General features: G+C 37.5%; 3 protein-coding genes and 4 pseudogenes across 3 annotated transcripts; all 7 read right to left on the minus strand.

Annotated features, from left to right (window-relative positions):
* Positions 1-9,473: 9,473 nt before the first annotated feature.
* On the minus strand, positions 9,474-11,527 carry LOC148297780 (uncharacterized). Its single transcript, XM_088248237.1, has 2 exons — positions 11,350-11,527; positions 9,474-10,561 (listed from the first exon to the last, which is right to left on the minus strand). Exons 1-2 carry the CDS (start codon positions 11,525-11,527, stop codon positions 9,474-9,476), a joined length of 1,266 nt encoding a protein of 421 aa, XP_088104363.1.
* Positions 11,528-15,045: 3,518 nt separating this feature from the next.
* Positions 15,046-16,697, minus strand: LOC110772656 (stemmadenine O-acetyltransferase-like). Its single transcript, XM_021977114.2, has one exon. The coding sequence runs from the start codon at positions 16,541-16,543 to the stop codon at positions 15,215-15,217; it is 1,329 nt and encodes a 442-aa protein (XP_021832806.2). The 5' UTR covers positions 16,544-16,697; the 3' UTR covers positions 15,046-15,214.
* A 309-nt stretch (positions 16,698-17,006) lies between these two features.
* LOC110772658 (stemmadenine O-acetyltransferase-like) lies at positions 17,007-18,628 on the minus strand. The gene has a single exon (XM_021977115.2). The coding sequence runs from the start codon at positions 18,491-18,493 to the stop codon at positions 17,183-17,185; it is 1,311 nt and encodes a 436-aa protein (XP_021832807.1). The 5' UTR covers positions 18,494-18,628; the 3' UTR covers positions 17,007-17,182.
* Positions 18,629-18,985: 357 nt separating this feature from the next.
* LOC110772657 (stemmadenine O-acetyltransferase pseudogene) lies at positions 18,986-20,943 on the minus strand (annotated as a pseudogene).
* Positions 20,944-23,255: 2,312 nt separating this feature from the next.
* On the minus strand, positions 23,256-24,792 carry LOC110772664 (BAHD acyltransferase At5g47980 pseudogene; annotated as a pseudogene).
* Positions 24,793-25,572: 780 nt separating this feature from the next.
* Positions 25,573-27,063, minus strand: LOC110772659 (akuammiline synthase 2-like; annotated as a pseudogene).
* A 17,640-nt stretch (positions 27,064-44,703) lies between these two features.
* LOC110772685 (stemmadenine O-acetyltransferase-like) lies at positions 44,704-46,252 on the minus strand (annotated as a pseudogene).
* Positions 46,253-72,089: the final 25,837 nt, after the last annotated feature.

A 72,089-nucleotide genomic window follows, 5' to 3' on the forward strand; every position in this document is an offset into this window, starting at 1 on the left:
ACTTTGTTTATGATGATAGAAATCATCATAGCCAATAATCTTCATGAATTGATCAAGAGCTGGATGCATAATGTATCCTCGAAAATACTTGAGCAGAGCCATGCCTTAGAGAGATCCTTGACTTTTTATTTTTTATTTTTTATGATGATAGAAGTGTTGCGTCGATTCAACTGCACCAAAATGGATTCAACTGCATCCTCAACTTGTGATACTCGCAAGTGCACGAGCCGTTCGGTAGTATAGCATATGTAAGTGCGAGGTCGATTCTACAGGGATTAGTGATTGAATAATCCAATTCAGTTTTCCTACACAAAACAGAAAAACAAGAAAGAAAATAAATAAAACAAGAAAGAAAGAAAAGAAAATAACTCAAGCAGATAAGTTCCCAAGTTCAATTAGATTAACGGATTGATTCTAGCTAAAGTATGATTAAGCCATGGTGTTTGGTCCTAACCTTGTATTCCTAATTCCCTAATTTGATCATCTGTTGTCTAACCTAAACTAAGCATTAGGAATCCATTAAGCATAGAATAACATTTTAAACAACCAAGTATGTATCTAATCCCTGTTGTCGAATGTCCATACATACTCTTCCTATTCATAGTTCAATTGGTGTCTACTCTGAATTCAAACCAAGATAGCTAACATGCAAGCCTAAATGGTGATCAATCATTCAAACAAGCATCTTAACTTATAAGCATAATGAATAAGAACAAAAACCATAATTGAAACTTGGAAACTAATCAAACTTGAAACTAAAGAAAAGAATTTACATAACAATGAAAAGTAAAGTGGAACTAAGAAAAACTTAAGGAGAATTTCAGCACAAAGATTTCATTACAACAATTGAAAACTAGAAAGAGAAACTAAGAGAATTTGAGGGAGAGAAGGGAGGGGAGCTCTAGAGAAGTGTTTGAGAGCTCCCCCCTTTGGGGATGTGTTTTGAAGCTTGAAGACTTCTCTATTTATAGGGCTAAGAGGGAGGAACATCATGATGAATTCCAACACCCCCATTCCTCTTTTAATACAACTCATAACTCTCACTTCATCTTGTCTATGTTAGTGTGGTTGGAATCAATTTCATCCCATACTTCTTTTGCTGCTCTTGAAGCTTTCTTCACATAGGTTTTCATAGGTGTTCAATTGTGGCTGCCTTTTGCTACCAACCCATGTGGTTTTCTTTTGGTTGCTGAAAAGAAATGATTCTTCTGAACCAGACTTGGTGTAGGAAGGCCTGAGGTTTCAATATGCATCCAATGAGGCTCAAATTTGGATATGTCATAATAGACACCCATTGGAACAACTTTTATCAAGAATGTATTCCCATCTGAGTAGCACAAGAATACGTTTTGGGCCTTGCAAGTTGACTGCTGAAAATAGACTGGAATTGACAATGCATTGCAGTCAGCTTGTGGGCTTGTTTTGGGCTTGATCTTCCCTCCTAAAAAATCTGGAAAAATCTGGATCTTCAAACCCTTTAAATTATCTTTCCAAGCATATGCAGCCCAACTCAAGAAAAAAATCGGAAAGACCTTCAAATGTCATTTTTGGCCCAGTAATGCAGATTCTGCCGAATTTGACCTTAAGCTGCCAAAACTTGCATAACTTCCTCTAGGAGATTCGGAATCATGAACCGTAAAATGCTCCAGAAACTAGACTTCTGCATCTTTCCAATGATATAGGGCTCAGCATCTGGTTCAATGAGCAAGTACAGTCCAATTCGTGAAGCTGACTGATCTGCAGACATCGTTTTGAGATAACTTGTCTCCAAAATACATTTAATGAGTCTCAAGCTTATTACAAACACAAAATTTATTAAAAACACAAGTTTAACTAAAAAACATAATTAAATCATAAGTTAGAAGGGTACAAAATGATATATAAATATGCACCGATCAAGAAGTCATCATAGTTAGGAACCCTTGGGTTGATCGAAACCTGTAGCCTTGAGCAAACAAGAAAACTGTGCCCCATAGAACTATGATTTTACCTTGAGATGGCTCTTGCTTTCTCTAGCGTGCTTGCTGTCTTTTTTTCTTCCTGTGACTACTCTCTTCTCTCCTTCCCTTTTTTAATCACATGCATGGCTCTTTTATAGGCCCTGAGTCTTGAGGAGTTTGAGATTGAGTGAACTATCACTCCTTTTGATACAAACACTCTAAATACAACCATTGCATCAAAAGAACTTTTATTCCTTTTAAACACATGTTGGATAAATTACTATTATTGTCATTCACTTTTAATAAATTTCCACGCAGGCAACCGTCTCCCTTTTTTTTTTTTTTGGCTTGTACCTTATTTATTTATTTAATAAAAATTATCATTTCAACATGGCCTATCCAAAATCATTCCAAAATAACTAATTTGTTCAGAAGTGATTTTGAGAGGATTAAAAAAATCATGTATAGGGAGAACCAAGTGATTATTGGTCTATCCAAAATCACTCCCCTAAGAAACTGAATATATATTTTTTGGGCTAACGACAAAAGACACCCTACTGGTTTAGGGTCATTCTCAAATTGGGCCCTAGGGTATCAATTTACGCCCTTACGTTTTCAACTTTGTCCAATTGCATCCTTCCGTTAAGTTGACCAGACGGTCAATCGTTAAATGCTGACGTGGCACCCGTGGGACCCACCCCACCAGCGGATTGACCATTCTGTGCATGCCAGTTGAAGGGTAGTTTTGGGTTTCAACAATTCAAAAAAAAAAAACTGCAAATCGCGCCCAAATTGAGCACGCGTTGCAAAGCTGGAGATCGAAGAAAATGCCCCAAAGACGTCGTTCGTCCTAAACCTCAGTTTAACCTAAATCCTAAATCTCCATAGCTGACTTTACATATCTACGATTTTGAAGAAGTGAGCCGCCCAAAAGGTTTATTCAAGTGTATTGGCTCCTTAACCCAGAAAATGAAGGAGAAATGGAGCATAAGGCGACGGTGTGTTAGTGTGGTAAGAATGCGAGAATCCTAACCTCGTGGACAATTTCGAATCTTGGGAGGCGACACTACAACAAAAAGGCTTTTTGATGACATGGTTTTAATGACGTGTCAGGAATACACGTCATTAATTGTAATTATCTATGACGTGCTTTTAAAATGCGTCATTGAAGCTGGTTTGTGATATCCTTTCAATGACATCCAGATATGCACGCCATTGAATATGCATTCAATGACGCGTTTTACGCGTCATAGATTTTTTTGACTTTACATGACGTTGGATCTGCGTCATGAAACGTTTCTTAAATCAATGACGCATATTGCGCGTCATAAATGTCTATGACGTTTGGGTTGCGTCATGGAATCAAGTATCCATGGCTGGCTAGCTGCATCATGGAAGTGTTTTTCAATGACGTTTCCTATGCGTCATAGATCTATGAAAATTTCCCACCTTTTTTTTTTCGTTCCACGCAATTATTTTTTACCTCTTTAATTTTGCCCGCTATTTTTTCACATATTATAAAAATATTTTTAATAACCTTAAGATGACGCGTCTTGAGCGCCATAAAAGCTTTAACGATTTGACGACGCAGTATATGCGTCATGGAATTGGTTTTGAGGACGCAGTATACGCATCATAGAATGTAATTTTATGACGTAGATTCTGCGTCATGAAATTTGGTTTTGAGGCCCCAATTTTTTTTCACGTTGCGCTCTTTTTTTGGGTGAAATTTTAGTTTGCCCGCTATTCCCTTCCAGAAGGCGCGCTCTCTCTCTCTGTCTTTCTAAAATATTCTCCTCATTCTCATACCTAAGGATCTCTCTCTCTCTGTCCCCAACTCCAAATCTTCTCTTCATTCTCTCTCATCTCTCCCTTCCCTTTCTTTTCTTTTTCTGTTCACTCTTCACTCATTCTCCAGCACCCCCTGATCTTCTCCTCATCTTTTCTTCTCGTGTATCTCCAACGGTGGCTTATTTTGCTGGGGATGTGTGATATTGAGTTTTGAAGGTGGAGATTCTAATTGAAGTTGTGGTAATTCAATGCTCAAGGTACGAATTTTTTCTTCTTCTTCTCTTCTTTGCATTTTTCTCATTTATATTTTAGTTTGCCCCTAATTCTTTTTTATATTATCATTTTTGTAATGAATTTTCGGGACATTTGAGCTGGTGAAGAGGTGTCTTTTCGAGCCTTTAATTTCTTCTGGGGACATTTGAGAGAGCTTCATAAAGCCATTGTCAGCTTGGGCAATTCGTTGAGAGAGCTAAGGAATTTTGAATTTCTTCTTGAACCCTTTGTAAGTTTGTTTTCTCATATTTTAATTTCTTGTTTTTGGATGTTGTTGTCTTGTTGGGTTGATTATTTAAATTGTGTAGTTGATTGATTGCTCCACAGAACCCACGAAACTAAATGGAAGAAGAGTATGAATTGGATTTATTAAGTTTGGGTGTATTGATCAACTTTCAGTTTCGGGTTTTGGTTTTTCAAACTTCGATTCTTGTTGGTAATTGAGTAGCAGTCATAACTGAAATATATACTTGTTTTTAAGATTGTTCAAAAGTGTTTTGGGGTTTTGTTTTGTTAAAAAAACAAATAGGTGCAGAAGTTGTTCAGTTTCAGATTTTTAGAAAGTGTGATTGTTTTACCCACATTGACTGTTAGTTTTGCACAGGTTGTGGGTTAGTTTTGAGATATAAGTACTTGGTTTTAAACTATACATATCCAGGATTAAAAGCCCTCTGATATCATGTAATTTGGCTGAAGTTTGATACCTAAAGTTTGGTAATTAAAGTATGACTACAAAATCTGTCAAAAACAGGGGCTGCAGTTTCAGTTTTGAAACACTTACCTTTGTTATATGAAAATAGACATCTCAATGAACATTTGAAAACTTGTTTCATGTAAATCAGAGTTAAATTGAATTTATGGTAACTTTTCCAAGTTAGTGTTATGCTGCAGAAAAACAGAAAAGTCTGTAACTTAGTCTGTTTTGAATTCAGTTTTTGACATGATTCCTGAACTTCGAATTGAATGAATTTTTGATATGATGAGGTTCTATATGTCTTGTTATGATCTGGAAAGTTTTACATTCTTTTGAATTAAACTGAATGTTTAGTTAGCAACACCACTGCAAATGTTAGGGGCATGGCCACAGAGCTTAGGATTTCCTCTGTCAAGATTGTAACCCCAATTAACCTTCTATGCAATTGATCGTCTTTGAGAGGTGATAGGTTCCAGCCCAAAAGAATTGAACAAAACTAACTGGTTTTTGGGTTTTGGATATAATGCCATATATGATATTAGTTTCTCTTACCATCCCTCCCCGTACTTGCACCTATTTCTTATCTTTCTTTTTTTCTGGTTTTTTGGTAAGTTAACTTCATTCAGGAATTTTTGGTCCTTAAAATTTGTTTTGTTGGATTCTATTGTTCCTCTTGTTTTATTTGGCATTTGGTTTAGCAAGACATTTCTATCAAATGAAATTTCCACAAATGAAATTTCCAATTTTGACCAAGAATTTACAGACCTGTATCATTTTCATTCATGCTTGCTTGTAATTTCTAGACCTTCATTCTCATTTTCTAATCTTCTGTTTTAATGCAGGTGTAGTTGTAATTATTTTAGTACCTTTTACACTCTCTTTTGGACCTGAAGCATCACATCCTCTCATACGATCATGGAGCATACTTTGTTTTGGACAGTCCAAGTATCAAATCTTCTCAAACTTCATAGGATTGACTTTGTGGGATTAGTTCAAGACAATATTAATGTACTAGCATCATTTTGAGTAATAGAAATATAATTTAGAGTACTTTGCCTTTGTGTCTTCATTTTTGCTTCTATATATTAATTTATTTTTTAATAATTATAATGATGGGATATATATAAATATTAGAATTTTAATTTTTTTTTTTATAAATAAAGAATTTCAATGACGTCTGAACTGTGTCATGAAAAATATTTCAATGACGTCTCATCAGCGTCGTTAAGTTCCATGACGCCTAGTCCGCGTCATGTAAAGTCCTAAAAGAAGGCGTCAAATAGAACGTCATATTCTTAATGACGCTTAATTGACGTCATCAAAACTTCATCCATGACATCGAGGACGCGTCATGGAAAGAGTAGGACGACACACGATCCGCGTCATTGAAACCCCATTCCATGACGCGGAACAGACGTCGTGTTTTGAAAAAAGTTTCCATGACCCCCCCTTTCGACGACGCAGGTTACGACGCCTGATCCGCGTCATTAAATGCCTTCCATGACGCAAATCAGACGTCATAGAAGGGTTTTTGTGTTGTAGTGCGATTTGCTGTGTGTGCAAAGGTAAAAAGCTGGATTTGATGCAAAATATTAGATTTTGAATTGTAGCAGGTGCAAATATGAATTTACATAGTGGGTTTTGTGCAGGGTAGAGGAGGTTGTAATTTCTGGGTTTGGTATGATATGGAAATGTGTGAAAGGTCTAAAGTTGTGATTTTGGGGTTGCTAAAATCGCGAGATAAGTTGGAGAATTCACTAGCAAAGGCTAGACATAGAGAGAAGGTTCTTTGGGCAGCATTGGTGGTGTCGTGGATGCTTATTGCAATGTTCTTCCTTGGAGGGAATGGTGGATCAAATGGATTGAAGTTGAAGAATTTGGAATTGACATGAAAGAGGGTGTTTTAGGGATGCACTGTGCTTTTGATATGGGAAGTACTGTGCTTGTGGTGTAATGTAGTGTGCTTTTGGTTAGGGTCTGCACTAGGCCTTTGGTATGGAAAGCACTGTGCTTTTGGTTATGTAATAGGAATGAACATTTTGGCTATGTAATGGGAATGAGCATGATGGCTATTTAATCTGCATACAATGTGACATTTTGGTAATGCAATAATATGTACAAAATGGACCTATTCATTCCAACAACTTGTTTCTACAAAATATGAACAAATTCATTTCCACTTGCAGCATAACAACAAAATAGGCAACAAAATAACATTTACATCCTTCCAAAAAAAACAGAACCAGTTTTCTGAAAAAACAGAACTTTTTTTCCAAAAAAACAGAACCTATCTTACAAAATATCACAAGCTATCTTCCCAAAATAAGGTAACTTGTCTTCCAAAATAACATTATAACCTAACCCAACCAGCTAATAAAGGTAAAACTGTCGTCTGATAACAAAATAACCTAACCTAACCAAACAAGCTAATAGAAGTATGTGATTTCCCACCATTAAAACAAAGACAAGTGTGCAAGACCATCATCATTCCTTGCTCAAGTCTGATGCTCCCACAACCATAGGTCGTTTCCTCAATAAATAAGAATTGCCAGTTGAAGCTTCAGTTTATGCAGAAGGGGCAGATGTTGGGGATGGAGCAGCTGAATCACTTGGTGGTACATTTGAACTTCCAGCTGCAATGGTGGCCTTTCTCTTCCATTTTCCTTTCTGCACAGATCTTGCAGGCTTAGCTCACCTTGTTTTTGTATTGGGACCAGCTTCACTTGTTTGAGTAGTTTGCTGGGATGAGGTAAAAACTAATAAACTGTTAGTTGCATCATATTCCAAAAACATAAAAATTAATAAAATTAACAAATGTTCATCCTTAGATGTTTACCTCAGCCTTCCTCTTTTTGATTTTTGTTTTGGGGGGGAGATTCCTATAACGAGTCCTTTTATTGTGGCCCTTTCTTCCACATTGGCCACACCTCAGTGAGTCTTGAACTTTTGTAACAATAGTGGCCTTCTTGCTTGACTCACCTGCTTCCTTCCTTCTAGCCTGTCTTGGCCTTCCAGGTTGTTTGGAGTATGAAGGAGGCACACATGGTGGCATATTAGTTCTGTTTGTGCCTAATAAATCACGGCCATAAATTGGCCGAAAGGACCTTCCTCGGCCTTCGCACCTATTTCATGAACTAAAACGTGGCGTTTCGTCAGATGTTTGGCCTTCCTAAAAAAACAAAGGAAAAGCTGCGAAGACATAATCATCTCGGCCTCGACCACGGCATTATGGGCCGAGATCGAAGGACGAAAGAGTCACGACTGAAGGGATTAGAGTCAAATCGCCATGTGGCAGCCGGGTCCCACGCTTCATTTAATGAAGTAACGCCTCTGAATAGCAAACCCACCAGCCGCAAAAGGGCATTTAATGCACGAGGGAAGAAGGGAAGTGACTAAAGTCAGGATTTGGTGACAGAGATCAGAGTGGTTAGGCGCAAACATACTTACAAATATTCTTACAACATAAGGTCAGATCACCAACCACCAGACCAGGGCATTTAATGCGTCCCCACGGCCAGAAGCGCAGAACCCACGATCAGGGCGGCGGCCGAGATTTGCCAGGATTCATGGGGTCACACCACCATGCTTCACGATCCCAAATGTCGATTAGACTACCCACTTGCTCTGATCAGGCTCCACCATGCAGATTTTCAGCCTCGATTACTCCTCCAAGAGCTCTTCCTATAAATATCAAACTCAAGCTACATTCAAAGGGTTCAAACACCAAACCAAAAGCCTCCCACGGAGCAAATTATATTTTCCTGTAATGCACTTTCAATATCTTTACTTGCTTTCCTAGGAGTAGTGTTAGGTTGTAAGGAAAATCCATTCATCAATATATCATACGACCCTTGATTTTCAAGGCGCCGGAGCACCATCTCTGTTACTCTTTCATTCATCTCATATATCATACGACCGTCGCTCCCTGAGCAACGCGCCGGAGCACCGCCCAAAATCCACCATCAATACCACCACTAAACGGCCTTGTAGCTCAGGCCGTGAACCTGACGGCCGAGATCAGTTCCTCTCTCGGCCACAATCGTTTGATTAGGAGTCGAACCCAAACAGGTGCACCACTTAACCATTTCATCTACATCACCATCTCGACGCACGGTAGACCGTGCTGGCACGCCCGCGCACAACCGCACCGCATCCAAAAGAAGGACGTCACGTGTTAAACGCATATCCCCTCGGCCCGGAGCTCTAGGCCGTGAGATTTGCACAACCAACAAGTTCTATCCCACAACTCCATCCTATTCATAGGTAGTATGAGGTTTTCATATGCCTTGAAATATGTCTCAGTGTGACAACATGCATCCACAAAATCCATTACGTTCAAGCCCCCATTGTAATTTATAGCTACCACTCCATGAACATAAGGCCAACTAGTCAAATCCCATTCTCTACAAGAACAGGTCCTCAAATCCAAGTCCACAATATACTGTGAAATCCCACCACTGCCAACTTGAACTTTTCCTCTAGCTGACCACATAGTGACACAAACCACCTACTTTTTCCTTATTTATCTCTACCTTCTTAAAAATCTTGGGGCAAATTGCCTTTGTCCAATTCTTCATTTTGTCCCTTCTGCCTTGTATCCTCCTTATCAACTTACACCTAACTATCTCAAGCATGGTCAATATTGGCTTATCTCTGCATGCCAATATGAATGAGTTGAAGGACTCACACATATTGTTTAAAAGCATATTACACTTCACATGAGTGCTGAAGTGTGATTGAGACCAATGCCTGGGAGGTTTTTTTGGTTCAGTCAGTCAATCATAAGCATCCTTATCAAGGTTTTTCAGCACTTCCATCTGTCTTACAAAGTGTGGAAGAGTTGTTGCTTTTGCAGCGCCCCAGAATTTGTCAGACAAAGCTTTCCCTTTTAATTGTAATCTGAAGTTGGTGAACAGATGTCTTGCACAAAACCTGTGGTCACTGTTAGGAACTACTTGCTCAAATTGGTTAACAATCTCTACATCCTTTACCAGTAATTCTAGAAACCAAACCCATGAGTCCTTGCACTCAGACTCAACCACTACATACGCAATCACCCATGTTTCATTATTAGCATCTATACCAACTGCTGCTAAAAATTGCCCTTTATATACACCCTTCAAGAAGCAGCCATCAAATCCAATAATGGGTCTGCATCCAGCAATAAACCCTACTTTACATGCACCTAGACACACATATAACCTTTGAAACACTGGATGACCCAATTGTTCATTGAAATCACATTGAACTTTGGTTGTTGTTCCTGGATTGGTCTTCCTTAACTCTTCACAATAATCCCAAATTCTGGAGTATTGTTCTGTGTATATTCCCTCAATTTGCCTCAATGCCCTCTCTTTTGCCCTATAAACTTGTTGCCTAGAAACTCCAGTGTTATAATCCTTTTCCACAGTCTCCTTTAATGAGCTAACTGGCCAACTTGGATTGCTCTTCGATGTTTCCATATATTTGGCACTGAGCCAACTAGACTTGACAGTGGGGTTCTCCCAAACAATACCACAAGTGTGTTCACCCTCATAATTCTTAACCTGCAAGGCCTTCTCATGCTGCATTTTGGAAGCATATATCTCCCATGGACAATCTGGATCTGCACAAACTGCCTTTAGCTTGAAAGCCTCACTTCTCACAAATACAACATCCCTATTCATCTTTATAAAATGTTCTCTGACAGCTAATCTAAAAACTTTACAATCACTAAATTTCATCCAAACCTCAAACTGTGGATCTCCCATGTCAGTTGCTGGATTGAACTCGGGCCATCTATCCATCATTGGAGTGTCATCATCATAGTCATATTTAGGCTGCACATTATTAGAATCATACTCCTCTGAATCCAGTTCAACACCTGCACCACAATCCCAAGATTCAACCCCATCATTTGTTGACCCTAGCTCTTTTCCTTTTGCCTCATCTCAAACCCACTCAATTTGTTTGTCCACCCATTCATCAAAATCGACATCATCATCATTATCATCACAACTGAAGTTAGGGTCTGCAAAATCAGAGTCAAGACTGTCTGCTGACTCCTCATCATCACAGATTGTGGTCCTTTTCCTTACTTTTCTTGTCTTCTTTGGATGACATCTTGATAACTTGCTCTTTTCTACAGTTGCGTCAACAACCTCATTCTCAACTAGTCCCTCAGTTACTATATTGGACCTTTAGTCTTCTTTATCACGTGTCTTGTTTACATTTTTGCACCTCATTTTACCAAAAGCTCTTGCCCTCCTTTTCCCAAAAACAAAACTGATTTTACTTTTCCCTTTGTGTACAGGGGCAGAAGATTCCCTCTCAACAACTTTTTCTTTGTTTGTTTGCACTGCAGAAGATTCCCTCTCTACTACTTTTTCTTTGCCTTTTTCAGAAACACCCTGTCTTGTAGAAGATTCCTTTGCCTTTTGCGTCCCCCACCACTTTGTTCCCCATTTGGGTCTTCATTGAGCTCTTCTATCACAACACTTGTTTTTTTTTGTTTTTTTTGTCCTGTTGTCTCCATTGTTTGCATTTCCCACCAACCGGAACAATAGCCCCATAATTGTTATCAAGCTCCCCAATCACAACTCCTCTGTTAGGCATAATATCAGCTTTCTAAATCAACAAACAGATTTGATCCTGATTGACTATAAAACCAACCCTCATTACTATCAACCCCATGATGTAGGAAGATGTCTATTAGTGTTGTCTCCGATACAAATACAAGCATGTCTATGACATCTTGATCATCATTAAGCTTTGTTAGGTCACCATTGCTATGGGTAGGGATACTATACCAGTAACTAATCACCCCATCATAGCCTAACTCCCTTACCATATTGTCTATCTTAGTCATTGACATCTATCCTTGTCACAATAATCAAACCAAGCTACATTGCCAGAAGCATAACAGTTACCACAAATTTGACCACCATGGTACATTCAAATAGAAAACAATTCAAGATCACCTACATATTACATGTCCCAAACATGGGTTATTTTCAGTTAAAACATAACACACAACACAAAACACAGTATTCACACATTACACAAAAACCAAAACATAGTTTTCAATTATTTTTAGTTTAGGACCATTATAGAAAAGGCTAAGTTTTTATTAAACAACCCTTTTCACACCCTTGCACCTAACACTTTTGCCTTATTAAAGGCAGACACTTTGACCTTATTAAAGGCAGACATTGCCAGCACATGCTTAGCTTGAAGGACCACCTATATTTGAAATCTGCAAAAGGACCACCTATATTCAACAAAATCTTTCATACTTCTCCCACTATTCCATGCAAATTATAAAACACAACATTCAAACCACAAGGACCCTATACGACCTCTAACCCATTCACCACAGATATCCCAAATCGCAAAAATTTAAACCAACTTACCGTACGAGGGATGCGGAGCGCCTGGAGCCCTGAAATCCCAACTCATTTCTTCTCACTTCTTCGAACCAACGCTTATTTGAGCTCTGAGCTATGAAGATTTAGGATTTATGTTAAATTGAGGTTGAGGACGAATGACGTCTTTGGGGCTCTTTCTTTGATCTCCAGCTTTGTAACGCGTGCCCAATTTGGGCGCGATTTTCAATTTTTTTTGTTTTTTTTGTTTTTTGAATTGTTGAAACCCAAAACTACCCTTCCACTGGCATGCGCAGAATGGTCAATCCGCTGGTGGGGTGGGTCCCACAGGTGCCACATCAGCATTTAATAATTGACCGTCTGGTCATCTTAACGGAAGGATGCAATTGGACAAAGTTGAAAACGTAAGGGCGTAAATTGACAAAATTGATACCTGGGGTCCAATTTGAGAATGACCTTAAACCAACAGGGTGTCTTTTGTCGTTAGCCCTATTTCTTTTTAATCAAAGAAGCTAAATAGTTAAACACAATAAACTTATTTGAAGTGAAATGTTTAATAAGATGTCAAAGTATCCCGAAGGCCATCAAAAAGAAAATTAACATCTTACACATCTTCACTGGAGATGCCATTTTTATTTTTTGTTGTATTCATTGGAGATACTCTAAATTTTGACAAATTCAGATATATTCAAATTTAATTGAGATGAAAATTAAAAACAAACCTTATAGTCACAACTAATTTGACTTGAAATATTCTCTAATAATGAGAAAGCAAAAGAAAACCAACTGGAGTAGGGCACTGGTAGGCAGGCACATCCTTTCACTTGAGCTCATGTGGAGAAACAAATGCAAGCAACTCATTGTCACCTTCAAGTTTAGCCAAGTCCTCTTCCTTCATGTTAATGTATGCTTCTATTCCACCACCAGACTTGGCGTCCATGAAAACAACCAAGTTATTTCAAGGGGAGATACCACAAAATACCATCAAGGCACTTCTCCAAACACCATCCTTGTCTGGACATTTGGGAATACTATCTATAAATACATACTTATTGGCCTTACGATTTTTTCTCACTTTTTCTTCTCTCTCAGTATCACACTCTCTCTCTCTCTCTCTCTCTCTCTCTATACCAAAATCTGGGCAGATTTGTCCCTTCAGTCATGAATGGAAGCTATCAGAAAGCAAGCGACCAGGCTTCGCGAACGGGTCGCTAGGCAACAACAGGTGCTTTCATACCAATCCTAATTCCACCAGATCCAATTTCATTTAATCGCTTTCAGTATCCGCACTCTATTCTGATTCCGTATTTGATATTTCTTATTTTGACCAATTTCCCCTTGATTTAGCTCAACTTTCTTTTCCCTTGTCCTGTTTATTTTCTTGGTGAAATTTGCAATCTTGTTCTGCCTATAATGCTTTATTTTCGTTGGGTTTGTGATTTTCAATTTGTTTCACACTGTATGATCCAACTCAATGCATTTGCTTTCCAAAGTCATAAACTTTTTTATGAATTTTGTTGATATTTGATGTGCAACGCAAGAGAGGCGATATTAATTGCATTCTTGCGCGTTAATTGGTAAATTGCTCGGAGAACATTCTTGGAATCTGTTTATGGAAGATTGCAAAAAGAATACATGTGTAGAATAAAGAAATATATTTGTTGGTCCATAATGCCTTAAAAAATTAGAGCCTACAGTGTGTGTTATGGATACAGGTCAGGCTTGTTCATCCCATGAAAAGTAAATGTTGCTATTAAGTTTTACATAGATATGCTCCCTTAAAAGAAATGGACAATCAGTTAGATTAAGGTATGGTTTCACTCAAAAAATTCAATAGAAATTAGCCATTTGAGAAGTTTTGCCAACAAATGTGTTAAGAGATTTCAGTTTCTGCTGTAACTTTGTTCTCCATGTCACATTTTCTGTTCCTGTAGTCATATTCATATACATGCCTTGAAAAGTATATGGTACATCTTCAACTACATCCCATCAAGTTGAAGCTCCTATTTAAAGAATTTGATGTTGTGGATATTTGGTTTACTCACCTGTTTTGGTTCATATTCTTTTGAAATTGAATTTTTAAAGATCCTTAAAGGTTTGTTCCATAAGCAATGCTCATTTGACATGTCTACAAGAAGTTAGCAGTTGGTACCTTTATGTTACAGAGTAAAACGAAAATGCAGTTAGTTTGATCATCTCTGCCCAATTTCTTAATAGTGCTACGAGTTTCTTATTTTTCTTATAGAAAATAAAATGGCACTGGTTTCTTTTGCCATGTCATTCTGACAATACTAATTATGTTGAAGCAGGGAGGTATTGGTAGAGGTTATATGGTTTCATATTCTGTTGTAGTTTGGTGAACTTCTATCCTTTTGGGCATTCACTTGTTTGACAATTTCTGCAGGTGCTGGTTGTTTTGTGTGACCTCCTTTGATAACTCTTTCTATTCCAAGAACATTGCTTTGTCAAAAACATTTTGCAATGCGATACAAGCAAAGTAATTTAACAGTACGTTATTTTATTTTGGTTGAGCGTCAATTTTGCTTTCATTTGTATTTGGTATGTGTGATGTACATTGAACTTGATATTCTTATTTTTGCCTCATTTTCAAGAGACAAGCTTGCAATTTACGGTATTATGATATTCTTTATCTTTTTTTTTGTCTTCTAGGCTTATAGCATTACGATAATCTTTTTCTCTCTGTCTCTGCATGTCCAGCATTGCACATACTTTATAACAAATCTAAAAAACTTATGGTTATATTCTTCGACAAAAAATATTTTCTTGTAGCAATTCTATGAGCTGTAGGTGAAGTCATTGCTTGCAGTTGGCATGTACTTAGTAGCATGCAATAGTCATCTTCTTAAGTTGTCTGAGAAGTGGAACTTATATGGGCCTTTGAAATTCAAATTTGTTTTTTTTATTGTATGTTTATTTCCATTGTATTGCTTTTTTATTGCCATTCTATTGCCATTTTATTGCTTGTTCATTGCCATTTTATTGCTTTGTGGTGGACGGTTAACTTCACTTTTAATAATGACTTCACTATTAACTTCACTTTGATACAGAGATTATATTTGTAAACTAAATCTACTACATCAAATGGAAACTCTCATTCAGCAAACACATGATGATGCTAACTCGCATTCAATTTAAAGACGTGCAAGTGGATTTTCCTTGACATTACCAATTGGGGAGCTAAGCAACGCCGTGAACTCTTTGTTATGTTCGAACTTGACCATGTCTTCCTCGTTCAAGCTAAAATAAGACTCAATTCCATCACCATTTCGGGTGTCCATGAAGACTATTTGATTACTGATACGCATAGCAGTCATGCTCACCCATGTAGGCCTTCCCCAACCAAAATCTGCATCGTACACAGGAAACTTGCATACACTAGAAAAAGTGAATGTGACCAGCTCTCCTTTTGCTGCCTTCTCCGTTCTTTTCTTCATAAAATCCAGATGTTCTTGATACCCCTCTTGGAATTTCCTCATATAATTACTGTCAATCTTCTCAATTTCCTCTATAACCTGCCTCACTGATCCATGATGCTTCTCACTTGTAGGCAGAGCTGGAGCTGCCATGGCAGCCCTGTAATAATTTCCGAAAGTATGATGAGGCAGAGGTGGCTTGAACCTTGAACGAAGATCCATGATATAAACAACTGCGTACAACGTTTGAGGTCTTTCCCTAGGCCTTGACAAAACAAAGATGTCCCATAAAAAAGCGGACAAGGCCTCAACTTTTGATGGCCGTTTTTGGGTTTTTGAGATCTTGATGCTCTGTTCATATTTTGATCTCAAAGCCTCAACCTTTGACACATCAAACACAAACTTCTTGGTTTTGATCTCATGCCTGTTGGTGATAGGAACCCCTAAATACCCATCCATATTTCTTGGTGGGAAAATTGAAGCTGCAGAAAAATCTGGACCCACTATAGAATTTTTGTTCCCCTGTCCACAATTAGAAGCAGCTGCCCAATTGTTCACAAATGTAAAACATGAGCGGGCGTCTGCAATTCTGTGTGAGATGCATAACCCAACAGCAATTCCTCCACATTCAAACACATTGAGCTGGACACCAAGGGCTGTTTCTGTGACTTCATCCAGCTTGAATGGCAGCAGTTTGTGGAGCTCAGAGAGGCAGGGGTTGGTGATGACATCAGAGAGCAGATGGGTTTTGACTTGAACTTCAGAAAATGGGATGCCTTGGTCTTTGCAGTGAACAAAAAGGTTGTTTCTGACTCTCCCAGCAAAAGGGTAGTATTGGATCAAGACTTTGGATAGAGAAGTCTTGAGGAGGTTGGAGATTTGAGTGATGTTTGTGGAGCTATTGAATTCATAGAAGTAGAGAAAAGGAACGTAGGCATGGGGTGCTAATTGATCCAGAAAGGAGAGCTGGTGGTGGTGGAGATGGTGAGGGGTTGGAGAAGATGGTTTGATTGTCTCTTTGGTGATTACTTCAACTTCAATCTTCATCCTGATCTTCTTTGCTAGAGAACTTTTGATCGATCTGTTTTGCTATTGCTAATGAAATTATGCAAAGTTGGAATCTTTCACAGATAATCACTTTTTTGTTCTTTCCCATTTTAATATTTTTTGAATAAGGTCTTGCGTTTCTCGGTGGAATAAGATAATCCAACTCGGTGGAAATGTTTGTTTTTTTTGAGAAAACTTGGATGAAATTTTTGTTTGTATTGTTGATAGTGGCATATGCGATTGGGACTCTAAATTTATATAGAGAAACCAATGATCATACGAATTCCAACCAAAAATATCATAAACTAATGACCATAACAAAATACTTACATTAAACCAGATTAAAACTAAGTAGTATTGTAGGAAGGTGGATTCGAATGACCATGTCTGGGGTGTCGGAATAATTGTTCTTAACTATTAAAATAAAATATTTAACAAAGTATCAAAGTACACCGGAGGCCCCAAGAAAGAAATTCGACATCTTACACATCTTTATTTGGAGAACACACAATTTTATCCAAATTTTGACAAATTCATATATATTAGATTTTAATTGAGATGAAAATTAAAACAAACCTTGTAGTCACAATTCCTTTGACTTCAAATATTCCCTACTAAGAAGATAATAACACACATCCTTCACTTGAGCCCATGTGAAGAAACATATGCAAGGAACTCATTGTCACCTTCAAGTTTAGCCAAGTCCTCTTCCTTCATGTTAATATATGCTTCTATTCCACCACCAGACTTGGCGTCCATGAAAACAACCAAGTTATTGAAAGACAGGGGAGGTGAGCCAACCCAAGTGGGTTTTCCCCAACCAAAATCAGCTTCATACAGAGGAAATCTACACAGACTAGTGAAGCTCAGCGTCACCATCTCTCCCTTGAAGACGTTCTCAGAGCTCTGTTTGATGAAATCCAAGTGCTCACTGCCCTGCTGCAGTTTGCTCACGTAGTGTTTGTCGATTTGTCTCACTTGGTCCCTCACCTGCCTCACGAGGCCATAGCACTCCTCCCCTGTTTGCAGAGATGGGATTGTCATTGCAATTCTGTAGAGATTTCCAAATGAGTGTTCAGGCAGAGGAGGGTCAATTCTTGTACGTAGGTTCACTGCATGAACAATGGTATACAGCCTCTCGGGTGCCAGTTCTGACTTCACTTGAGTGCTTGCCACGAAGCGGCTCCATATGAAGGCTGACAAAGCTTCCACACGAGAAGGGGGTTTTTGGTAGCTTTCTAAGCTTTGGCTGTAATTATCAATACTATATTTTGCTTTAAGAGCCTCTATCTTTGAAGCATCAAAGATAAATCTCTTTGTTACAACATTCTGCTTTGTGATACCAGTCCTTGGATTAAACCCAGATATGTTTCTTGGTGGGAAGAGTGTGGCTGATACAAATTGGGGGCACACTATATGTTCATCTTGTTTTCTGGCAATGGCTGCCCAAGTTTTGATGAACTTGAAAAATGACAAAGCATCTGCAATCTTGTGGGAAACGCAGGCACCAAGAGCTATGCCACCACAGTCAAAGATGTTGAGTTGGACACCAAGGGATAGATCAGCAACTTCATGTAGTTGAAATGGAATGAATTTGTTGAGTTCACTTGGAATTGGGTTTTGAATGACATGAGAGAGTTGACAATTAACTCGAGTTTCCAAGTATGGTATGCCCTCATCATTGCAATCAATGAACAAGTTGCCATGGGCTCGTCCGGCTAGTGGGTAGAATAGAGTTAAGACATCGGAGAGGGATTTCTTGAGCTGATTGGATATATCAACAATATTGAATTTTGTATCGGGCTCTGAGGAATAGAATATGACCAAAGGATTATGGACCGGGGGAGATATCTGGTCAAGAAAGGAGAGGTGGTATGTGCGAAGGTGATCAGGAGTTGGTGAAGATGGTTTGATAATCTCTTTGGAGATTACTTCAACTTCAACCTTCATGATCGTCTGCTTAAGTTCAAGTATACCTTGGTAACAAAACAACGGGGGTATGTTTGGCTGTGATTGTGATTGTCTGTGGTTTTGTGTTGCTCTTCAAGGAGACTTATATAGAGCTAGAGCAACTGCATGCTAAGGGGACAGGTAAATTTAGAAAATTAACTTTTATATTGTCTCATGGTTGCAGCAAAAACGTAATTGGCTCATGGGAATGACATTATCTCCACGACAACATTCTATGTTTTGTTTAACTTAAAGCATGTTGAATCACACAAATCCTGATCCGACACTTGTGGAACATAACACCACACCATGTTTGTTCATTTTCTTAAGCATCATTAAAGTCTTTAGCTTTTTGTTTTCTTAAACTGAGGATTAGCTTGCATGGATTTTCCAGTGATATTATGATAGTGATTTTGGATGGTGTAGTCTCTGTGTTGAAGTGTCTCGTACATGATTAGTATCTTTAGTCCAACATGGTTTTTCTTGCAGAAATGCATATACGTTGCGTGTGAAGTATAGGTGAGCTAAAGACCATGCTAACAAGAAAGGGTATGGTACCTGAGAAGATTAAAGAAATTCAAAACATATACGCATTTGCATATCCATGCATTTAGACCACTTTTTACACTATAATAACACAAGAAAATGTGGGGTAGTTAGCCACCTTGGGCCCCAAGAGCTCTTGATTGTCGATGCTGGCCTTTTTTAATTGTTGATGAGTGTTTGTGCTTTGGACTTTCTATTTTTCATAGTAGCAGGAAAATTTGACCTGCTTTTATTTGTGGGTTTTCCCCTACAACAGTTAATAAACATGATTTATTTTATTTGTTGTAATTGTGGTATTAGAAATGTTTATCGAAAAGATATCACCTTCAAATTTTGTACCAAATCACACATTCATAGAAGAATCATAGTTCACCCATAACAGACGCCTTTTCCTTACAGTTCAGCAACCACTTGGAGAAACACAAGCCAAGAACTCGGTATCACACTCAAATTTAGCCATCACTTCCTCCTCCAAACTAATGTATGCCTCAATTCCATCAGCCTCTTTGGTGTCCGTGAAAACCACCAGGTTCTTGAATGTCAATGGCGGCGAACTCACCCACACAGGCCTCCCCCAACCAAAATCATTATCATACACAGGAAATCTGCAAAAACTACTGAAGCTAAATGTATCCACCTCTCCTCTGATAACATTATCACTACTTTCTTGGAGAACACTCAAGTGCTCATTGCCCTGTTGTAGTCTTTTGATATAGTCATTGTCGATCTTGTTTATTTCTTCTCGCACCTTCGTGATCACTGCGCCATAATTGCATTCTTCCCCACTACTTAATAAGAATGGAGCTGTCATGGCACCACGGTAAAGATTTCCGAAACAATGTTGTGGCAGTGGTGGATTAAACCTCGGTCGCAGGTTCACAGAATGAAGCACTATGTAGTGCTTCTCATCATGTCCTGCATCATCCTTTGTAGTGGCCACAAATCGACTCCATATGAAAGCAGATAAGGCCTCAACGCGTGAGGGTCCTTTTTCGTTTTCCAAACTCAAAACTCGGGAGTTAAAACCTGAACTGTCCTCCCCTTTATATTTGGTTTTGAGACTCTCTATCTTAGAGGCATCAAACACAAACCTCTTTGTTACTCTGTTCTTTGTGATGCCAATGCCTGCATCATATCCAATATTGAACTCCTTTGGAGGGAAGAGTGCTGCTGAAACAAACTCTGGATGTTCTATTCGGGGTTGATCTCCCAGGGCTGTGGCAGCCCAAGTTTTACTGAACATGAAATGAGACAATCCATCTGCAATCTTGTGAGAAATGCATTGACCAATAGCAAATCCTCCGCATTCAAATATGTTGAGCTGAACCCCTAGAGCAAGTTCATTGGCAACATCATCTAGCTCCAATGGGATGAACTTCTTGAGTTCATCAAGAATTGGATTGTTGAGAAAATCAGAAAGTGAGCACTTGACTTGTGCTTCAACATAGGGAACGCCCTCATCATTGCAATCAACAAAATGGTTTTGTTTGAAGACTCGACCGGCTAGCGGGTAGAAAAGGGTTAAGACGTCGGCCAAGGACTTTTTGAGATGGCTGGATATTTCAGTGATTTTGGGCTGTGTCTCGCCATTGAATTCATAAAAGAGGACAAAAGGGTTATAGACTGGGGGAGCTAGTTGATCAAGAAAAGAGAGCTGCAAATAGCGAAGATGGTCAGGGGTTGGAGATGATGGCTTGATAATCTCCTTGGAGATCACTTCAACTTCAACCTTCATCTTAATTCTCTCTCTCCTATTTGATCAGAATTTGTTTTGATTGTGCAGTGCAGGGACGGAAGTAGTTTTTGAAAAGAAAGACGGAGGTAGTTTGTTCAATTATTATTAGGAGGTCAAAGTTCGACTGCTGTAAATTGTGTGGTGTTGAAGGGCTGGAAAGTGGAAACTTATCATTTGTATATATTAACGTGCAAAGTCTAGGCATTTTCATATATAATATAATAGCAGGGGAAGGTTTATATATAGACATATTAGCATTCAAAGTCAAAGTTGTCCTACTTTCAACCCAAAAGAAAAGTCTTACATTGACATTAAGAAACAGTAATGCAGCAACATTATCTTAAAATTAAATTTTATTATATCAACTCTTTAAATAAATAACTAAAAATTTATTGGATCAGCCAAATTTATTATTACACCCCTAATTGTTTTGTACCCACTTGAGATTTCATAACATGTATGGTCGGTTGAAATAGTACAAATAAAAATATAATATTTCTTGAGCCTCTTTGGTGTCGACCTAAAATAGAAGGGTCTTGAAGGTCCCTCCCATGTGGGTCTCTCCCCAACCAAAATCATTATAATACAGAGGAAATCTGCAATAACTATAATGTAACCACCTCTCCTTCCGTAAAACTACAAGCAAAATTTGTTGATGAAACTAGAAGTGACTATTTGATCAAGTAATAGCAGTACTTTGTCGAATTAATACCAACATAGGGAAATTAATTCTCTTAATTTTGCGCTCGAATTAATTGGAGATGCATAGGCAACGAACACTTTCAAATTTAGCCATGACTTCCTCCTCCAAGTTAAGAGCATCCGCAATGGTTACTCAACAGTTTTGTTCAATTTATTGAACTTTTTTGGCAGCTATTGAACTGAATTGCAGTTTCACTTGTAGTGGTACAATTCAAAGGCTTACAAATTAAAAACTATATAATTTTTTAAATAATTGAATAAAATAAAATGAGTAAATTTAATTACAATAAGAATTAAAAAATTAAAGTGGTTTCAAAGAGATCTTTAAAAATAGACCAATTTTAAATATATATAAAAAAATTAATAACAAAATTTTCTTTGGTTGGTGACAATATTATATTCACACTTTTTTTCTTCTTCTGAAGAATTAGAAGTTGAGATTAAATGAGAACACATGAGAGCACCTATTTTTCAAGTTATTGTAAAAAATAAAGTTGTCCATGTGTCAATAAGAGAGAGGCTGTAGAGTTACTATGGTGTGCTAGCTTATTGAAATGAATTTCATTTCATAATTCATTTTATTGACCTCCGAAATGAATTATTGATCACTGAAATGAAATATTGATCTTTGAAACGAACAGAACTTTACCACCGCAAGTCAAAAATTCAATTTATTGAAATAAATTGAAATGAACCTCACTATTGTAGATGCTTTAATATACGTACGCTTGTATTGTTCCATCACCCTCTTTGGTGTTCATGAAAACTACCAAGTCCTTGTTGGTCAGTCCCCCAACCAAAATCATTATCAATTTAGGACTCGTTTGGTACGTCTGACTATACTAATAACTAATTTCTGTAGGATAGTATTTGTTGGGAAAGAACAAACCGGGTTTTGGGTACATTGTAAGTAGATGTTCTTCAACATGTTCTTTTTAAGGTTCATACGCAATTGGTCTTCATATGTATATGTTTTTGGTTTTTCGAATTCAATTTCTAATGCATTTTAACCTTTAATTCTTAATGGTTACATGTCTCTGGAGTATGCCATAGGCGGCCTAATTTTTTCTTTAATTTTTGTTTTTTCGTTGACCTCACTTTTCCTTTTCATCTTTTTGTTACTTGTAGAGTATGTGGTGCAATTAACCATTAATAGGCTATTATTTTTTCTTCTCCACACTATTTTGGATTCGTTTATTTCTAAATAGACACTTATCTTTCAATTTTCCCCCATTTCCCTATGTCTACTTGCATGGGTACCATAGTTTCATTTGAGTGCTTGCATAATTGATTTGTATAGTATGTACTGTTATTGATTAAATTCTATTTTATCCATATGTTAAATAAATATTATCAAATAAAGAATTTAAAAATTCAATTATAAAGTTCAACTACAAGGACCTAAAACTAAAACCCCAATAATAAAAAACTTTGGAGCACTTTGTAGTCTGGCAAGAATTCCAAGATGTTCCATTAAAACTCAATGGAAGCTTTAGATTGCACATAACCTGGCCAGAAAATCTACGAAGTTTTTCCTGGAAAGCAACCACCACGTCAATACTGTAAAGGTTGGTAGCATTGGGAAGCACAGGTTCCTCAAACACCAGAGGCCTCCACCCTTGAACAACTGCATTCTGAAAAATGCTTTAACTGTTGGGGTTTTGGTCAAACGATGTTAACCTATAATTGAAAAGTGAAGCATATTTGGCAAACCTCTTAGAATGGTGTTTTGTGTGAGGCATGATCTTAAACAGCTAACTTATACCATAAAGTGTAGAGTTCCTTGGCATTGCAGAGTTGCTTTTTATTCAAACTTTAGAAATACATAAAATTCTTATCTCAAAAGAAGAGAAAAACCAGTAAAAACATCAAATAAATCCTAAGAAACTAAAGAGAAGATCTCCTTGTTACAGGTCCAAATACACATGGGTTTAAAGAAGCAAAAGCAAGAAGTTCCGGGTCACGTTCGAATAAGGCCATGTCTTCCTCACTTAAACTTACCAATGCATCTACTCCATCACCCTCCTTTGTGTCAATCAAAAGAACAAGATTCTGGACTACACCAATTGGGATGTTCACCCAAATTGGCTTTCCCCACCCAAAATCAATCTCATATATTCCAAAGTTGCATAGACTTGTAAAGGTAAACAAGTTTATGTCATCTCTTCCCATAATGTTTCCTATCTCCTTAAAATACTCACATATAGCTTCAAACACATTGTCCCCTTGCAATCTCTTGGGATGGTTTTCATTAAATTCAACCATCCCCTTCCTCAGTCGAGAAACCAATTCCATCGAGTTCAACTCTATTCCACTCACCTCTGCCATTGCAGTGTAGTACCCCACAAGGTTTCCAATTGAGGTTTGTGGAAATTGTGGCACAACCCTTTTGCGTATGTTGACAGATTGTGACACCATTGATAACTTGGAAATCCCTGAACTTAGTTTTGACGCCTTCCTTGCACAATTCCAAATGAGGCCTGTTACCGCTTCAACTCTTGTAGGTCTCTGCACACTTCCACTAGTGACTTTAGCTTTAAGAGCTCTCATCTTTGGACCATCAAACACAAATCTCTTTGTGACACACTTGACTATCTTCATCTCCACGGCAGCTGCAGGACTCTGCGCTGAGAAATCTCCAGGCGGGTATCGGGTTGCTGCGCTGAAATCTGGTACCACAGTGTGACCAAGGCCAAGAGCTGTGGCAGCCCAAACTTTGATGAATGTGCTCAAAGTTGATGCATCAGCAAGCTTGTGTGACATGCACACACCTATGGCCAATCCTCCACACTCAAAGAAACTGGCTTGAACAAGCAGTAGGCACCCTGTGCCTGCTTCAGGGGATTCAACCTTAATAGGAAGCAGCAATTTTAGTATTTCCAAGTTGGGTTGATCGAGGAAGTTCGACAGAAGGGCGTTGACTCGAGCTTCAACATAGACAGCCCCCTCATCATTACATTCAATAAACAGGTTATCTTTGATTCTTCCAGCAAGTGGATAGAAGCGAGTTAAGGCCTCTGAGAGTGATTTCTTTAGCTGATGCGACCTTTCCTCTGTTAATGTAACCTCACTGACATTGCTGGGGTAGAAAAGAACCATAGGACCATATACTACAGGAACAAGCTGATCTAAAAGAGAGAGCTTGAAACTTTTGAGGTTGTGGGGAGTTGGGGCAGATGGTTTTATGGTTTCCTTCTTGACAATCTCAATTTTCATCTCCTGGGCCATTTATTGTTCCTGCTATAGCCTATAGGATTGCTCTAGCTCTTAACTACACTTTCTGCATTACTGGATTTGCAGCAGGAAGACTTAATATATAAGATTGCACATCTGCATTAAGTCCATGGAAACATCAGCAATTATTAATTTTCATTTCTTTGACTTTAATAATTATGATAATGACTATTACAATTGTCAATGCTTACAGTTTTATGTGTTGCCTTATATTACTGTATATGCAGTTTTATATGATACATTGGCTGGCCTGAACATCTGAGTGGAGGCTAATTATATATTGGAAGGCTCAGGCGGGGAGATATGGATGGACATTGTTTTGCAGACTTTCCAAGAAAAAACAGGCAGCATGAGCAGTGCCAAATGTGTTAAATGCTGCCTTATTTTTGGAGTTTATATTCTTTCACATTTTCTCTGTCATGGGAAGTTGCTGTGGGAATCCCTCAAACACCAGAATATGTAAATGGTATAATTTTGAGGCTGTTTATTCATGTGAGTCAAGAATATAGGTTCAGAGGGAGCAAAATCTAGTTGGATAGGGTCTTAGAAAATTTCAGTGATATGCTGCAAGAAAAATCTAACTGAATCTTTGGCTTTTGTCATGATCCTCAGCTGGTTTAATCCTTTTTTTTTTCTCTATGTTATAATAATATGTAAATGCAGCTCTTACCATCTGTTCTACAAACACATACGCAACCAAGGCAGGCATATTTTCCACCCCCACCCCACATAACACTTTTAAAAATATATATATAATTTTGAATTATATTCTGTCAATGTTTTGCGTCTCTTTCTTTCATTAGAAAATATATAGAATTATAGAAAACTGAAGAAATTTTTTACCTATTGTACTCAAAAAAATAAATAAATAAGTATTCGCTTTCTTTCTATATTTTGTGAGATTTGTTGGATCTTCTGACCAAAGGAACCCCAAAAATTTATCAAGTCCAACAAAATGACTTCAATCAATTTGATAACATATGTGCCATTCGATCGTTGACCAAAAACATCTTGACTGATCTATCAAAGATTTCCCATGACCAAACATAATGAATTTGGACAAGTCAAAACAAAGTAAAATATACATTTAGCAGCTTTGATGGATACCAGGAATGGGGATGGGATTGAAGCTTTTGTGAAACCAAGCCTTTGCTTGAAATTAGGCGTCAAATTACATAAGAGTCATTTTGTAATTCCTTCTTCGGTATTGTTATGAGCTTCTTTGGCATACTTGATATGTCACGATCAACTAAATCCAAAAGTTCTTAATCTCAGAGCTTCTAACACTGGATCATTACACTGTGCTTCTATTTCATTTCCTCTTCAATTTCTTCTTCTTCTTCTTCTCGATCAACTGAGTCAAACACTTTTACTTACTGTGAGGAAGCAATTCATAACATTGAGTCATGAAAGCAGATAAGGCCTCAACGCGTGAGGGTCCTTTTTCGTTTTCCAAACTCAAAACTCGGGAGTTAAAACCTGAACTGTCCTCCCTTTTATATTTGGTTTTGAGACTCTCTATCTTAGAGGCATCAAACACAAACCTCTTTGTTACTCTGTTCTTTGTGATGCCAATGCCTGCATCATATCCAATATTGAACTCCTTTGGAGGGAAGAGTGCTGCTGAAACAAACTCTGGATGTTCTATTCGGGGTTGATCTCCCAGGGCTGTGGCAGCCCAAGTTTTACTGAACATGAAATGAGACAATCCATCTGCAATCTTGTGAGAAATGCATTGACCAATAGCAAATCCTCCGAGTTCAAATATGTTGAGCTGAACCCCTAGAGCAAGTTCATTGGCAACATCATCTAGCTCCAATGGGATGAACTTCTTGAGTTCATCAGGAATTGGATTGTAGAGAAAATCAGAAAGTGAGCACTTGACTTGTGCTTCAACATAGGGAACGCCCTCATCATTGCAATCAACAAAATGGTTTTGTTTGAAGACTCGACCGGCTAGCGGGTAGAAAAGGGTTAAGACGTCGGCCAAGGACTTTTTGAGATGGCTGGATATTCAGTGATTTTGGGCTGTGTCTCGCCATTGAATACATAAAAGAGGACAAAAGGGTTATAGACTGGGGGAGCTAGTTGATCAAGAAAAGAGAGCTGCAAATAGCGAGATGGTCAGTGGTTGGAGATGATGGCTTGATAATCTCCTTGGAGATCACTTCAACTTCAACCTTCATCTTAATTCTCTCTCTCCTATTTGATCAGAATTTGTTTTGATTGTGCAGTGCAGTGCAGGGAAGGAAGTAGTTTTTGAAAAGAAAGACGGAGGTAGTTTGTTCAATTATTATTAGGAGGTCAAAGTTCGACTGCTGTAAATTGTGTGGTGTTGAAGGGCTGGAAAGTGGAAACTTATAATTTGTATATATTAACGTGCAAAGTCTAGGCATTTTCATATATAATATAATAGCAGGGGAAGGTTTATATATAGACTTATTAGCATTCAAAGTCAAAGTTGTCCTACTTTCAACCCAAAAGAAAAGTCTTACATTGACATTAAGAAACAGTAATGCCGCAACATTATCTTAAAATTAAATTTTATTATATCAACTCCTTAAATAAATAACTAAAAATTTATTGGATCAGTGATCGGTGCATATTTACATATCATTTTGTACCCTTCTAGCTTATGATTTGGTTATGTTTTTGAGTTAAACTTGTGCTTTTAATCCTTTTTGTGTTTATCTTTCAGTTCATTGAGCTTTAGGTAATAATGAGGGCTTTGGATAGTAAATGATGCAATCCATGCATGTTAGGGCCTAATTTGGATGAATGGATGAAGAGCTTAAAGACAAACTCAATTTTGGCTACAGTCCCCTGCCAGCCCAGTTTCGTAGGTCATATTGCAAGCTTTGTTTCAGCAACCTACATAGCTCGGATGAGGCCACATTCTTCATGAAAGTTGTTCCAATGGGTGTGTAATATAACATATCCAAAATTCAGCCCCATTGGATAAATATGGAGTCTGTTACCTAGCAAACACAGAGCCATGCTCAAGATGGATTTTATCAGCGCGCAAAATGAGTTAGCAATTTGTTTTGGCCTTAACTTCCTCCTCCGACCTTGGATTGGCCCAAATGATATATGGCTGGAAAGAAGACATTCTGAACTTCAAGTTTGAGTGCTTAAAGTCTTAATTTGCTTAAGGGAAGCCCAATTCGTAAGCCCTTGAAGTTGCTGCTCATGCTGACCTCAGGATGAGCTATTATTTCTGGTTGGAAGCTTGGTCATGGTGACATGAAGATGAGCTAGGGCTGCTGGTGGGATTTATTAGTGAAGTGCATCAACCATTTCAGATTTTATAATGGAAGTGTTGTATGCATTAGTGAAGTGCATCAACCATTTCAGATTTTATAAAACAAGTGTTGTATGCATTAGCCATACTTAATTCAGATTTTCAGCTTCCTTAGGCCTATATATAGTGAGGTTTCCCAAGCTTGTAAACACACCCCAAGGGGCGGAGCTCTCAAACACTTCTCTAGAGCTCCCTTCCCTTCTTTCCCTCAAATTCTCTTAGTTTCTCTTTCTAGTTTTCAATTGTTGTAATGAAATCTTTTGTGTTGAAATTTTCCTTAAGTTTTTCTTAGTTCCACTTTACTTTTCATTATGTAAATTCTTTTCTTTAGTCTCAAGTTTAGTTAGTTTCCAAGTTTCAATTATGGTTCATGTTCTTATTCATTATGCTTATAAGTTAATATGCTAGTTTGAATGATTGATCACCATTAAGGCTTGCATGTTAGCTATTTTGGTTTGAATTAAGAGTATACACCATGCTTTAATTCGAATTGAACTATGAATAGGAAGAGTATGTATGGACATTCGACAACAGGGATTAGATACATGCTTGGTTGTTTAAATTGTTCTTCTATGCTTAATGGGTTCCTAATGCTTAATTTTAGGTTAGACAACAAATGATCAAATTAGGGAATTAGGAACACAAGGTTATGACCACACACCATGGCTTAATCATACATTAGCTAGAATCAATCCGTTAATCTAATTGAACTTGGGAACTTATCTGCTTGAGTTAGTTATTTTCTTTCTTCCTTATTTTATTTATTTCCTTTCTTTTTCATTTCTGTTTTGTGTAGGAAAAATGAATTGGATCATTCAATCACCAATCCTCGTGGGATCGACCTCGCACTTACATATGCTATACTACCAAACGGCTCGTGCACTTGCGAGTATCACAAGTTGAGGATGCAACTGAATCCATTTTGGTGCAGCTGTATCTACACAACAAGTTTTTGGCGCCGTTGCCGGGGAACGGTAACATTGTTTGATTCTATTTGGCTTTCCTACTTTATTTTTTTTTTTTCTTAACTAGACAATTTCAAGTTTTAAAGTTAATGACGTTAATGGACAAGTTGTGTTTGTAGTCCAACAGAAAAGGACAATTGCCCAACAAGCAAGAGAACTGGGTTTAAGTCCCAGCTTACACAACCCATTGGTGCTTGTTGCTTTGAAGCATGGAATTGGATGTGTGTTGATTTTTCTTTTCATTTTAGTTTTTATTTCCTAATCCTTTTAATTCCATTTCAAGTTTGTGTGTTTGTTTTAGCAATTTATGATAGCTTAATAAAAATGGAGAGAGATGGCAACCTCAATCATAAGAATGGGAAGTGTGGAGCAATGGGAGAAGTCGCGACCTCCAAGTGCATCACATTCGACCTAATCGCTTCAAGGGGGAGCATTTCAATCCTTTCTCTTCTTTGAATTATGTTTATTTCCGTCATTGTTTTTACCTTTTGGTCCGCGTTGAGTTCTTTGTTTTTCTGTGCTGAATCCAACCATATAAAGAACGTGAAATTTGGACTTACGGTTGGAAAGTTATAGCCTAAAAACTGAACACAGGTCGAAGCTGAAAAACAGAGAAACGAATCTGTCCAAATGGTGATAAACGGGTGATAGAAAGTGCTGTTTGTGTTTTTCTTTGGTTTATTGGTTTGTTTCTTTTAGTACAACAATTTATGTTGTTTGTTTGAATTTGTTTTGAGTACTTAGTTCATTTTCGTTTATGGTTTGTTGTTCCATTTTATCTTAATTTGTTTTTGTTTCTTATCTTAAAAATTTTAAAAAGATTTTTCATATGAGCTGACTTATGGTAACTCCAGTGAGCACTTCCGTCAATACAGTGTCTAGGAGTTCTATAGGCGACACCTTCGGTGTCTAAGAAGTTTGGGTTTTAAGCGGGACCACTGTGACCCCTCCAACCTTCCCGGATCCCCTGGCTGTGTTTTCTGAGGCCCTTAATTGGTCATCCATGAGTTGCTTGTATATTCGTGTGTTTTTAAATTAAGTTTTTTTTAATTTTTATTTTTATTTTTATTTTCTTTGTTTTCTTTTCTGTTAAGTCTTTGTTTTTGTTTTGTTTTGTTTCTGTTTTTGTTTTGTTTTGTTAGTTTATTTATTTATTTATGTGGTATGGTTAGTTAGTTTATTTCTGAGTGTTAAAACTTTTTTTTATTTTATTTCAAACATTGCATAAAAAAAAAAACAAACAAACAAACAAATAAAAATAAAAACAATAAAAATAAAAAAAACAACATCTTCATCATCTTCTTCATCTTCTTCATCTCCATCATCATCATGGCTTGCCTCTATTTTCTCGCACTTGTAGAATCTGCAGCAACTCCACATGGTCCTCATTTTTTCTCTGCAGTGCTTCCACGTGCTGATTGGCACAGTAGAGCCGCTTCTGCAAGTCCGCCACCATAGCCTTCAAGGAAGCTATTTCCTCGCTCATCGCGGCACACTCCCTTGTCCTCGCCAGTAATCGCATGCCCAAATTGGTAGCGGAGACCGCGTGGAGCACAGTTAAATTGTGGGACTCCTCCACCGCTGCCTTGTCAGACCTCTGTGCCACATGCAGATGATCTGTCGGTGTGAGCTTGCTGCCAATCATGCCTCCCAGCAGCGCTGCTCTGTTCGGCGTTGCCTCAGAAAAGTTTGGTATTATCTCAGCAAAGTTTGAGGCCGTGTCGTGATGATATGAAGAGTTTGGAAAGACAGTGTTTGGAGGAGCCCTTGTCTGGGCATTCGGAGGTGCAAGGGAGAGCTCAAGGTTGAGATCATCAAGGTGAGTGCATGAGGATGCCATTTTTTTTTTTCTGTTTCTGGATTTTTTGATGTTTTTCCTTGAGTTGCAGGAAGAAATGCTGGGTATCATCTGCTTGCAGAGGTGTGGTTTAAATAGACATATGCTGATGAGAGAGAGCCAACACCATTTCGGATTTCCCGGGCATGCTCGACCTAATCGCTTCAAGGGGGAGCACCTTTACTTTACTTTTCTTTTTTTTTTTCCTCCGTGTTTTCTGGTGTTTTATTGTTTTGCCCGTTACTTTCATTTTCTAGAGCTTTGTGTTTTTGCCTTTCCCTTTCGGCTATCATCTTTATTTTATTTTAGTTAGGGAACTGTGCTTCCATTTCCGTTTGTCGTCTTCGTTTGATTTAAGTTTGGAAAGTGTGCTTTCTTTTCCGTTTTCTTTTTCCTTCTGCAAATTTACTCTTTTATTTCCAAAACAAAATAAAGACAAAAACAACCAAAAAAATAAAATAAATTAAAATAAAAACATCAATAATGCAGTAGAAGTCATTTCTTCACAGTGCTCGGTGTCTCGACCATTGGAGCTTTGAGTTTGGCCCTCTGGCTGTCCTCTTCCTGGGCTTCATGCACAGCCTCTTGGGGCTCACCACTTGAGCTCCCAAAGATCGTAATCTTAGCTTGAGCGTAACTACTCTCACGATCTGCTTGCTTGCGTTTACCCGGTCGGTCTAGGTCTTCCAGCTGTTTTCGCATGTCGCGAGAGTACAACTCTACCATCTTTGATAGGTTTCTATTCTCGTCCCGCAATACTTCTAGCTGGTGTCGATTCACCTCCACTATCCTTGACCTCTCCCTTTTCAAGCTTTTTATAGCAGTCTGACACTCTTCAACCATACTTCGCTCCGCCGCCAACTGAGCTTTAAGCACCTCTACCTCATGGGACTTCGCAAGTAGGCGATGACCCAAACTTGCGACTGTTGCCGTACTCTGCACGCTCAGTGCCAGGGCATCGCTCACGACCCGGTTGTCATCCCTTGTCCCCAGAACACGTATATCTTTAGGAGTCACTAAATTTCTAGCCACTCCAATGGCAACATCGTTGTCCAGGAGTATTGAGTCAGTTACTGTCACAGGCCCCCGTGCGGAAGCAAAGTAGGGCATCCATACTGGTGCCGCTGCTTGGCCTCGTGTCTGAGTCGGTGGAGCTAGGTTGAGATCCAACGAAAATGGGTAGTTAGAGGCCATTTGATTTCTCACTCTCTTTTCTTCTTTCTTTCTTTTCTCTTTTGTGTGTTTCTGAGTTTACGTTTTTTTTCACCCTTTCTTATAGACTTAGTCTTTGACAAACCCTAGCCATTACAGCATCTGAGCATTTTCTGAAACTCCAGCATTCCTTGAGTCCCACAACCTTCTCGCCTTCCAACCATACCCAACTCATTTATCACGACGTGTCTTTTCTGAACGAACGCGTTCAGTAAAGTCTTCGCGCCTTTCCATGAGCCCGTAATTTTTGCTTGTGGAGTCTGCGGCGCCTCTATGCGTTGACACGTGTCTCGCCCTGTCTGTTGGTCCTTTAAACTGAACCGAGACATCATGACCCATGTTAAAATCCCGCTCTTTGTGTTGCTAATCACGGTTCGATAGTTTGTTTTTACAAAACTAAATAATAATAAAAAGCCGGAAATGAAAACAAATTGTGGGTCGGGTTTCACTTTAGTTTGGGTTTCAAATTGGGTTAAATTCACCGTGGTTTGTGTTTCGAAATTGTGGGCTTTGGGCTTCAAAATTTTTTGGGTTTCAGAATTGTGTGATTAGGGTTTACTATTTCATTTTTTTGTTTGTTTGTTTGTTTGTGTTGTAATTTTTATTTTATAATTATTTTGTTTTTGTTTTCTTTTGTGATTTTGTGATTTTTTTTTTATTTGCTTTAATACCTTTCATTTGTTGTTATGACATTGTTTGTGGCTAATTTTTAAACATTGAGGACAATGTTCATTTCTAGGTTTGGGGGTATTGGAGTTTAGCAAGTAAACTTGGTTTTTCTTAAAATTAAAAAAAAAAAAAATTAAATTTCTTTCTTGTTTTGAATCTTGTTTTGTTTAGTCACTTTCCGAACACATTTGATGAGATTGTGATAAATGTTTGCATGACTTAAATGAAAATTGGATTTCATATAAATAAATAATAATTAAAAAAAAAATTGGCATTGTTCTAGCATGATATGCTTGAAACCTTCTTTACACTTGCCATTTGTTTCATAATTTTCCAATTAAAGGATTTGCATGATCTAAAGAATTGTATGAAGCATAAATTAGACTTATATAACCAACCATATAAAGTGAGCTTTTGAGCCTTGTACTTCAATTCATGAGTGTTATACACATACTCTTAATTTCTTGTCATCTAAGTTGTTGTTTGATCTCATTATTCATTGATTTGGTTGAACACTTAAAAGTCATTTATTCTTATGCAATTTGACTTCACGACATTTAAGAAGTGATATTAAGGCCCTCTTTGGATCGTTTGTGCCTTTCAAGCTAACCTTATGCATGCTTAAGCATGATTTTCCATTGTTAACCATTTTGAGCCTACATGTAAACCTTTTCTTTCATTTACCAATTATATTTCCTCGCCTTAGCCCGAAAAACAAATATTTACCTTTCTAAGGAACTCATAGGGAATGGGTGTTACATTTCGAAAGAAAAAAAAAAAAAAAAAAAAATATATATATATATATATATATATCACACAATTGGTGAAAGAAAAGAGAAAAGTTGTGATTAAGTGGTGGTTGAATGAAATTTCATTTTTGGGTTTCATTTTTGGGCCTTCAAAATAAATTGGTGGTTGTTCAGGAAATGAGTGAATCAATGTAAATGAAGGTATAAGGAGTTTTGATCATGTAAAAGAAAAATAAATTCTCATTGTGATGATTCGAAGTCTTGTAAACAATTGTTTTATGCTCTTATATTTTGAGTTCCTTGGACTTTGTTTTATCCATACCTTTCATTTCTTACTCACCTTACACCCTTGGCCCCATTACAACCTATGTTAAAGACCTAAATTGATCTTAAATGTCATGTGGTTGAATTGCATTCATTTTTCTACTTTTAAGTGTTTGGCATCCTTCTTGAGATCATATTAATGCAAGTTCTTCATCTTTCTATTTCGAGTTAAGTCTTTATGGTTTAACTCTAATCTCATGTTTATAACTGAGTGTTGCATTATAGCCCTCTTCCGAGTGATTCATTTGTGAGAGGACAACTTTGGTGAGATTTGAAGTTGAACTTGTGCTTTGTATGATTTTTGAAATTGTGTGAAAACTAAGATTGGGGAATTTGTTGCATTTGGCTATCACACTACCAAACTTTGAGCATATTATGTTTTGAACTTTGCCGCTTTGTGAATAATGTTTAAAATTGAGCTTTTATTGTTAAAACTTTTGAGTCATGTGCATGAGTCATTTCTCTTCAGAAAATGTTCAGAAAGATTGTTTTGAGTTCTTTTTATTTTTGTAATTTTTTTTGTTTTGTTTTGTTTTGTTTTGTTTTTTTGTTTTGTTTTTGTTAATGTAATTATTTTTTTTGTTTTTGTTTTTTATTTTGCTTAAGGACTAACAATCTTTTAAGTTTTCTAATTACCTTGTTTTACAGAGTCAGTAAAACGTTTGTGGGTATCGTATCTGTTAAACCCTCAGGAGACACAACTCCTCCTACTAGGGATGCCTAGAGGTTTAAAGGCTTGTTGCATATGCTCAATGCAATCGAGTTACCTACGAAAGTGGTCTAGTTAACTTCTTGTTTGTTTTTATCTTTGTTTTCCTTTTGTTTTGCTCGAGGACTAGCAAAATCTAGGTTTGGGGGTATTTGATCGGTGCATATTTACATATCATTTTGTACCCTTCTAGCTTATGATTTGGTTATGTTTTTGAGTTAAACTTGTGCTTTTAATCCTTTTTGTGTTTATCTTTCAGTTCATTGAGCTTTAGGTAATAATGAGGGCTTTGGATAGTAAATGATGCAATCCATGCATGTTAGGGCCTAATTTGGATGAATGGATGAAGAGCTTAAAGACAAACTCAATTTTGGCTACAGTCCCCTGCCAGCCCAGTTTCGTAGGTCATATTGCAAGCTTTGTTTCAGCAACCTACATAGCTCGGATGAGGCCACATTCTTCATGAAAGTTGTTCCAATGGGTGTGTAATACAACATATCCAAAATTCAGCCCCATTGGATAATTATGGAGTCTGTTACCTAGCAAACACAGAGCCATGCTCAGGATGGATTTTATCAGCGCGCAAAATGAGTTAGCAATTTGTTTTGGCCTTAACTTCCTCCTCCGACCTTGGATTGGCCCAAATGATATATGGCTGGAAAGAAGACATTCTGAACTTCAAGTTTGAGTGCTTAAAGTCTTAATTTGCTTAAGGGAAGCCCAATTCGTAAGCCCTTGAAGTTTCTGGTCATGCTGACCTCAGGATGAGCTATTATTTCTGGTTGGAAGCTTGGTCATGGTGACATGAAGATGAGCTAGGGCTGCTGGTGGGATTTATTAGTGAAGTGCATCAACCATTTCAGATTTTATAATGGAAGTGTTGTATGCATTAGTGAAGTGCATCAACCATTTCAGATTTTATAAAACAAGTGTTGTATGCATTAGCCATACTTAATTCAGATTTTCAGCTTCCTTAGGCCTATATATAGTGAGGTTTCCCAAGCTTGTAAACACACCCCAAGGGGCGGAGCTCTCAAACACTTCTCTAGAGCTCCCTTCCGTTCTTTCCCTCAAATTCTCTTAGTTTCTCTTTCTAGTTTTCAATTGTTGTAATGAAATCTTTTGTGTTGAAATTTTCCTTAAGTTTTTCTTAGTTCCACTTTACTTTTCATTATGTAAATTCTTTTCTTTAGTCTCAAGTTTAGTTAGTTTCCAAGTTTCAATTATGGTTCATGTTCTTATTCATTATGCTTATAAGTTAATATGCTAGTTTGAATGATTGATCACCATTAAGGCTTGCATGTTAGCTATTTTGGTTTGAATTAAGAGTATACACCATGCTTTAATTTGAATTGAACTATGAATAGGAAGAGTATGTATGGACATTCGACAACAGGGATTAGATACATGCTTGGTTGTTTAAATTGTTCTTCTATGCTTAATGGGTTCCTAATGCTTAATTTTAGGTTAGACAACAAATGATCAAATTAGGGAATTAGGAACACAAGGTTATGACCACACACCATGGCTTAATCATACATTAGCTAGAATCAATCCGTTAATCTAATTGAACTTGGGAACTTATCTGCTTGAGTTAGTTATTTTCTTTCTTCCTTATTTTATTTATTTCCTTTCTTTTTCATTTCTGTTTTGTGTAGGAAAAATGAATTGGATCATTCAATCACCAATCCTCGTGGGATCGACCTCGCACTTACATATGCTATACTACCAAACGGCTCGTGCACTTGCGAGTATCACAAGTTGAGGATGCAACTGAATCCATTTTGGTGCAGCTGTATCTACACAACAATCAGCCAAATTTATTATTACACCCCTAATTGTTTTGTACCCACTTGAGATTTCATAACATGTATGGTCGGTTGAAATAGTACAAATAAAAATATAAAAAACGAATATTTCGTGAGCCTCTTTGGTGTTGACCTAAAATAGAAGGGTCTTGAAGGTCGACCCTCCTATGTGGGTCTCTCTGTAAGTCTGTACTAAGCTTTTAAACTATAATACTAACCTAGTTCAGCCATGGTAGCAGTAGAGTATCACGATTTCTTGTAGAGAGTCTTCTTCCCTTTTGCAGCACTTTAGTTTCTCTCTCTCTTAGATAGGGTGAGATCTGATTTGAGAGTGATTTGCTGCAAGGGAAGGGACCTCTATTTATATATGCATCACATCGATACCTTGCCTATCAAGAAGTAATCGTGTGTCCTTGTTGCATTTAGATTAGGTTTGGTTCAATCCATAATATACTAGGAATCCTCTTTACACTTGTTTTCTTTAATAAACTCTGTATAAGTGTTTAGATAGAAGACTAGGTTTTGTTTCCTGATCAACTAAGAAAACCGAATCCTCTTAGGATTAGAAGATCACCTTACGTGGACTAAGACAAGATTTTGTCTTACATTCTCCCACTTGATCGACTAATCCCTAAGTTTCTATGTTGATCACTTAAGGCCTTTGTGAAACATAACTCTAGTTGATTCCTTCAAGCAATTGTCAGTTTTAAGGAATGTGAAAGAACCATCAAGACCTTACTGAATATCTAATACTCCAGGGTCTTTATAATCACATTTAACATCCTTTAAAACCACATAAGCTTCCATCAAGATTAAACAGAAAACAAACATGTTCTATTGTAGAGTTTTATGAACACATTCATTCATTGTCCCTTTATTCGACTGCCAAGGTCTAATCACTTGTTACAGTGACAATTCTATCATGAATGAAATTTGCACAGATATCTTTAGCTAGCTTTTCTGTTTCATTTCATTCAAGCATTAAAACGCATACTCATCCATTAAACATATAATTGCTTAATGAAAAGATAAATTCCTTTATTTGAATCTCAAAACCAGATCATCCTCCATTGAAACCAAAAGTAACTGTGAACTTGCAAAAAACAATAACAAAACCGAAATTACTTAAACTTAACAATGCTTCCACTGTTTTAAGCATCCAAATTATTCTTCAGTCCCATGCTGCGAACATGCCTGTGAAAAACTGCATTCCTTAATCCCATGCTCATAACATGCCTATGGAACACTGCATTTGGGACTCCTTTAAGAGACTTCCGTCAAGACTAGAATGCAGAATGATCATGATCAAACTTAATTTGTGTTTACAAAGGTCACTTTCATTCATACGCCCTCCCTTTAGAGATTACCAAGATCTCTCCTTAATGACTCTGGTATGAATTCATGTCTTTATGCATTGACTATAGCTATCTATAATGCATGATGACATGTAACTGGATTCATTTGTCAAGAATAATAAACATAAAACTGAAGTCACATAATTCATTAAAAGATTGAACCAAACAGTAGCAAACAAAATAACTGAACTGTCTCTAAGAAAATAACGAAATTAAGTGGAATAAAACTCGGCTCCCACTGATTTTGCATATAGAAAATGAATGGCATAACCAAAATCGAATCAAATTTCCCATTAAAACTTTTGGGAATAACCTCATACAGTAAATCAATCAACCAATGCAATTTCCTTTCATTTACCTTCTACCTTACAAGCTTGAAACAAAAAACCTTAATGCTTATTAGTAATCATAAATTCAATGAAAGGTAAGAGTCATTGATTAACCACTGTTAACTGAAAATATGAATTAACAATAACAATTAACACATCCAAACAAACTTTGTTCGTATTAGCCTTAAAACCCTTAATGAAGAACTGGAACATTAAGTGATTAATCATAAACAGTCAAAACTAAATGTATGCAACAAAGAAGATCATTGAACGCTCCCACTGTTTTAAAACATATATTTTGCATGTTACAAAATGGATCAATACCATATAAAATGAATTAATACATTATAAAACTTTATCACAGTCCAATCCTTAGAGTTAGAGCTCAAATTTAATTTATTCAATTCTTTCTCAAACAACACTTTACATGTAAGTTGCACGTAGATGAGAAAAACAAAAAAAAAAAAATCTGTAATGGAAGCATTCAACTTTATTCCACTTGTATCTTAAACACCGATTCAATTTTCTTTAAGCAATACAAGTAGAAAACAATAAGCATGGTAAGAACTTTAGTAGCCAAAACGAAACAGTCAGTCATCCAAACAGTTCCAAGTATGCTTATTAGTACTCAGAAAACTTCAATGTGTCAAAACCAGAAAAGAATTCCAAGTATGCTCCAAAACCTATATGAGCTTTATCAAATACAAGATAATAAGGTATTGAGTGTGAAGCCCAAAACTTTACATCACTTCTCCCACTTGGGCAAACACTCACTACTTTGCTACTTCAATATATAGTGCACCAATAACCTTATGATTAGAAACACTGTGACAAAAAAGGTGTAAAAGAACTTTCAAGGCGTGCTCCTAATGTACTTCACAATATAAGCCTAAATGCACAAAACTGTCAAGAAAATTCCAGCAATGATATGTGATTACTTGAGAATTTACCATAATTAATTTATAAATCGGATTAGCATCAAATTTAATGCAAACAAACTAGAGCCATTAATCTTCAAACAGAAAAATTAATGAGTCGTTTTATAGCAAATTAAAAAGTCTGAAATTGACCTACAAGGTTACTCAGAAAATCTGTCAGCACATACTTTTCCTGAACGCAGATCACTAATAAAATTCTCACAAATAATCTATACATCCAATAATCACGAAACTTTATAGCATTCAAGAAGACACATATATTCTCAACATACCAAAATTTCAGGTAATTTGAAGATCTTTAGGTGAGTCATTCAACAATCTTTATACATAATGCAGAAACTGTCAGGAAAATTCCTGTGCATCTGTTTCAACTTTATAATTTCACCAAAAATTCAATTCTCAATATATTTTCATGAATTCAGCGTCTAAAGAAAGCTTAGAAAATGATCCTTATCTCCTAATTTTATCACAAATTAATTCGTACTACAACATTATGTAAATAGACATCATAGCAGCATAGTTCAAAACTGAAAAATTAGTTAACTATAGAATTATGAATGCTATCAATATGCTCCTCAAAATTTAATTATCCTTATGTGCATTCTGAACATCATAAAACCGTAAGTTCCATGTAGGTGCAAATGAAACAATTAATACCATATCACAAAGGTAGAATATAAATATCACTTTATCAAGTTTAAAACACTTCGAGCAATCAAAAGATCATTCGTATCTTGAGTATCTTATATGTTGCAATATGCCACTTTTGATTTAAACCAAAAATTAATGAACCTCAATCAAAAGTGCAATTTTATCCATACAACTCATTCAATCAAGAAATAATAGTAATACAATATTCTTAAACATGATAAGCTTCATATTGCATGACATCTTCTTTGAAATTATAACAAAATTTGCCATGCAAAAAGTCCAAGTTTTCTTTCAGTGATTATTCAAGAGTTATCCTTCCTTGGGTATCTTTCTCAATAATATGCATGAATTCTATATAACATGATAAATAATTAGACGTTGATAAAACTGAGAATTGAGAACGTTGATACAATATTCATGTCAATAGAATTCAGATATTCCTGAAATGCAAGCGATGCATCTGCAAATTAATACTTGTAAAGCATGTAAACTTACATTCACAAGACAACTTTCTCTTTATGCTTGAAATTCAAAACTGAAGGTGTTTAAACATTACACTAATCATGCCATAAAACACATGCTGCAAAAACCAATTATCATTATAAACTTTAAATTGAATTAACTTATTAATTCAGATAGGCATGTCCGTCATTAGACTTTAATTCAACTGAAATGGTGCTTTCTGGACTTAACCAGTTAACCAAACAATTATATTGAATCAGCCTTAATTAAGTTTATAAACCAACCAGCATAACAAAGCTTACAAAACCAGCCAATCTTATATTGCTTTAACTTGATGTTAAAACACAATCTTATCTGTCAATACGACTTTATGTGATCCAAACCAATCAAGTATGTATCAATCCCTTTACACCTATGGATCAATCCAACTGTATGTATGTCAAGAAATAGTCGCTTAATTTCATATGAAAACAACCAAACATCAACCATATTCATACATAAGCAAAACATATAGCCAAGCAAGAGAGTTCCATAATAGCTCACGTTTCCCTTTATGTGATCAACCAAAATGTCTTTCCTTGAGTCATGAAAACAACTTTTATGACTATTTAATATCACTATTAATAAATTATCATCAGCAACTCATACACGCGAGATTTATCAAAACCGATAAATAGAACACGTATCATGTGACAATCCATATAACAAAACAAAACCGTATATGCGCCTAATAGAGTTAAGGTTCATTGTGACATTCCGAAAAGTTTTTAAAACACAAACATATCTGTACATTATTGATTCACACCTGTGGGTAGAGAATCAAACATGTTTTTAGTGATTTATCAAGAGAGTTCATATATGAATTCCTTTCATAGGTTAAATCCTCACATCTGTGGATAGAGGGAAATTCCTATTAATTCACATATGTTGTCTTTTGCATCACTCCACCATGAATATACATGGATAAACTGTCCTCAAAATCTTTACTTAAATACGTTAATTTATACCTGTGGGTGTAAATTACCATATTCCAAAATCCCAGACAATGAACTACATAAACTTCCTGTGCAAGAAAACTCACATCTGTGGATGTAGAGAAGACTTGATAGTTTATGCGGTCTACCATCCAGATTGTTCCATCATATTATTATCAATCTGTACAATTCCCATCTGTGGATGGAGAATAATACAGAAGGCTACTAATATAGATGCAATTATTGACCAAACTATAGAGTTTAAAACCTTCTCATACAAACTGAGCAGCTGTGGCTCACTCAATTTGCATAGCAGATTCCAAATCATTGATCAAAAGTCTTTTACAGCATGATCGAGCAGTAATAACCTTATGCCCTTGATCATACCTTATCAAATAAGATATGCAATTTGTTTAACACTACATGCTTCCATGACTAATGATCAATTACATGCGAGCAAGATATTATGAAACAAGTAGCCTTATAAGCCAATTATTGAACACGCAATCATTCTAGTTTCAATATATATTGTGTTGCGACATTTAAACTATAATACTACTTTATGAGCAGAGATAACCTTATGCTCTTTAACAGTTAAGATTTGCAAACAAAAGAAAAACTGCATACTTTATAGCTTACGATCAATTAGTCAGATTAAAGAACAAAAGCCTAGAGCTCTGATACCACATGTAAGTCTGTACTAAGCTTTTAAACTATAATACTAACCTAGTTCAGCCATGGTAGCAGTAGAGTATCACGATTTCTTGTAGAGAGTCTTCTTCCCTTTTGCAGCACTTTAGTTTCTCTCTCTCTTAGATAGGGTGAGATCTGATTTGAGAGTGATTTGCTGCAAGGGAAGGGACCTCTATTTATATATGCATCACATCGATACCTTGCCTATCAAGAAGTAATCGTGTGTCCTTGTTGCATTTAGATTAGGTTTGGTTCAATCCATAATATACTAGGAATCCTCTTTACACTTGTTTTCTTTAATAAACTCTGTATAAGTGTTTAGATAGAAGACTAGGTTTTGTTTCCTGATCAACTAAGAAAACCGAATCCTCTTAGGATTAGAAGATCACCTTACGTGGACTAAGACAAGATTTTGTCTTACACTCTCCCCAACCAAAATCATTATAATACAGAGGAAATCTGCAATAACTATAATGTAACCACCTCTCCTTCGGTAAAACTACAAGCACAATTTGTTGATGAAACTAGAAGTGACTATTTGATCAAGTAATAACAGTACTTTGTCGAATTAATACCAACATAGGGAAATTAATTCTCTTAATTTTGCGCTCGAATTAATTGGAGATGCATAGGCAACGAACTCTTTCAAATTTAGCCATGACTTCCTCCTCCAAGTTAAGAGCATCCGCAATGGTTACTCAACAGTTTTGTTCAGTTTTTTGAACTTTTTGGGCAGCTATTGAACTGAACTGCAGTTTCACTTGTAGTGGTACAATTCAATGGCTTACAAATTAAAAACTATATATTTTTTTAAATAATTGAATAAAATAAAATGAGTAAATTTAATTACAATAAGAATTAAAAAAATTAAAGTGGTTTCAAAGAGATCTTTAAAAATAGACCAATTTTGAATATATAAAAAAAATTAATAACAAAATTTTCTTTGGTTGATGACAATATTATATATTCACACTTTTTTTTTATCCTGAAGAATTAGAAGTTGAGATTAAATGAGAATACATGAGAGCACCTATTTTTCAAGTTATTGTAAAAAATAAAGCTGTCCATGTGTCAATAAGTGGCTGTAGAGTTATTATGGTGTGCTAGTTGAAATGAATTTCATTTCATAATTCATTTTATTGACCTCTGAAATGAATTATTGATCACTGAAATGAAATATTGATCTTTGAAATGAACAGAACTTTACCACCGCAAGTCAAAAATTCAATTTATTGAAATAAATTGAAATGAACCTCACTATTGTAGATGCTTTAATATACGTACGCTTGTATTGTTCCGTCACCCTCTTTGGTGTTCATGAAAACTACAAGGTCCTTGTAGGTCAATCCCCCAACCAAAATCATTATCAATTTAGGACTCGTTTGGTACGTCTGACTATACTAATAACTAATTTTTGTCAGATAGTATTTGTCGGGAAAGAACAAACCGGGTTTTTGGTACATTGTAAGTAGATGTTCTTCAACATGTTCTTTTTAAGGTTCATACGCAATTGGTCTTCATATGTATATGTTTTTGGTTTTTCTAATTCAATTTCTAATGCATTTTAACCTTTGATTCTTAATGGTTACGTGTCTCTGGAGTATGCCATAGGCAGCCTAATTTTTTCTTTAATTTTTGTTTTTTCGTTGAGCTCACTTTTCCTTTTCATTTTTTTGTTACTTGTAGAGTATGTGGTGCAATTAACCATTAATAGGCTATTATTTTTTCTTCTCCACACTATTTTGGATTCGTTTATTTCTAAATAGACAATTATCTTTCAATTTTCCCCCATTTCCCCATGTCTATTTGCATGGGTACCATAGTTTCATGCGAGTGCTTGCATAATCGATTTGTATAGTATGTATTTTTATTGATTAAATTCTATTTTATCCATATATTAAATAAATATTATCAAAGAAAGAATTTAAAAATTCAATTAAAAAGTTCAATTACAAGGACCTAAAACTAAAACCCCAATAATAAAAAACTTCGGAGCACTTTGTAGTCTGGCAAGAATTCCAAGATGTTCCATTAAAACTCAATGGAAGCTTTAGATTGCACCTAACCTGGCCAGACAATCTACGAAGTTTTTCCTGGAAAGCAACCACCACGTCAATACTGTAAAGGTTGGTAGCATTGGGAAGCACAGGTTCCTCAAACACCAGAGGCTTCCACCCTTGAACAACTGCATTCTGAAAATGCTTGAACGACGTTACCTATCCATCAAAGTCACAAGACCAAATCTCTTGTTTTGATTTGGGTGTCAATCAACTCAAAGTGGAATTTCTTGTTAGAAATGAAAAATAAAGTGCCGTGTATTTAACTATGGGGAGAAAGAAAGAAATCAACCGTATTGAAAAAAGAAAAATCCTTGTCTGTATGTTATTAGGTAAAAGGTCACGTATAAAATGGGAGGCTTTAGGAAGAGATTTTGAATTAATCAAGATTTGGAATGAGCCTAAGCATAATCCTAAGACTGTGGAAACAAATTTTAGTCAACGTTCATTAAGTCGAGGGGCAAACTTGTAGGTAGGAAATTAGTTTTGATCATTGACTTCTTTTTTTCCTCTATTCATGGCTCTACCTACATTTTGTCATCATCTAAGATTACATACACGGCAAAGAAACCTGCAACTTGAAAAATAGAAAGTTATAATTACCACAACTTGAAAGAAACCTGCAACTTGAAAAATAGAAAATCTTTTACATAAACTTCTTTGTAGTCTTCAAGCATATGTTGAATATGTAGGTAATAACCTTAACACGAGTCCTAATTACCAGACCAATCAACGATGCATGAACACCATTATCGTCTCCACATTTTTCTTCTTCTTGAGCACCTTCTCAGCCTATCGGGTCTTCCAAGGCATATCAAACCCTTATCTTGTAATAAGAGTTTTTAAAATTTTAATTTTATTATGGAGAGAAGACCTCAATTGTGATTAATGAATCTTCACTGCAAACGATAATCATGATTATAATATCGTAACATGTAGATTTGTGAATCACAACTAAATATTGTTGTAGATTAGTATACTAATATTCAAAGTGTAGGCCTTAATTGAGAAAAGCTTGACGATTATTGAAACCTGAAACTGCACATAACTCAGACATATTATAGTTACATAGGGAAATTTGTAACACGAACATATAGTTACATAGAGAAATTTATTTCCTTAGCTTAGGAGCACCCGACGGGTTGGAGCAACATAGGAGAGCAACTCGCTATCACATTCAAACTTAGCCATGACTTCCTCCTCCAAACTAACATAAGCCTCTGTTCCACCACCCTCTTTGGTGTCCATGAAAAGCACAAGGTTCTTGTAGGTGAGTGACGGTGAGCCGACCCATGTAGGCCTCCCCCAACCAAAATCATTGTCATAAAGAGGAAATCTACAATAGCTACTAAAGCTAAGTAATATAGCCTTCTCTCCTCTCTTAAAACTATCAGCTAATTTTTTCATCACACCTAAGTGCTCATCACCTTGTTTTTGTAATTTCTTTACGTACTCATTGTCTATATTGCTTATTGCTTCTCGAACCACCGGGATCACCATGCCATGACCACATTCTTCATCACCACCACCACTACTGGGAATTCGCAGTGGAGCTGTCATGGCCGAACAAAAAAGATTCCCGAAAAAACTTTGAGGCAATGGTGGATCAAACCTCGGACGCAAGTTCACAGCATGTATCACCATGTACAACTTATTCAAGGTACTATCTTTTGTAGCCGCAACAAACCGACTCCATAAGAAAGTGGATAAGGTTTCCACACGAGTTGGGCGTTTCTTCATATTGTGCATACTTTGTTCATATCTTTCTCGGAGGTTCTCTATTTGAGAGGCATCAAACACAAACCGCTTTGTTACTCTATCCTTTGTGATGCCAACGCTGCCATCAAATCCAATATTAAACTCCTTTGGTGGGAAGAGTGTGGATGAGACAAACTCCGGAGGGTTTATGTTGGCTTGGTCTCCACGAGCAATGGCTGCCCAAATTTTGCTAAACATGAAATACGACAACCCATCAGCAATCTTGTGAGAAATGCATTGACCAATTGCAAAGCCTCCACATTGAAATATGTTGAGTTGGACCCCTAGGGGCAATGAATTGGTAATATCATCAAGTTCAAAGGGCATGAACTTGTTGAGCTCACCAGGGATAGGGTTGTTGAGAACATCAGAAAGTGTGCAATCCAGTACTCGAGCTTCGACGAAAGGGATGCCCTCGTCATTGCAATGTATGAACTGGTTGTTCTTGATACGTCCGGCTAGAGGGTAGTGTAGAAAAGGTTTAAGACCTCGCATAATGAGCTCTTGAGGTGGTTGGATATTTCAGTGCTGTTGGGTTGTGTCTTGGCATTGTGTTCATAGAAGAGGAGCAAAGGGTTGTAGACTTGGGGAGCTATTTGATCAAGAAAGGAGAATTGGTAGTGGCGAAGATGGTCAGGGGTTGGAGAAGATGGTTTGATAATCTCTTTGGAGATTACTTCAACTTCAACCTTCATGATCGTCTGCTTAAGTTCAAGTACCTTGGTAACAAAACAATAAAGGTATGTTTAGCTGTGATTGTAATTGTATGTGGTTTGTGTTGCTCTTCAAGGAGACTTATATAGAGCTAAAGTAACTCCATGCCAAAGGGACTCCTAGTAGTTTCCAATAATTTAATGTTGCTTTGTTTAATGCATAGTTTAAATTTTTTTTCATTAATACTAACTATTTTTTATATATTATTTTTTATAGAGATTGACCAATCATATTGAATTAAAAAAATAACTATAGTATTTATGACTGTATGATTAAACCCTAGCCCCCTATCGCCCAAAAAACCCTCCTAGAGCCGTTTCACTTTGAGGGGAGAGGAAACCACTGTTCTTCCTCCCCTTTCCCCTCTTCTCTTCCTTCCTCTCTTCTCCCCTCATTTTCAGAGACAAAAGGTTTTCCCTATTTGTCTTCGTTTTGTTATGATTTTCCTCCAACCATCACAGGCAGCTGTGTTTCAACATCGGATCTCCACCACCATCCTTTTTGCGGTTTCTTTATGTTCGGAATAACTCACAGCGACTCTTTAGGTTCTCTGTGTAGTTTTCACCTCTCCATTTGTGAGAGCTTTTCACCTCTCATTTGTGAGAGCTTTTCTTCTCTCATTTGTGAGAGCTTTTTTCATCTCTCCTTTGTGAGATCTTTTCATCTCTCCTTTGTGAGAGTTTTAGTTGTATTGTTATGGCTTGGTTTTTTCAAGTTTTTTCTCTTTTTGATTATTCTGAGTTGGCAATCTTAATTGGGATGCCTATGCAAGAGTTTTTTCGATCCTGCATGATCGTTAGTGGAGGCACACTAGATTGTCTTAATTTTGATGTTAGACTGCCCTGTTATTGTAATGGCCTTTTGTGACTAGTGGCTTTTTTGACTGAATTAGGAATGCAATTCTAGAATTTCTCAAAAAAAAAAAAAAAAAAACTAGGGAGTATGATTGGAGTTCAAATTTTATAGAGAGCTCCTAAAATAACTTTTTTGTGTTTTTAGCTAAATTTTAACTAAAGAATAGGGAGTATGACTGTAGATATGCTCTTAATTGTTGTTTCTTTTTGGGGTTTTGTTGCGTAGATACAGCTGCACCAAAATGGATTCAGCTGCATCCTCAACTTGTGATACTCGCAAGTGCACGAGCCGTTCGGTAGTATAGCGTATGTAAGTGCGAGGTCGATCCCACGAGGATTGGTGATTGAATGATTCAATTCATTTTCCCTACACAAAACAGAAATGAAAAAGAAGGGAAATAAATAAAACAAGGAAGAAAGAAAATAACTAACTCAAGCAGATAAGTTCCCAAGTTCAATTAGATTAACGGATTGATTCTAGCTAATGTATGATTAAGCCATGGTGTGTGGTCATAACCTTGTGTTCCTAATTCCCTAATTTGATCATTTGTTGTCTAACCTAAAATTAAGCATTAGGAACCCATTAAGCATAGAAGAACAATTTAAACAACCAAGCATGTATCTAATCCCTGTTGTCGAATGTCCATACATACTCTTCCTATTCATAGTTCAATTCGAATTAAAGTATGGTGTCTACTCTTAATTCAAACCAAGATAGCTAACATGCAAGCCTAAATGGTGATCAATCATTCAAACTAGCATATTAACTTATAAGCATAATGAATAAGAACAAAAATCATAATTGAAACTTGGAAACTAATCAAACTTGAAACTAAAGAAAAGAATTTACATAAAAATGAAAATTAAAGTAGAACTTGGAAAGACTTAAAGGAAAATTTCAGCACAAAGATCTCATTATAACAATTGAAAACTAGAAAGAGAAACTAAGAGAATTTGAGGGAGAGAAGGGAAGGGAGCTCTAGAGAAGTGTTTGAGAGCTCCCCCCCTTGGGGTGTGTTTACAAGCTTGGGAAACCTCACTATATATAGGCCTAAGGAAGCTGAAAATCTGAATTAAGTATGGATAATGCATACAACACTTGTTTTATAAAATCTGAAATGGTTGATGCACTTCACTAATAAATCCCACCAGCAGCCCTAGCTCATCTTCATGTCACCATGACCAAGCTTCCAACCAGAAATAATAGCTCATCCTGAGGTCAGCATGACCAGCAACTTCAAGGGCTTACGAATTGGGCTTTCCTTAAGCAAATTAAGACTTTAAGCACTCAAACTTGAAGTTCAGAATGTCTTCTTTCCAGCCATATATCATTTGGGCCAATCCAAGGTCGGAGGAGGAAGTTAAGGCCAAAACAAATTGCTAACTCATTTTGCGCGCTGATAAAATCCATCCTGAGCATGGCTCTGTGTTTGCTAGGTAACAGACTCCATATTTATCCAATGGGGCTGAATTTTGGATATGTTATAGTACATACCCATTGGAACAACTTTCATGAAGAATGCTGCCTCATCCGAGCTGTGTAGGTTGCTGAAACAAAGCTTGCAATATGACCTACGAAACTGGGCTGGCAGGGGACTGTAGCCAAAATTGAGTTTGTCTTTAAGCTCTTCATCTATTCATCCAAATTAGGCCCTAACATGCACGGATTGCATCATTTACTATCCAAAGCCATCATTATTACCTAAAGCTCAATGAACTGAAAGATAAACACAAAAAGGATTAAAAGCACAAGTTTAACTCAAAAACATAACCAAATCATAAGCTAGAAGGGTACAAAATGATATACAATTATGAACCGATCAGGTTTCCCCCCTCATATTTCATAAATAAATAAAAATTTAATGAATTAGGCATACCCAGTACACCAACTATATTTTCAAGCTTGAATTAATGGCCCATTTATGTGTAATATTGGATTTATCTCATGTCTTAGATTGTTCACGCAAACTTGCATGTATATTCATGGGCCATAATTGACATTAACACGGTTGAAAATTTTCCATATCTTTTAAAGCACTTAGGTTTGCATTATTGATAGATATTTCTAGCTGATTGATTAAAGGCAGCATTCAATTTAGTTGTTAATGGTTTAATCACCAACTACTAAAGTCAGGTCTGATATGGATGGCAACGGCAAGTTAACTCCAAAGTCCAGATCCAAACAATTAATAGCAATACTTACTTGCGAAAAGCACAGAAATATATAGTAGAAAATATACCAAAAAGGATTAAACTTAGCAGTCAAGTCTTTAAAGATACCATTTGAGTTATCCCATTGCTTTAAAGAAATGTGAGCACACAATGACCCAAATAGACCTTCGCAATAATCCAATTCTGAGACTCAGAGGCCACATGAAAATGATAACTTTTTATCGACAAAAAGATATTATCTTTCCCATATTATGAAAACTAATCTGTATTAATGAATTGACATGATTATGAAGCAAACACACTGGTAATGTGTATGTAAATAGCTGAAGATGAGCTAAATATGAATTGATATAATGTTTAAATACCTATGTATATGGGCTGAAATACAATTTACGTTTCAATGTGGAGTTAAATACTTGAATATGACGTAAATACGAATTAAGCACATGTAATACCTACAACATAGGTTGAGAAGCAAATTGTGTTATTATTTGAAAGGCTGTTTAAATTTGAACGTTTTATTTTCTGTTTTAATATTTTGGCTGTTTTCTTTTATTTATTATGGGAGTTACAATTGTTTAAATTTTTAGTTTTTATTTTCTATTCATTGTCTTAATTTTTCTAGTTAAATGTGTCTGGAGGTTACGAGTGTTAGATGCCTAGAAAAGGCCACTCCTCCTTCACATTTGAACACACCGCAATCAAATTTCTCTATTCTCATACGTACTTTTATATATTCCCTACTTTCCATATTATTATTTTGGGCAACGGTTCTGTGGCTTCAAGATTTCTATCTGACTGTGAACGTGCTCATAGCGGACCTTGAACTTGAATATTGGGGTTGTATCTTGGAGTCTTGTAGACCATCATTACTTGTACGTAGGAAGGCTACAAAGGCTTTTGGACAGCGTCTTTGACGTACTTTCACTATACCATTGTCCTTCCTACTTTCCAAGCCATTCTTGTTTCAAAGATAACATAATATAACCAAAAATATTTGAACTTAAATACTTATGCTTGGAAAGCAATAGTCATTAATACTTATTCAAGATCAAATAATGTAATTTTAATTGCATAAAATCATTTATAAAACAAAAGTCCATTCACTGGGCGTTCGAGCTAGCTTGACCCTTTGAGGGTCCTTCCTGTGGGTCTGATGATGCCCGAGTACCTATTGAAGCCATTAAATATATTTAATTAATAAAATTGTTCAACATAATTATTTAATCCAAAACCCTGACCCTCGGCTTCTAAAAGTGTGTGTACATGGTTTAAGACCATTCCTATGCCCACTTAAACATTTCGGACGGTTAGAACGATCTGAAAAGACTCGAGACTCAATAAGCGAAAATTCCTCGAAAAAGTCAACCTAGGACACCGTGGGGTCCGCGACCTCCAAGTATCAACTTGAGAGTTCCTATAGGTTCCACACATTTTAATAACCATGTCCTGCAAGTTTGGTCCAAATCGAACGGTCGGATTGTTCATGATCGTACGATCGGACGGTTATCGTTGAATTAAACTTTAAATTATTGAATTGGAACATCCAGGGCTTCGATTCACGATCCGCAAAATCCTACACGATCCTAGGAGTGCATAGATCAACATATATTAAATTGGAGACGATCCAACGGTTCAAACCTATCGAACCCGGATAACGCACAATAGGCGAAATCCGTTCGAGGATCAAACGATATATGAATTGAAATCCGAGCACACCTACATGCTCGTGACAACTAGGAGATCACATTGAGACACAATGCCCTTATGCTACAGTGCCCATGTGCCGCCACACGGGCCGGCAGCGTGTGGGTATCCTAAGCGATACCGGCGGCCGGAAAACTTCAAAATCAAGGGCCAAGATTCCTACCACAGGTTTATGACATCGATTGGAGCCACTTTTTTTCTTGGACCTACCTCGAAAAATGACTGGAAGTGGCCGGAATTTCAAATTGAAAACCGGCTAAACTTAGGGTTGTAAATCGAACTACCTAGGCTAGAAATCGATCCAATCCTACCCAACCATCAGCTAGGGTTGAAAAATCTATGAGAAACCATACTTCACTCGTCGAAATTGGTGGCCGGAGGAGAGAGAACGAACGATGGAAATTTCTAACGAAAATGGGCCGAGTTTCATGTTTTTCCGGCGGATTCCAGCGATTCCAAGGGCAGGGACCGATCGAGAAAGGAAGGGGGAGAGGCGGCGATCAGTTCGGGTCCGATCCCGGCTCCGGTGGTGAGCTGTGGTGGGGGCTATGGAGGACGGTGGTGGCTGGAAGAAAAATGAAAGAGGGGGGGGGGGGGGGTCTAGTTTGCCCGACGGGGAGAGAGAGAGAGATAAAAGATTTTTTTTATATATTATTTTGTTTTTTTTTATTTTAACATCTCTTTTTTGAATTATTTACGAGTTTGCCACTGGGACATTTTTTATTGTATCTTTCTCGTTACAACTTAGATTCGAGCCCACTACGTGTCTACAGACTTGTCTCGACGTGCTCTATGCAACAGTCCAATTAAAATTTCCAAATTCCTTTCTGGTCAAAAAGTCAACATTTATCCTAATAAAATATTCTCGTGTCAAAATAGTCTTTTTCCTGAATAAATTAATAATTAATAATTTAATTAGGATTGAGTTATTACAAATTCAGTCTTTATTAGCACATAAGTATTGCTTGCGTTTTTTTTTTAAATTATTGCTTGCCACACATTTTGCTTACCAACATTAAACAAAAATCCATTTTTAAGAATATTACACTACAACCAAGTTGGAAGAGAATAAAACATTTAATTACAAAATTCACCAACCATTTAATTAACAAATTCATTTAAGGCTAGTTTATTTGGTGTACGTTTTCTATACAATTTTAATAACAATTTTAACAACAATCTAAACGTTTGTCTACACAACTTTTAATAATAAATTTGAATTTTTAATAACTATCTTGGTCTGAACATTTGGCATTTAAAACAAAATTCAAAATCGTATTAAAGTCAATATTCAAAGCTAATTAAGTAACCAAAGTTAATAATAGTATATATATAATAATAATAATAATAATAATAATAATAATAATAATAATAACAATAAAGTTAGATACCTTGTCATAAACTTGGCACGTTAATTTTTTTTAAGTTATTTGTTTACCAATTGTTTGATTATTATTAAATTTCAACTTGTATTACATTTATATACCAGATTTTGTTGCTTCATTATTGTTTATTGGAATTGAGATGGATAGTGTAGAGACCAATAATGTTAAACCTGGAAAATTTAATGGGACAAATTTTAAGAGGTGGCAAAGACAACTTAAATATTGGTTGTTGGTGCTAAAACTAAACAGATATAAATAGAAGCAACTTACAGGTGATGTGGATGGTTTAAAGACCAATTGAGCCTTCGGTATGGACACGTTCTTCCTTGGGTTGCTGGATTTGGGACAAGGAGAGAAACAATGGATGAGGTCTAGGGTGTCGGTGTGGTACCAGCCGAAGACCCTTCGATGATAAAGTAAGTTTCTTTATGAGCTTTAGCTATTGACAATGTATGAGCACGAGAGTCAAGTTGAAAGTCTTACCCTTTGTCTATGGTAAGGGGGCCTATTTATAGAAAGTGCCTAGTGTACTCTTAGTACTTAGTTTCGATGTGGGACTCGTGGGAGTGCCTTCTGAGGTCGACACGAGTCTGCAAGACTCCGATTGATTAATCGTACTCCTAGTCGGGTTCTTGATTTCAAGACTCCGCTTAATGTGTTCTGTGCCCATACTTCTCCGGTTGCAGTCTCTAAGTTATCTCCGAAGGTATTTGGGTGTGTTGCTTATGTTTATGTCTACTCCCATCAATGGAGTAAACTTGATCCGTGTGCTCTCCGCTGCGTCTTCATTGGCTATTCTAATACTCAGAAGGGTTATAAGTGTTATCACCCTCATACTCAAAAGGTACATGTTACTTTGGATGTCACTTTTCATGAAGAAGTGCCGTATTATGTTTCTCCCTCCTCTTCAATTCAGGGGGAGAGGGGGAGTGAATTGAAGAGTGTTGAAGTGGAAGATCTTGGACGTGAAGATGCATGTGAAGGAATTTCTCACGAAATGGAAACAACCGATCGCGTAGAGGAAGCGACCGGTTGCGATAGAGTCTACTTGGAAACGACCGGTGGCATAGAGGAAGAGACCGATCGCGATAGAACCTGCCTGGAAATGACCGGTTGCGCAGAAGGTCACGACCAGTCGCATGCCCCGATGACTGACAACAATGACTGCTTGGAAGCGACCAGTCGCACAAAAGGTCACGACCGGTCGTAGGTTGATTTTTTGGAGGAATTTTGCTCTACCCCAGAAGAATGTGACAGTGATACTAGTGACTCTTGTGTAGATGGATTTAGTTCCTTTGCCACAAGGGAAGAAAGTAGTTGGATGCAGATGGATGTTTACTTTGAAGCATAAGGCTGATAGTTCTATTGATCGTTACAAGGCTAGATTGTTAGCCAAGGGGAATACTCAGACATATGGAGTGGATTATCTGGGGACATTTTTTCCAGTGGCAAAGCTCAACACTGTGCATGTGCTTTTATCTCTTGCTGCTAACCACGATTGGCCCTTATTGCAGTTTGATGTAAAAAAATGCTTTTCTACATTGTGACCTCCAGGAAGAAATTTATATGGATCTTCCTCCCGGTATTCCTGTGACCTCTAAGAAGGGTGTTGTATGTCGGCTGCGAAAGTCATTGTATGGATTAAAGTAGTCTCCAAGAGCGTGGTTTAGAAGATTTGCTGCATCCGTGAAAAAGTTTGGGTATTTGCAAAGTAACTCTGATCATACTTTGTTTCTGAAGCGTCATAAAGGTAAATTGACGGCTTTAATTATTTATATTGATGATATAATTGTGACTGGAGATGATCATGTAGAAATACAGAGTCTTCAGAAGTATCTGGCTTCCTAGTTCGAGATGAAATCATTGGGTGATTTAAAGTACTTTCTTGGGATTGAAGTTGCCAGGTCTAAACATGGTATTTTTCTATCCCAAAGTAAGTATGTTTTGGATTTACTTGCAGAGACTGAGATGTTGGATTGTAAACCGATTGATACCCTTAGTGAGCAGAATCATAAGTTGGGGTTATATCCTGATCAAGTTCCGATTGATAAAGAACGTTATCAATGACTTGTGGGGAAATTGATTTATTTAGCTCATACCTGTCAGAACATTGCATATGCTGTAAGTATGGTGAGTCAGTTTATGCACTCTCCTAGTGTAGATCATATGGGGGCTGTGACTCGTATTTTAAGGTATCTAAAAGTAACTCATGGCAAGAGATTGTTGTTTTCCAAATATGGTCATACAGATGTGGAAGGGTATACTGGTGCTGATTGGGCTGGTTCAGCCACTGTTAGGCGTTCTACGTCTGGGTATTTCATGTTTGTTGGTGGTAACCTTGTTACTTGGAGAAGTAAGAAACAAAAAGTGGTGTCTTGATCTAGTTCCGAGGCCGAGTATCGTGGGATGGCTCACGGCGTATGTGAGTTACTATGGTTGAGGAGATTGTTGAGAGATCTTGGTTTTGGGCCACAAAAGCCTATGTGTTTATATTGTGACAATAAGGCTGCAATTGCAATTGCACATAACCTGGTGCAACATGATCGTACAAAGCATGTGGAGGTTGATCGAAATTTCATTAAAGAGAAGTTGGATGCGAAGATTGTTTCCTTCTCGTTCATCAACTCTAAGTATCAGTTAGCCGATGTCCTTACAAAAGCTGTCTCTTCCAGTATCTTCCTCAACTCGCTTGACAAATTGGGCATGTGCGACATCTTTGCTCCAACTTGAGGGGGAGTGTTAGCGAGATCCTATAGGAGATTTACTTCCTAGTATATTAGGATTTTTTTTATTTCCTTTTTTTTGTATAGATATTATGTAATTAGGACTTTAGCTTATTTCATAGTATAACCCTGCTAGGGTTTGTAACCTTGTATTATAAATACCTCCTTTCGGAGAATGAAATATACCGAAAAATATTCTACCCACTTTGTTTGACAAATCTAACATATAGAAAGAAAGAAAATTAAAAGTTCAATATGTCATTCAATAACATATATACCTTAAAGCGTAGCCATTGAATGAAAGTGCTATTGTGCTTATCTTGTAGCCACTTTGTTATCTTTCTAAATTTTGGATAAGTGGTCTTAATGTGGATCATATGTTCCCTACAATTGACACGAAAAAATCACGCATTACGGACCCTTATATATAAGATAAACATAATGAGTAATAATATTTAAAATGGTTACATATGAAAAATTAAACTCATACGTACTCGATATAAGGTAGGACTTCCTCCGTATTCTCAAAGACATATAGATGTACCTGGTTCAACAAGTCCAGATCAACTAAGCTCACTATGCAACCTGATAATGGCTTTGAAACTCCAATCTTCTGGCTTGAAGGCACTCCAACTGTACTAACATCAGATAAATGCTCGGTACAAAACTCTACAGCTTCTTCAGCTATATACCGCTAAGCAATGCAACCTTCGGGACGAGTACGATTCTGAACATACCCCTTTAGCACTTTCATATATCTTACAAACGGATACATCCATCTAAAATATACTGGCCCACATAGACGAACTTCTCTGACAAGATGTACTACTAGATGAACCATGATATCAAAGAATGATGGGGGAAAGTACTTCTCAAGCAAACACAAAGTAACTTCTACATCTTCTTTCAACTTATCTAGCTTGGAAATATCTACCGTCTTTGCACATATAGCATTGAAGAAGAAGCACAATCGAGTTATTGCATACCTTGCAGGCTTCTCCAAAACAGAACGAATTGCCACATGGAGCAATTATTGCATCAATGTATGACAATCATGAGATTTAAGGCCAAGAAGTCTTGAATCTTTTAAAGATACAAGATTTTTTGTATTTGAAGAATAACCTTCAGGGACCTTCATACCATAGAAAGAATTGCAAACCGCAATCTTCTCTGCTCTTGACAAATTCGAAGGCCCTGGAGGCAAGCGAGTACGTCTTTCTCCATACTCGGGTTGCAAATCAGTTTTGACCCCCATGTGCAATAAGTCTAACCGAGCAGCAATCCCATCTTTATTTTTTTCAGGGATCTTTAGCAATGTACCAATGATGCTATTGCAAACATTCTTCTCAATGTGCATAACATCTCGGGCATGCCTCACAGGGAGGTATTTCCAATACTCGAGATCAAAGAATTTTGATTTCTTCTTCCAACAAACTCTGTTACCATCATTCTCACCAACACTTCCCCAATTTTTCGAGCCCCATATGTAATTAATATCTTCAACCATATGCAGCACTTCTTCTCCGGTTAATGGCTCGGGAGGCATGCCATATTCAGGTTTCCCATTAAAAGCTGCACGTTGCCTCCTATATGGATGATTGATTGGTAACCATTTTCTATGCCCAATGTAACAAATTTTGTGGCCATTTTTCAACCTGTGACTAGGTGTATCATCGCCGCATATTGGACAAGCTTTATATCCTTTAACGACACAACCAGATAAGTTTCCATAGGTAGGAAAATCATTAATTGTCCACAGTAATACACCTCTGAGTGTAAAGTATTCTCCTATGTGGGCATCATACACTCCTCTAATCCCATCCCACAGAGATTTTAAATCATCAATCAAAGGCTCTAAGTAGACGTCTATATCATTTTCGGGCTGTTTAGGACCGGAAATCAATAAGGTCAACATCATGAACTTCTGCTTCATGCGTAGCCATGGTGGGAGATTATATGTAACTAAGATAACTGGGCAACAACTGTATCTTCTACTTAAAGAACTGTGGGGATTGAATCCATCAGATGAGAGAGCCAATCTCAAGTTTCTTGGCTCATTACCAAAGTCGGGCCATTTTTCATCAACAAGTTTCCAAGACGGGGAATCCGCTGGATGAGACATATAATCGTCAACTGATTTTCTTTCAGCATGCCAAGTCAAACTCTTAGCTGTCTTATGTGATGGAAACATCTTTTTAAACCTTGGAATTGGAGGAAAATACCACACCACCTTCGCTGCCACACCCTTTTTGAAGAACCCATCTTTGGTTTCCTTCCACCTTGAGATACCACAAGTAGGACAATTAGTTGAATCCTCATACTCCTTCCTATACAAAATGCAGTCATTGGGACATGCGTGGATTTTCTCATAACTCATCCCTAAAACAGACAAAGTCTTTTTTGCCTCATACATAGAGGAAGGTAGTGTATTTCCTTCTGGAAGCAATTCTCCTTGAAGTATCAATAATTCTATAAAACAAACATCACTCATCCCATGTTTTGCTTTCAAATTATATAACTTCACCAAAGCCGACAACTTCGTGTACTTACTGCAACCAGGGTACAAGGGTTCATCGCCATCCCTAATCACATTGGCAAACTCATAAGGATCATATCCAATATCATCCATAATTCTTCAGAAACATAACTGAACCTACTTTGCTCATCTACTTCCACATTTCTACTAGCATTGGTAGTCCATTCCCATGGTTCTCCATGCCATGTCCAAATCTTATAGCTTTGGTCAATTCCATTAAAGTATAAGTGTTCCCTTATAATTCCAACCCCAAACAATCAAATATTCCCACATTTAACACATGGACAACGAATATGAGTTGTATTTCCAAGATTTTCTATAGCAAAATTCAAAAATCCTTCCACCCCTAACTCATATGCCTTCGATCTTCTATCCGCATGCATCCATGACTTATCCATCTCAAACACTATAAAATCATATATATATTAAATAGGAAAGACCAGCAATGAAACACTACCTCTTTCAAATAGCAGAGAACAAATTGAAAATAAAAAATAAAACAAGAACAAGACGACGGTTTTTACGACATAATTGTCGTTTAATATCAATTTAGACAACGGCATCTATAGTTACCGTCGTCATTAAGATACCCAAACCCAGAAATTTGTATTGCTTTTAGAAGAACAAAGTACGGGGTTCTGGTAGTCTAAAGACGACGGTTAATGGAGAAACAGTCGTCTTTAGGCTACTAGTTGCGGATTAAAACTCAGACGATGGGAGTAAATGAACAACTGACGTCGTAATAAACATTTAGACGACGATTTGATCCATCAACCATCGTCGTGGGTTAAAAAAAAAAAAAGCTTAAATCTCCCATCCCCATTCCTTTTCCAAGAACCCGTGGCCAAACAAACATAAAAGAACCCAAACAGAGAGTAATTATTACAAGAATGTAAACACTAAAACATAAAATGACCCAAATATAGCTACGAACAAAAACACTTATGGATTTAAGAAGCGGTGCAATATCATTAAATAAAGAGATTAGGGTTTGCACTTACATGGATAAGATAACCAATGCTTCAGAGAGAGCTGAGAGAATATAACAAAAGCTTGAGAGAGAGCTGAGAGAATATACCCAATGCTTTGAGAGAGAGCGAAAACTTTAAGACAAATTTATGTTGAAGAGAGAGAATGAACTATTTTAGGGTTAAAGGGAAATTCTGAAAATTTTAGATTGCAGTCAAAAATTTAAAGTACCACGTTTTTCAACGACGACGGTAAATACTTAGATATGGACGTTTAATACTCACTTACGACGGCAGTTTCCATACAAAACCGCCATTGTAAACAGAACATATGTCACCTCTTAATAACCGACGTCGTAAATATGATATAATTAGTCCGGGTTTGGGTTTCCTGGGATTCAAAAGCGCATAGTTGAAAAAAAACATCGGGAGAAAACCGGTGTCGTTTCAATAAACCCTAAATCCTAAATTTAACAATAATTATAAAAAAATACACAAGTATGAGAAAAATGAACCGAAAATTGCTACGGACTCCTTACAACAATGCCTTCTATAATAGTAGGCTAAAATTTGGATTTCATCATTTTGAATTTATGGGCACCAATGGATCACATAAACTTTAGGGTTATGTAATGTAAAGTATAAGGAGTACCGTGCTTTGTCTCTAAATTTGTTTGAATTTTATTATCATTTGAACTTTGAAAACTAAAATTACATTTTTCAGGCCTTAACGGGCAATATATTGTCTCAATGAGTGCATAGAATTTGTCGATATATTTTTCAGATTTTGTTTTTAATATATTATTAATATTAGTAATTAAATACAATAAAAAAATATTTGTAAAATTATATTTTTTAAAGCTTTAGGGGGAGAGACAATATTTCAATGAGTGCTTGGTAGTTGTCAGTTTAATTTTTGGCATTAATGTTGAATTTAATATGGAATTAAATAAATATAAAAGTCATTTAAAATTAAATGCTAAATGACCTAACCGACGTTGTATCCTTTTACAACGACGTTAAACATCACAAACTGACGTCATATATTGTTTTAGACGTCGAAATGAACACAAAATGACATTATTAAGTTACCACGTCGTCTTGTTTTACTCCCCGACGTGGATAATTAAGTTCCCACGTCATCTTGTTTTAAATAACGGACACGGATGATAATGTAACCACGTCAATTTTTTGGATCACCGACGTGGGTTATTGTATTACCACGTCATCTTCTTTTGGATCACCGACGTTGTTTATTTATACGACGTCAAACTTTTTATAATAACCGCCTTTGTATATTATTAAGACGTCGATATGGTTGTACTAACAGACGTAGTATATCAATACAAATTAATCCATACAAGATGAAGTAAATAGAGACCGTCGTGTTTATTACTGTTACATGCGTTTTTAATAATTGCCGTCGATGTTATATTTCTAGTTATACTAAGACGACCATTGTATACGCATATGCGACGTGTAAATTAGAAGGAGACGTCGGTTTTTGGGAATTAAATTCAGTTTTCATGAATTTTTTGGGAACTAAAAAAATTTCACAAAAAAATTAATTTTTTTGATGGTTGTTCGATTGATTACAAAAAAAATATTTATGTAGATTTTTAATAAACTAAAATAAACCTTAACATTGTTAATAAATATTATGTACATCAATTATCATTCGGTAATAGCTTGTTCACGAATTCTGCCCATTCATGCCTAACTTCGTCAATATCCTCTTGTTTATACTAAACTTTATCTTTTTTCTTTCCAAACTGCAAAATAAACCAAACAACTGACATGTTATAAAGATACAAACGACGGTTTTAAATAAAAAGTTGACGTAGTAAAATAAAGAAATTAGATCTAAAATTTTGCCTTTTACCTTCTTCTCGAAATTTAGGTATGGATCATAAATTATATCTCTCATGAATCTCATCACGAAATAGCCACACTCTACACTTGTTGGTTGTTCAGGAGTTCCAAGTAGATTTTTCCAAATGGCTCCTTTACGTGCTGAAGATTTGTTTATATGAATGTTAAACATTTTAATTGACTTGTTACAAGAAAACAAAGAGAGTTACTGACAAAACCAAAAATCTAAAATAACATAGTAACCGTCGTGGTAAATCAGTGAAGATGACGGATTTTTAGTATAAACGACGTGGTATTGTGTTTCAAACGTCGGTATGAAACTACCGTCATTGTGTAACATTACAACGTCGGTAACATTTCAAACGTCGTATAACAAAAAATTTAACAGAAAAAATTATAACGTCCTTAAATAAATTAAAAACGACGTGGTGGTTAAGTTGACATAATAAATTGTTTAAGACAATACTGACATAATAAATTGTTTAAAACGTCGGTAAGAAATTACTGTCGTTGTATTTTCATTATAACGTCGGTATTATATAAACCCGTCGTATACTTCAAATGTGGTAAAGCCCAAACAATCTTATATCAGAATAAATGAACTTACGTATTCACTATACTTTTCATGTCGTCGTCAATGGCGCGGTTTGGCAGTGAATTCATGTAATAGGCAGTCTCCATCAATGGTCTCACAATGACCAACACCTCATGACCCCTACACATAATGATCCATATAGGTTAAATAGTACTACAAAGAAAAATACTTTAAATAGTTAAGGGGAGGACTAACCCTAGATTATAAGGGACCAAGAAAAATTGTTCCCCATCTGCTGTTTTCAGGCAGTATGACAGGTTTTTTGTTCGGTCTGATAGAGATCCAGATTGAGAGCTGACTAGCCCAGGATCCACGAGGCCAATAAGGTTTACCACATTTGCCATTTTTAAATAGTCAAATAGGTACCTAAATATATGAAAGTTCAATTAAATGAGATTTTAATTTAAAAGAAAGGGAAATGTACAACAAAATGGGATTTCTAGAATTACCTCATGTATACTGATATCACTGTGGTTTCAATCTCAACCATGGAACCAAACTGCAAAATATCTTCAGGGAAGAGGAAGGTATCATGCTCAAAGCCAAACACTTCCTTGGGCATGTACACTGTCAGAGTTTCGTTAGTAGGCAACAACTTGGTCTGGACATGTTGGCATAAGGCTAACAGAGGATGTGGCATGTCTAGCTTTGAGAGATCCTGTTACAATAAATAATTAAAGAAATATAAGTTAGTTTGTGTGTGAACTAAAATAAACGACTCTAACTAAACCCAAAAAATAGACGTGGTATATAATATAAACGACGGTTTCTAGTACATATTGACGGAGAGAAGGTTATAGACGTCGGTAAATAAATAACCGTCGTTGTGTAAATGTTATAACATCGCTACACTAAAGAAAGGTCGTCTAATTAAAATGCAGTTAATGCTTTCGTGAAATAGACGACGGTTTATAAATTAGACGACGACAAAAAAGACAGTCGTTATTTTCAATGCCCAATAAATTGCAAAACAAGTAAAAGGGTCGTGGTATTTAAATCAAAACGATGGTTCTTGGAAGAAACAGACATATTATTGTTTTCCAACGTCGGTAAATATATACCGTCGTTGTTTGAAATGTTAACGTTGGATATTTAAAAGAGCGACATCTATTTAAAATTTAAAAGGCAGAAAAAGAAAATATCAGAGATTTTACCGTGTCATATTGCTGTTTTCCAGCAGTATCAACATCAGGCTTTGGATCTTCAACCCCCAAAGTTAGGGGTCTGATATTAGTGGCCCCGGAGCAGCTTGCCTTATCAGACATTGGATTTTTTGGGCTTTGATCTTGAGGGGGTAAAGGAATTGGAGCGATTGTGGTTTTGAGCATGTTGGGATCAAAATTAGGAACTAGTTGACGGAATTGTGCCAACGTAACCTCCCTCTCTGCTCTAACTGCTTCCATTATATTTTCCCTTGACCTCTCCTCAATCCTCAAGGTCTCTTCTCTGACTACCTCCATCAGACTTTCCTTCAATTTCTCAGAAAATTTTACTCTCTGTTGTCTCGGCAAATTGAAGAATTGAGTTGGGGAAATGCCAGCACCACCTCCTCTGACTCTCCCACCATGCTCGGGGGTTCCCAAATCAAGAGTCAAGATATCATTGCTCCCGGAGACAGTTAGAGTGCCTTCGGAGACTTGCTTTTGAAAATTATCCTAAAAGAGAGAAAGAGAGAAAGAGAGATTGTTAGACACTGAGCAGAGTGTAAAACAGATAAACAAACCAACGTAATATATTATTTACAACGACGGTTTTCTTAAATAACTGACATAGTATTCATTTAAAACGTCGGTAGTTAAATACCGTTGTCGTTTATAATTGACAACGTCGGGAGAAAAAATCCGTCGTATATTCAAAAGCAAACAGATTAATAGAACATAATCAAAGACCGTCGTAGTATTTCAATTAAGACAACGAACTATTGAACAAAGAGACGTAGGACTTAATTTCATACGGTGGCGTAAAATTACCGTCGTTGTATTTACATTCTATCGTCTAGATGAGATAAAACTGTCGTAAATTTTCATGAAGAAGTGAAAAAACTTGATTGCAATATGCATTCTTTTCTAGAAATTGTGCACTACAAATTTCAGTGAATAAACAGAGAGAGGGAGAGTGTGTGCGTAAGTAAACTTAAAACAAAACCGCCGTCTCCGGAATTTAAGCCGTCGTATTAATTCTATCTAGACGTCTGATTTATGCAAAAACCGACGTGCTATACTTTTTGAAACGGCGGTAAATAAAAACCGTCATGGTGTTAATTTTATAACGTCAGTTATTCAAACGTGCGACGTCTATACCAAAATAAAACACTCTGTTTTTCAAATTTAGAATAGAGTTAGTGAGACTTACGATTAATTTTGCCTTCTCTGCAACCTTTGGATCAAGGATGTTTCCCGTTTTATCTTCTCTTACCTTCTTCCATAGACGAGCTCGATCGATTTCTTCACCGGGCATGTTTTCTTCTAATTCATCCTCCAAACCTACATACCCTTTTCGAGACAACCTATGGTTGTACTCCAATTTCTCCCTCCTTTGTTTCTCCCCAGAATGCACAAGCCTCAAAATCTGGGGATAACCTTGAAGCTACAAAGGCATCCCATTGAGATTTCTCTATGAACTTATAAAGCTCATGGGGTTCTTTTAACTTCTCCTTGTCATGTGCGAATGGAAGGATATACTGCCTAGTTACGTTATACTTGAAATCCTTCTATTTTTTGACGGCAGACGACATGACCATCTTCTTACACCCTTCCCCAATAACATAAGTCATTTGAACAACTTCCCAAATCTGCTCCTTCAGGTCCTTGGGCAATTGAGTCCATTTCTTGTCCACAAGAGGGACTCTGGTGCGTGCCAAAACACCAATGTAAGACTGCATCTCAATAGCAGCCTTGCCATGTGGTCTGCCCCTTTTATTGAACTCAACCACAAGCTTAATCTTCTGAATTTTCATCTTCACAACACAGCTCATTGTGTTGATACCGCAGGTGGATTTTGGCTCCTCAACAAATGTAGGTGTGCTCGAGTCTTTCTCGGAGGTTGAAGAAAATCTCATCCTCTTCGAGGGTTTGCTTTGAACTGATTTTCCTTCTTCTGCTTGAGCCTTTGAAACTGATTTGGCTTCATCCCTTTGAGCCTCTAACACTTGAGCTTCCTTGTTTTGAGATTTCGAAACCATTTTTAATTAATATGCAAGAAAAATCACGTCGGTTATTTAAAATGAACGACGTAATAATAAACAAACGACGTCTGAAAAAATACAGCCGTGATATTTAATTTAGGACGACGGTTGTAAAACAACACCGTCGTCGTAAATACAACACCACGACGGTAGCACGAAAATAGCGACGTCCTATTAAACAGCCTCTCAGACCATGTATGGAAATAAGACGACGGTTTTATCTCGTTAATGATGTAAATGTGTATACAGCACGTCGGTTATTCAGGCTAAGAACCGACGTGGTTTAAAAATTACAACGTCAAACACAAAAGACAACCGTCGTCTTACTGAGATGTGATACAGGAAAAACGACAGTTCTTTCTCCCACGAGACGACGATTTTATCTTGTTTCCGACGTAGTAATTGTCACACCATGAAGGTTATTAACCACTGTCGTGCAGTTTGCATTAGGTCGGATTTAACGATCGTCATGGTGTGTCGATTCTATCATCGCAAACAAGATCGAACTGTCGTCTTTTGACGTCGTGAGAGTGATGGACTAATGAATTTAATCAAACCAGTGAAAGATTTCCTCATTTTGACGGAATCTTGTTTCCAGACTCGTTCTTTCAAATGAAAGATAAAAAAAAAGGAAGAGATTGAGAAAAAACCTTTGGCGTGCAAAGAAAGTTTCCTTCCGACGTAAGAAAATGGTGATTTGGAGACGAAGACGATGATGATGACGAGATTCAGACGATGATGCTTACGAAGCTGCTTTTGGGAAATGAGAGGGAAACTGAGATATTTTATCAGTGAGAGAGAACGTAGAACATTAGGTCAGGTGACGAAAAGTTTATATATTTTCCCAGAGTTCAATACAACGACGGTTTTATTAGAAACCGCCCTAGTATTTAGTTTTAACGACGTAAAATAAGTAGGAACTGACGTGGTTATCACTAAAGCCAAACGACTTTTGGAATTCCGACGTGGTTATGACGGCGCTTGTTTATCTAAACTGACGTTGTTCTTCGAAATTCAACGACTATTTATTTTAAGAAACCGACGTGGTTACTTTGGGGGTTCTAAAAACAACGTCGTTCTCTTGTTAATACACGACAAAAGTTTACTTTGCAGAAGTGGAATTACATGTTACCCCTTATGCATAACCGACGTTGTTGATTTTAAAAGTCGTTGGCCTTAGTTTACGGGATGACATGGTTAATTATATTTATACATCTCCAATTGTTAAAAAACGACGTCGATTAGTTAAATATGACGTCGCTATTTGTAATAGAACCGACGTGGATATTTACGATAAGTTGTTTAAATATGATTTTTTTCACGAGTTTTTAAACTCTCAATTTTCAATTAGGGTTTCAACTTCTTCTTTCCCAAAGCAGGAAAAAGAACATTTCATATTTCAATTAGGGTATCTGAAAGACAAATGTGGACACTTTAGCTTCTTATCCATTTGAAATTCAAAGTGTCCATACATTTCATATTTCAAATGGATAGAAGCCAAAGTGTCCATATAAATCCGAAGTGTCCATACCTTCCGACGTCACTTTGGTAAGATCAGGATCCAGAGATCTCACTGGTGAGATTTCATACCTCTTGTGAGCTAATTTTAATTTTCATGTGACGACGGTTTTCTATATAAACTGTCGTGATTTTTCTTGGAGCAATAAAAATAAGAGTTAAGTGGTAGTGTTCGCAGTCCTTAATCTCAATTTCCTTATTTCCTTGTTTAATTTTGATTTTTCTTTTCTCTCTAACAGAGAAGGCAGACGTATAAAAAAAAATTAGCAAAGTGTTGGAGCGAAAAAAAAAAAAAATCTTACAAAGCAATAAAAATTAAGACGTCGGTTTACAGAGAAGGCAGACGTATAAGTTGAATAAATACGACGGTAATTGAACAAACCGACGTGGTTATGACTAAATATTGTACGACGTATAAGAAATAGACGTTGCCAAATTACGACGTGGGAATCTTATTTTAACTTTCCTAGAACTAAAAAACCGACGTGGTTATTTAATAAAAAACGGACGTGGTTATTAAATAAAAAACCAACGTGATTATTGACCAAAAAACGGACGTGGTTATTGACCAACAAACCGACGTGGTTATGGACCAACAAACCGACGTGGTTATTGAATAAATAACGGCCGTGGTTTTGTACAATTAGACGGCGGTATTTATAGAAATACCCCAGTGGTTTTTGAAGATTTATTATATAAATTGGGCGCTTTCTTTCAGTTTCAGTTTTCATTTTTGTATAAATATGATTTTTTCATGTGTTTTTTAACTCTCAGTTTTCAATTAGGGTTCCAAATTCTTCTTGCCCTTAGCTCAGTCTCATCAACTTCTAAAAAATTCTCTTTCTAAAAGCAAATGTGGACACTTTATTTTATTGATTCAGTAGATGATCTATGTTTTTAGTTGCGTTTTCTGCTTTATTTCACTCAATAGGGGATTCATTTTAGTTCTGCTTTTGTGAACTGAAAGGTTATTGTTTTTGGAAATTATCTGATTCCTGTACTGTTTGTTGGGCAAGCTTTCATCTGATTCCTGTACTTACAAATAGTCACTAATGAATTTATCTGTGGCTGTGCAGGAGCTTGAGAACAAGTGGAAGGAGAGGGCCCAGCTTATATATGAGAGGAAGAAATAGTTGAACAAGCTGAGGGTGAAGGCAAAAAAGGTTGCTGAGGAGAAACACAACCACGATGCATTGGGTCCTCAGCTAGTATTTGCCTTTTAAATATTGCTCCTATTAAATATTGATCAATAGAGATTTGCCTTTTAAGACGAAAAGACGTTTCAATACAAGAGGTACCAGGGTGCACAAGGCCGTGTCTATCAAGCGAACCCATGGTTTGGCGCAATTTATTTCCTAAAGTTTTTTGGGCACGCCGCGTTTCAAAAAACTCGGCCGTGGGCACATCTACTTATGTCTCGGCCATTGGCCGAGACACTAATAGACTATTAAGGTTGACGGTTCGATTTCTTCGAGATGTCAAGCAACACGGCAAAAAGAGGGAGGACTACTCACTAATGATGCCCGGGAGTTCAAAGAGTTCAAAACAGTTGAAACTCGACGCCTACAACTCGGCGCAAGTTCAAAAGGAAATGGCGCCGAGGACCTACGACAAAAAAGTCAAGAAGAAGAAAAGAGGAAGGTAGGCGAACGAATTAAACAAACGGTGCAATCAACACAAGGCAAGAGGCATACGTTTGATTATTTTTGGGAAAAAGACTAGCCTTATAATTAGTTTAAAGGAGTTTCTTTACAATAAGGATGAACGACCAGTTGTGGCCGATCGAAAAATACAGAAACTATACCAAAAAAAAAAATATATGTGTGTAAATAAGATAAAATGTATGTGGTTATTTATTACATCCCAAAGAAAAAGGGAAGAAATAGTTAAAACAACTGATCATCGCCTGCCTAGACTCCTTCACTAAACATCCCCCAGATCAGGCAGGTGATCCTTCTCCAGGTGATGTCCCCGCCGTCAATGTCCGCCTGCCACCTCGCTCGGATCAGCTTCCGCTCGGCCAAGGCCTTCTTCGTCTCGGTTGCTGCCTTGAGGATTTGCTTGGCCGAGGATTTCAGTTCTTTCCCGGTCGCGACCGCGCCATCTCGGCGCTGGAGTATGAGAGCTCGACGGGCCTGGAGTTCAGCAATCTGGGCCTCAACCTGCGCAAGCTCTTCATTCTCTCGTTGGACAACGAGGTCATTCTCTTTCAATCGGGCCATTGCAGGTTGAACTCATTCTTTGATCGCCTCCAGATCCTGCTCAAGCGAGCTCCCTTCGGCCATCCTCGCGACAGCTTCAGCATACCGGCCGATCATTTCCTCGCCTTCAGCTGGGCGGGCTTGCAGTTCATCCAGCTGAGCCGAATCGAGCAGACCGAGCGCCATGGCCGTATCCAAGCAGGACCTAAACGCCATAATCGCCCCAGCAGCGGTCATTTGATGGACCCCAAGGAATAGGAACTCTCGGAGCCGTTCAATGACGGTCTTGGAATCCTCGTCCAAGGGAGCCGAGGCCGAGCTCCCCCCTTCCTCATGGAGGCTGGCGTATAGCTCCTCAAGATCATCGGAGGAGGTGGCCTCTTGAACATAAGAGGGAGTAGGGGTAAGAGATAATTAACTAGGACATAAAGGAATAAACAAAAAGAGGAGGTCGAATACTCACGGTGAGCGAGAGGTCGGTCATGACCGCCGTCCGCAGGAGACTCGGCACACTAATGACCGTGGCTCCAGTCACCACCGGCTCGGCCACGACCGTTGAGTCCTGGAACGACGGTGCAGGAGGCATGGTCGCGGTAACCATGGCCAGCGGCGGCGACGATTGGGGAGGCTAGAGACAAAAATTCGGTCAGAAGTGTAGTGCAGATCAAAAGAGAGAACGATAAAGCCAAGTATATTGAAGGCGAACTCTTACTGAGCGAAAGGAGATGCCGCTTGGGCGACGAGGGGCGGACGGCAAGGGCTCACTTGGCACGTCCGCAGCAGGCTCTTCGGCGGCCTCTTCGGTTGCTTCCTCAGCGGCCTCTTCATTGGCCTCCTCGCCGCCTTCGTCGGCGGCCTCTTCGGCAATTCCCTCAGCGGCCTCTTCAGCAACTTCCTCGGCGATCTCTTCGGTCGCCCCTTTGGCAGTCTCCTCGGCAGGAAGCACTTCTGCGGATGCAATCTCAGCATCCAGCGCCTCAGCCACTTCCTTGGCAGTGGCCGCCTCCTCAACCGCCGCCTCTGCGGCTCCCACCTCCTCGACCACCATTTCACTTGACGAGGCGAGACGACGCCTCGAGTGAGCCTGGGCAATAATGGCCTACACGACGTGCTTAAGGCATTAAAAGCGCCAACTGGCCTGCGCGTTTAATGCCCCAGTTGTCAATCACTTCAGAAGGAATGCAAAGGGTCCATCCCTTGGAATCCATTCGGCCCCTACCAATGCCGAGGCCGAAGGATCCAGGGATGTGGGGGCAATGTTTGTGCCTACTAAATCACGGCCATGAGCTGGCCGAAGGAGCTCCCTTTCTCGGCCCTGGCACTTGCTCATAAAACTGAAACGCAGCGTTTCGCCAAAGTGCTTTGCCTTCCTAAGAAGAAGAGAAAAATGCTAAGGCATGATTATCTCGGCCTCGAGTGCAGGCCGAGGCCGAGGCCAAGCGAAATCACGGCCAGAGATATTAAAGTCAGATCGTCACGTGATAGCAGGAACCCATGCTTCATTTAATGAAGTAGTGCCTGTTTAATGCAACAAACCCACTGGCCACAAATAAGCATTTAATGCATGGGAGAAGGTGGGAAGTGACTGAAGTCAGGTCTTGGCGACAGAAGACAGAGTGATTAGACGTAGACATTCTCACAAGAATTCTTGCAGCTTGAGAGATTAGGTCACCAGCTATCAGAGCAATAAATGCGTCTCCACGGCCAGCTGCGCAGGAACCACGATTAGGACGGCGGCCGAGATTCACCAGGATTTATGGGGTCACACCACCATGCTTCACGATCCCAAATGTCGATTGGACACCCACTTGCGCTAATCAGACTCCACTATGCGTAAATTCAGCCTCGATTACTCATCCTGTAACTCTTCCTATAAATACAAGGCTCAAGCTACATTCAAAAGGTTCAACACCAAAACCAAAGCCTCCCACGGAGCAACTTATTTTTTCCTATAATGCACTTTCAATATCTTTACTTGCTTTCCTAGGAGTAGTGTTAAACTGTAACGAAAATTCATCCATCAATATATCATACGACCCTTGATTTTCAAGGCGCCGGAGCACCATCCTTGTTGTTCGTTCACTCACCCCATATATCATACGACTGTCGCTCCCTGAGCAGCGCGCCGGAGCACCGCCCAAAACCCACCACCAACACCATCACTCAACGCCTTTGTACTTCAGGCCGTGAACCTAACAGTCGAGACTAGTTCCTCTCTCGGCTACAATCGTTTGATTAGAAGACGAGTTCAAACAGGCGCACCACTTAACCATTCCCATACACATCAACCATCTCGACGCACGGTAGACCGTGCTGGCACGCCCGCGCACAAACGCACCGCACCCAAAAGCAGGAAACCACGTGTCAACGCACATCCCCTCGGCCCGGAACTCCAGGCCGTGAGATTTGCGCGGCAGACACAAGCGTGGCGTCTTCTCGAATTTCCCAATTCCCTCATTGCACGGATGTTTAAAGCTTGATATTTTCAAGAGTATGATTTTCTACATGCTCAAGGGGGTTCAACACCTTCTTTTACCTGGAAGTCGATAGTATGGACTCGTGAACTCTTCTCCCGTGGTCTTCAATGGCGCATCGGTGATGGCCGACTTTTGAACATTTATATCGATCAGTGGGTACCTCACCATCTTACATTTAATGTTCAATCTTCTCCTTGTCTCCCTATGGATTCCAGAGTCAGTGCTCTTATTACTGCTAGTGGTTATTGGAATGTTTTTGAGATCTATTGTTTATTCACCTTTCCTGAAGCTGAACTCATCCTATCTATTTCTTTGAGTTGCGATATTGGTGATCGTTGTATTTGGCCTTTTACTCGTAACAGTCGGTATACAGTTAAGAGTGGATATTGTTCTGCATTGGAATTTCAAGCTCATATGGCCTCTTTGTCTGTGTCCAGGTCTTCCTCTTCCTCCTCTCAACAGCTATGGAAGAATCTATGGAAGCTTAAAGTTCTACCGAAAATGCAACATTTCTTGTGGCGTCTCACCCACAACGCTCTCCCTACTCGTGAGGTGCTTCTTCGATGAAAAATAGTCTAAGATACCACTTGCTTTCGTTGTATGGGTCTGACTAAAACTGTGATGCATGCTTTTCATGATTGCATGATCAGTTCTTTTATTTTGCGCCTAATAGGTTGGGCTCCACTTTTCGCCACTTTACCCTATCATGATGCTGCAATTTGTTTGTTGGCTGTATGGGATATCCTCCCCAGCTCACAATAGTCTTTGTTTACTATTACTTTGTGGTTCTTGTGGGATGCTTGAAATGTAGCTTTGTTTAGGTTCTCCTGTCTTGCCTCCTTATCAAATAGTCTTTAGTGTAAAGAGCTATGATGCTGAGTATCATAAGGTTTTATAAATCCATCATAGATGGTCTTCTTTTCCAATTCCTACTAAAAAGTGGCAATCTCCCCCTCCTAGTTACTTTAAACTCAACGTTGATGGTGCACTTAGCTTGAGTTCTGGTTTATGTGAGGTTGGTGTAGCAGCCAGAGATTCCTACGGTCGTCTTTGTATGGCGGTAGAGATGCGTGCTCCTAGCTTGCTGTCAATCCTGGTACTGAGTTGTATGCTCTCAAAATTGGTATTTCTTTTCTAATGGATGCTTCTCTCATGCCTCTCATTATTGAGTTTGACTCTTCGATCGTTATCCATTTGATCCTTCAGGAAGATCCCTATTATGCTGCAGAAGGGGCTCTCGTCGAAGATATTCACCTACTCCTCCCCTCATTCCCCTCCTACTCAGCCTGCTTTGTTCCTCGCACAGCTAACAGAGTGGTGGATCGTCTTACACACTATAATCTTGGTCAAGAGGCCTTAACTTTTTGGTTTTCTAACCCACCTCTTTCGTTACAGGATTGTGTAAATGAGAACTCTCCTGAGTGTATTGTTGCTTGACTCTCTTGTAGTCTGGACGCGTGTGATACTCATTCCTTTTCTAGGGTTTTGTCCCATTGGGTTTTCCTGAGAGAGGTTTTAATAAGGCCACTCTATACATATTTTATCCTTGTAATACTCTGATTTTCTAATGAAATCCATCATCTTCTAAACAAATATATATATAAATAAAATAAAAAATAAAAAAAATCCTTCAACCTCAGCCCCATTGCCCATATTTTTCAAAGCTAATCTTTTTCATTACA

This window comes from Prunus avium, chromosome 1 (assembly GCF_965620075.1).
Source record: "Prunus avium chromosome 1, drPruAviu1.hap1.1, whole genome shotgun sequence".
Classification (NCBI taxonomy): Eukaryota; Viridiplantae; Streptophyta; class Magnoliopsida; order Rosales; family Rosaceae; genus Prunus; species Prunus avium.

Excerpts from the sequence above, each read along its gene's own strand:
- LOC148297780 (XM_088248237.1), bottom strand. The coding sequence starts at position 11,527 with ATGGTAAGGGAGTTAGGCTATGATGGGGTGATTAGTTACTGGTATAGT. Across the intron at positions 10,562-11,349 it reads TGGGGTTGATAGTAATGAGG|GTGTTGAACTGGATTCAGAG; the intron begins GTTGGTTTTATA and ends ATTGTGGTGCAG.
- LOC110772656 (XM_021977114.2), bottom strand. The coding sequence starts at position 16,543 with ATGAAGATTGAAGTTGAAGTAATCACCAAAGAGACAATCAAACCATCT.
- LOC110772658 (XM_021977115.2), bottom strand. The coding sequence starts at position 18,493 with ATGAAGGTTGAAGTTGAAGTAATCTCCAAAGAGATTATCAAACCATCT.